The sequence below is a fragment of the Arachis hypogaea genome, chromosome 7, assembly GCF_003086295.3.
Source record: "Arachis hypogaea cultivar Tifrunner chromosome 7, arahy.Tifrunner.gnm2.J5K5, whole genome shotgun sequence".
NCBI classification, from domain to species: domain Eukaryota; kingdom Viridiplantae; phylum Streptophyta; class Magnoliopsida; order Fabales; family Fabaceae; genus Arachis; species Arachis hypogaea.
In genome coordinates this window covers 69723187-69795275 of record NC_092042.1, presented here as the reverse complement: position 1 = coordinate 69795275, position 72089 = coordinate 69723187, and the positions used below count along the sequence as shown (strand labels likewise).

Here is a 72089-nt window from a genome sequence, read left to right as displayed (position 1 = left end):
TTTTATTTAATTTATGAACTCTTCCATGTTACATATAATTTTCTTAATTAATGTTATTTGAGGTATTTCCATTCATGATTGCTTTCTTTTATTTACATGATTACTGCTTCTCATCTGAAGACAATTTTTATTCAGTAAATTTACTATTTTCTTTTTGGCTTTGATTGAGACATTGGTAACTCTTGAGTTATCAAACTCATTGTTGATTGAAAATTGGAATTAATTTGCCACTTAACTTACCTCCATAGTTAGAGGTTAATAAGGTGGGGGAAGAATCCAATTCTCATCACAATTGATAAGGATAACTAGGATAGGACCTCCAGTTCTTAATACCTTGCCAATAGTTTATTTTTATTGCTATTATTTTATTTCCTCTGCTATTTACTATTGTTGCTTTTTATCTCATACTTTAAAAACCCCCAATTTACAATCTCCATAGCCAATAATAAGAACATACCTCCCTGCAATTCCTTGAGAAGACGACCCGAGGTTTAATACTCGGTTATCAATTTTAAAGGGGTTTGTTACTTGTGACAACCAAAACGTTTGTACGAAGGGATTTCTGTCGGTTTAGAGACTATATCTACAACGTGACTGTTTTTATGACATTCTTTACTGGCAAAAATCCTAACGTCAAAATGGCGCCGTTGCCGGGGAATTGCAAACGTGTGCCTTATTTTTGGTTATTGTAAATATTTTTCAAAAAAAAAAAATTTTTCAGATTTCTATTTTAAATTTTTTTTTATCTTATCTTATCTTTTTCAAAAATATTTTCATATCTTTTTTTTTTCAAAAATTATATCTTTTTCAAAATATTTTCTTTTTATTAATTTTTGTTTTTATTTTCTCTTACTACCATGAACTCTCACACCTTTGGCTATGAGTCTGGTTACAATTATGTTGCAGGAAGAGGAGATTATAATGACAACATGCACCATGGTTGGAATAATCAAAGATGGGAGGAGCCACAAGGATTTGATCAACCCTCATGGCAACAACCACCTCCAATGGACTATCAACAACCATTCTGTGATGCATATCAAGATGATGGCTATGGTGAGCGCTCTTTTGATTATCAACAACCGCCACCATATGCCTATGAACCCCCTCCTCAACATAACTTTGGACCACCATACTCACAAGCCCCTTTCCGCCATTCACCTCCATATGACCCTAACCCTCAACCACCATACCAACCACCTTATGAGCCATATGAACCATATATAGAACCACCCCAATTCCAACCCAATTACTCACAAGAACCACCACTTCAATATTCACCATCTCCATATCCATCAATCCAAGAGCATTATGATCCTACTTATGAAAATCGAGTGCATCAAGAGGCAAAGGATCGTCTCAAGGAAACAATGGATCGATTTCAGGCAACCACTCAACAACTGGGGCAAGTATTAATTCAATGGGCTTCTAGACGCTTAAATACACAAGGATCAGCCACAGCCCCATGTGGACAGTCTAGTGAAGAGCATAGCATAAAGGAGATACCAGAAACTTCAATGGACAAGACAGAGCATGAATTCATACTAGAACAAGTAGAAGAAGCTATCATTGTTCAAGAAGAAGAGTTGGTTGAAGACTTAGGAGACGCAGAACCTCCATGGGAAAGACAAGACATAGAGCCTCCTTCCAAGACGGTTGAAATTGATGCTGAAGAGGGTGTACAACCTCCAAAGCATATCATAGTTGAAGACTTGGAAGAGGTTGATCAAGAGATGGAGATTCAAGAAGAAGAAGCACAACCTCCCATGCGCTTGGAAAGCAATGAAAAAGAGATTGAATTGGAAGAAAGCTACCAAGAGGAAGATGTTGAAATTGAAGAAGCTTGCAAAGAGGTGGTAATTATCAGAGAAGAGCACAAGGGAGTGGAGTTTGCAATTTCATTAAAAACGCCTCCCCCTAAGTTGCCATCACCCTTCACAACATTCAAGTCGGTAAAATTCATATCTCATAGCTTTCTAATCCCACTTGAATATGGGCTACTGGAGACGGATGGTCAACTTAGAGCTCTTTGTGGCATTAAGAGTAAAAGGAAGATGGTCAGTGGTAAGAATTGTCCTGCAAGGTTCATCATGGTTGGAAGCTTTAAGCTTAAACGTAACGGTTGGTATAGAGCTCAACTGAATGGGTCTAGGAAGTTGTATGGCCGCTTTAGTGAGAATTCAGATTGCTTGCTACCCGGATGGAATCATGATAATCAACACGAAGACGGGTGTAAAAGCAAGATTTGGGATCCTGGAATCTGTTCTGACATCCAACACCCCGGGAGCCTAAGAATATTTTTAAAGCTGCTCAAGGGTTTTACATGCCTAGTTTGGGACCCTGGAGGTTACTGGAATCACAAACACTGGTGGAGATTCCTGGATCAATACAAGCACAAGCCACCCTAGCAGGAAGCTCCTCAAATGTCCAACTTAAGGACTATAACTAAAAGTGCTAGGTGGGAGACAACCCACCATGGTATGATCGTTCATTTTTCATTTTTATTTAGTTTTATTTGCTTTTGAGTTTTATTTTATTTTATTGAACCTGGAATCATGCATAGCATTCACATTAAGCATTGCATTTGCATCTGCATATTGCATAAAAAAAAAAGTGAGCACGCGACGCGACCGCATCAGCGACACGTCCGCGTCGCAAGGAGATGAGAGAATAATAAAGTGAACAGAGAGTTACGCAGGAGCAGGGCTGGAGGTGCGCTATTAGCACAAATTGACTCCACGCGAATGCGTCGATGACGCGTCTGCGTCATTTGGAAAAATAGCCTCCCACGCGACCGCGTCACCCATGCGGCCGCGTGACCGGAAATCGGCGTAAAAAGGGTGTATGGCCGAAAGTTGAGCTGGAATTGGGCTGGACCCGTGCTAGCAACACAAGCCCTGCCACGCGAACGCGTCACCCACGCGTCCGCGTCATATTGGAAATAAGGCCACCCGCGCGATCGCGTCGACCACGCGACCGCGTCACCCTGGATTTTGGCAATACCAAGTTTCGAACAGAGAGTTGTGCGACCGCGAGGCTGCACTCGCGCCACTAGCACAAATCGAGTCACGCGATCGCGTGCCCCACGCGTCTGCGTCGCCCAACCTTATCGCGCACCACGCGACCGCATCACCCACGCGACCGCGTCGCCAGCGTCGCACAACCTATCCAGATTAGTGCCAATTTTCTTATCCTCTCTTTTCTAATCCTAGTTTCTTCCTTCTCTTTCCTTTCTCACTTTCTTTTTCTTCTTCTCCTCCTTTTTCCCTCTCATTTTATTTTATTTTATTTGCATACTTTCATTCATTGCATATTTTTATTTTTCTAAATTTATTCTTTTACCATTGGTGTTCAAATGTTTTTATTCAACTGTTATTTCTTCTCTGATATTATCTTGGTGCTTATGACTTGTTTTATTCTGGTTAGGTAATATTATTTAAATCAATGCCAATCTTTTATACCTGTATTACTTTTGTATTGATTTTTAATATATATTATCTTTCCTTCCCCACTCTCTCCCCCATTGTTGCATATTCTGCACCACTGGTATGTCATGGCTTCTATTGTTTTCTTACATGTTGTAGCTACCATGTGAATGAGACCCTTTTCATCTGGTATTAACCCAACCATACTCCATCTTTTAATTTCTATCTTTATTTTTGGGTTACTTTTCTTCCCTTTTTTCTTTCAGGATGGCCACCAGGAAGAGAACCGGAAGACGATCACATGGGAGAGACAAACAAGTCCATCAGCACAATCCTTGAAGAAAAGCATCAGTTGGAACAGCCCGTCCACCTGCACATCTCAGCATGCACCGAGGACGGTGCAATCTTTAAATGTGGGGAGGTCGATACCGGCTTCCATGGGTTAGTCACTTCATATCTTAGCACCAATGTTTAAATTTTCTTTGTAGTTCATTATTGCATTTGCATGATTGATTGCATATTTGTTTGATTTTTTTTTGCATATTTTACCACTTGGTTGAAGTAATATTTTCTTTTTCAAGAAAATTTTTAGAGAATTTCACTAATTTGAATAAATTTTTTTTGTTACACTTGTTTGAAGAAATATTATTTTGGAACATAGTTTAAAGCTTGAACACACAAAACCAGTGAGATTTTGAGCCTATTTGATTGGTTTCATTTTATCAACCAATATTTTATTTTTGGTGTGTGTTTTTTTCTCTAAAATTGTGATCTTTTTCTTGCTTGATTCTATATTTCCATTGTTTAATGTATGCATACACTTATATGATTGAGGCCTTGTTTCACTGAGCTTACATACCCATATGGCCTTAACCTTTTCATTATCTATTGCAAACCAATTTTGAGCCTATTTTACCCATTTGTTCTTTATTTTAGCACATCATTAACTCTAAGCAAAAAACAATAATGTCCTTAATTTGAATCCTTGGTTAGCTTAGACTAGTGAGAATGCTTATGAATTAAGTGTGGGGAAGAGTGGGTTTGGAAACATCTGGTTTGAGAATTGAGTATGTTAGAATTTTTTGAAAATGTAAAAAAAATGTTTAGGACATGTTCATGCATTCAATAAATTAATCATATGCATAAAAAAAAGCAAATAAGAAAAAGGGGACAAAATGCCCCAAAGTAAGTAGTGAAGGCAATGCATATGTACTGTACTTAAAATTAGAATGAATCAATATGTGGAAAACATGGTTAATGGATGCCTAGATGTTGTATTATGATTACATAGATTGTTTAAGTTAGGTGGGAAAGTTTCAGTTAATTAAGGATTCAAATTTTAGTCCACTTAGCCAAATACAATCCTACCTTGACCCTAGCCCCATTACAACCCTTAAAAGACCTCTTGATTTGTGTATTGGTGCATTAAATTTTTGTTGATTGTTAGATGAAGAGCAAGCTATAGAAAGCAAGATTAGTAGAGAATTGAGAGAATTGACCCTAGACACTTGAAAGTTAGAATGATATACACTACCAAGGGTTCAGTGCTCAATTCTATGTTCCCTGCTTTCATGAGCTATCTTCTTGTTGCAAGTTATTTGTATTGTATTTTGTGATTTGAATTAGTGAAATCCAGTTCATATTTGTCTTGAAGAACTTATTTATTTTTAACCAAGTAGGTAAAAACAATTTGCATTTAGTTGCATTTAATTTAGGTTGCATTGCATTCCATCACTTTAACCTTAATTATTTACCTTGGATTTAGCATGAGGACATGCTAGTGTTTAAGTGTGGGGAGGTTGATAAACCCATATTTCGTGAGTTCTTTTGTGCTTAATTTGAGTGATTTATATAATCTTTCACCTACTTATTCACATTAATTGCATGGTTTTACTTTCCCTTCCTTATTATGTCGTATTGTGAAAAACTTGTTTCCTAAGCTTTAAAAATTAATTATTTTAATTACCTTTATTTCCATTCGATGCTGTGATTAGTATGTTGAGTAGTTTCAGATTTTCTAAGGCGAAATGACTTAGAGGATGGAAAAGGAAACATACAAAAATGGAAGGAGAAAGCAAAACGAAGCTTTAAGGAAACTGGTGTTCACGGGATCGCATGGACGACGCAATCGCGTGCCAGAAGCAAAGATTCAACGACGCAGCCGCATGACTGACGCGACCGCGCGCCTTAAGCAGAACGCACATGACGCGGTCGCATGACTGACGCGACCGCGTGGCAAGAAAAAGCTCCGAATGACGCGACCGCGTGACCCACGCGGACGCGTGACAGAGGTCACTCACCAGAAAATTACAGAACACGCCCCAGCGAGTTCTAAACCCCTTTTTGGCCCAAATCCAAGTCCAGAAAGCATAGACCAGAGGTTATAAAGTGGGGGAATGCATCCATTCATAAGAGGGCTTTTCATAATTTACTTTTCCATGATTTAGATTTAGTTTTGAGAGAGGTTCTCTCCTCTCTCTCTTAGGATTAGGATTAGGACTTCTCTTAGTTTTAGGAGTGACTCTCAATCCCAGGTTCTTTATTTTTATTTAATTTATGAACTCTTCCATGTTACATATAATTTTCTTAATTAATGTTATTTGAGGTATTTCCATTCATGATTGCTTTCTTTTATTTACATGATTACTGCTTCCCATCTGAAGACAATTTTTATTCAGTAAATTTACTATTTTCTTTTTGGCTTTGATTGAGACATTGGTAACTCTTGAGTTATCAAACTCATTGTTGATTGAAAATTGGAATTAATTTGCCACTTAACTTACCTCCATAGTTAGAGGTTAATAAGGTGGGGGAAGAATCCAATTCTCATCACAATTGATAAGGATAACTAGGATAGGACCTCCAGTTCTTAATACCTTGCCAAGAGTTTATTTTTATTGCTATTATTTTATTTCCTCTGCTATTTACTATTGTTGTTTTTTATCTCATACTTTAAAAACCCCCAATTTACAATCTCCATAGCCAATAATAAGAACATACCTCCCTGCAATTCCTTGAGAAGACGACTCGAGGTTTAATACTCGGTTATCAATTTTAAAGGGGTTTGTTACTTGTGACAACCAAAACGTTTATACGAAGGGATTTTTGTCGGTTTAGAGACTATATCTACAACGCGACTGTTTTTATGACATTCTTTACTGGCAAAAATCCTAACGTCAGTGTGCGTGTGCACGCCCAAGAGGGTTTTAAAATGTATGTGTACGCACAGGGGTGTGCGTACGCACAGGTGCCAAAATTCACAATGTCTGTTCACTCGTACAACCTGTGCTAGCGCCCCCAGCAGATGACCCTTCCCAACATGTGCGTGCGCACAGGGCTGTGCGTACACACAGGTTGTAAAACTACATTAGTGTGTGTGCGCACAAACTAGAAATCACAAAATTCTGTAACTCTGCAGAATTTTCAGATTTTGATACCAGTCTTTGAATGATCATAATTTCCTCAACAAAAATCCAAATTTTGCAAACCTTATATAAATTTGAAGAGTTTTCAATGAACTTTAATTTAAATCACATTTTAACAAATTTCGAAAACCGAGGCATAAGTTATGATCAGACAAAGTTCACAAAAAACCAACTTTTACCAAAACTCACAAGAATCTCAATTTACCAACTTTCATAACCCAACCCAACCAAGACCACATTTATTCTATCCTATATCAGATTTTACCATTTGCCATACTCCAATTTACCACTCCACCATATATAATCATCAATTCTCACTATCAAATACCTAATAATACCTTACTAACCATCATCATCATCAATTTCAACATCAATCTCCAACATCATACTATCAACATCAATATAGCCATTTATCAATCATTCCAATTCATCAATTATCATACTTTATCCTAACTTCATAACTAACATAATTTATCAACAATCCCAACACTCACCTTCAATTACCAACAATATCAATATTTATCATCATTCATCACCCACCTTAACAAATCCTCATTAACAACAATAAATCACACATTCCTCATCAACCTTCATAATCATTAAATACCAACAACCTCATCAAATCATATAATCATTATTATTAGTATTTGGATTCATTCCACACAACACCACCGCTTCATTTATCAACCTTCATCAACAACACCAATAATCAATACTCATTAACACTAACAATTCCCAATAATCATCATCAAACATAATAATCCAATACTAACAAAAATTAACATCAATTTACATATAATTATTTATACACCAACAACATTCAATCCTATCTTAGGGCCAGTTAGCCTAAGTGTCCATAAACATTACATATTACATAAAGGAAACTGAAACCATACCTTGGCCGATTCCCAATATACACAAACCACCACTTGAGTCCAAACAAGATTCCAAAAAGGCCAAGCTAACTCCAACAAGCACCAAAGCTCAAACTAACATCACATATATCACCAAAATAAAAACCTAGAAACCACAACATATAACACTACAAAGGTTTATGAGCAACTCACCTTATCCACAGATGATTGGGGCAATTTCCAACAGTTACCCGCTACTAGAGATCGCCTAAACAACCAAAACCACAAAACTTGCTAAAAAACTAAACCAAAAAATACGCAGAAACTTAGGGCAAAAAACTGGGACTTGAGCTTTGAGTTCTTACCAGGTTTTCTTGAATAGAAATGTAGAGCTTGACAAGAGCTTCCCGTGGCCACAAACGACTCGTCGATCAGAGCTTCGTAGCTCAAGTTATGGCTCCCGAAAGCAGAGAGTGAATAGTGACAAGCCAAACCCTCTTCCTTCTCTCAACTCCACGACCTTTCTCTCTCTTTAAGCTGAAAGTGGCTCTTTTTGCCACTTAAGTGGAGTATATATATGTTAGACTTGGGCCCACTTGGGTCCGGTCCAACCCGTTAGCATTTTAGGTCCGTTTGGCCCACTTTGGGCCAAAACCCTTAAGATTAGTGCCCGATTTTCAATTCTAAATTATTTTTACCCATTTCAAAACAATAAACCAATCTTCAAAATATTATTTTCCAAAATACGCGGTACTGGACATACTAGATCCTATACTACCAGCTTAACCGCTAGTACGCATTTTTACAAAACTTTTCAAAAGAAATATATTTTTCAACTCAGAAAAATTCACTGAAATCAAATTTCACCTTTTTATTTTCAAATTAAAACTTCTAAATTTTGAATCTATTCCGAGCACTAAAATTATTTTTATAAAAATGGTTTGCGTGAAAAACTCAGGTTCTTACATATATTCTTCTGAGAGGACCTTTGTGAATAAAGGTGTTATGGAGATGGATGCCTTAGATGCAATTCTTACTCAGAACAAGACTATGTCATAACAAATTAGTGCTATTACTCAACACTTGATTGAAATGCAACTCTCAGCAGTTACTACACAAGACACTTCTTATGACATGAATGGTGGCTTCCCTTAAGGTGAGAGCTTTGAGTTCGTACACTCCTGAGCAAGTTAATTACATGGACAATTCCTCTAGAAATCCCAACAATGATCCATATTTCAATACTTTTAATTTGGGTTGGAGGAATCACCCTAATTTTGGGTGGAAAAATCAACAGCAGAGGTAACAAAATTTTAACAACAATTCTCAGGGCAATCTCAATCAGAACAACTTCAACAACCATTAGTTTCACCCTCTCAACCACAACAAGAAACTTCTCAACATCATAAAACTAATGACTTGGAGTCTTTAGTTGCAAGCTTTATACAGGAAACAAAAGCTTCACTCAGGAACCTAGAGATTCATGTGGTCAATTAAGCAAGAAAATAACTAAGAGGCCGCCTAATACTCTTCCTGGTGACATAGTGCCTAACCCAAAAAAAGAGTGCAAAGCCATCCATTTGAGAAGTGGTAAGGTAACAGGTTCAAAGGCTAAGGTTAAAGAGGAGCCAGTTGAAAAAGAAGTTTCATAGAAGAAAACGGAAGATGTAGAGCATGCCCCACCTGGACACCCCAATAATCCTTTTTTCGGTCAATTTTGACACACATCTGACGTTGCCACATGCACCTGAGTACAAGCCTAAGATGTCTTATCCTCAAATGTAACACCCTGACTTTTAGCACCTCATGATCGTACTAAAAGTTTGAGCGCTACTTACCTCTAAACCTTTTATCTTATACTATCTTTATTTAATATTGAGCCTTCGTGAATATGATAAGCGGATATTTTATACGCTTTTTGACATCATTTTCATATAGTTTTTAGTAGTTTTTGTTTAGTTTTTATTAAGTTTTTATAGGTTTTAGTGTTAAATTCACATTTTTGGATTATACTATGATGAGTTTAGAAAACTCTAAATTAATATTTGTGATGACTAAACATTATTAAAATAATTAATTACAAAATTATTAATTTGATTTTCATTTAACATATGTTAATTAATAATTTTGTGTTGCAGGTTTTATAATTGGGCCGAAAATAAAATAAAATTGCTACAAGCCCAAGTGTGATTTTATTTCTAATTTAGCTTTGATTCAAAAATGATAAAAAAAGTATGGCTGAATTGTTGTGATATTAAATGGGCCAAATTGATCTATTATTGTTACAAGCCCAAGATTTTGCTATGTAGCTCCAATGCATGATCCGAAAAATAATCCATCAGGAAAGCAAATGTTATCATTTGCCTTGTGGCTTCCAACGGATTCCATTTCTTATTGTGGGATGAATTTCAAATTTAATTTGCTAGCATTGAAAACATAAATGAGAGAGAGTAATTGATTTGATGGCTTCAGTAGCTTTACACGCTACCTTATGCAAGGGAAGTTGAACTTTAATTTTACTTTATCATTAACCATTAGCTAGAGTTCAAATTTCTCTCTCCTCTCTCTCATCTTTCTTCTACCTTCGGTCATATCATTACAGAGAAAGCATGGAGGCTATGTCTAGACACTGAAGAGATGAAGAACACTCAACAAAGACCATCACAACGATGGCAAGAGAAAGAAAACATAAAACATGCTGTGGCTGAGATATACACCAAAAATAGTAAGATTTGGTGAGGTAATCTCGAGCTCTTCATACCCATAAAGAAAGAAGAAGATTCGGCCAGCAAGGAGTAGATCCTTGGAGAGTTGGCTTGTCTCTGATTCTGCTTAACCACCACAGAAAGTAGCTAGAGTGGTGAAGTGATGGAAGAGGCAGAGATTGGAGCAGATGAAGCCATCATCATCATGAAGCATCAAGGGCCAGAAGTTCATCTTGGAAAGCAAGCCAAGGATGGAGCGCTCGGATTGGTGTAGGATGATGATCAAGGAAGGACTAGAGGTATTTTCATGTTGGGTTTTGCATGAGTTACCTCTTCTCTCTCTTTGGCCGAACCGGTTATGTGTGAAGGAAAAGAAGTTAAGCTTGGTTTTTGTTTCAACTGTGAAGGCTTCTCCTCTCTATAAAAGGGGTGAACAGTCACAATTTGATTCAAGGAGAAAGTTTGAGAGTGCAAGGCACAGATGTCTTCTTCTCCTTCAAAGTATTCTATTTTGTATTTTTCTGTTTAATTTTGTCATGTCTTGAGTCTCATGGAAAAAGGAAAACAGTGAGGTTTGTATGAAAAAGCCATAGAGCGGAAAAAGGCAGAGAGTGCAAAATTAAAAGAAAAAGCCATAGATGTCCTTAGAGTTCCTTTGTACATCTGTGTTGTGTTTCATGATTCTGTGGAAATCCCCTTGTAAGTTGGGTTAGCACTTTACAGTTTGTAATCTGGATGATTATAGTGAAATTCTATCATTATTGTGATGGAGACTGGATGTAGGCTGCATTGCACTTAGCAGCTGAACTAGGATATATAAGTGTAATTTTCTCTCTCTATTACTCCATTCTGTTTCTGCTACACAGGAGCTAAAACCAAAAATATCTCGTGCCAAACGACGAGATAAAAATAAAAGTCTCGTGGCTAGGGATGAGACAAAAACAGAAAAGTCTCCTCAAAGACCAGAAAGTGTAATCAAGCAAAAAATGGGTCTAAAATTCAACCACTCCTTCTCTTAGCCACTGAAACCATCAATTGGTATAAGAGCTTGGTCTCAAAGAGATCAAGCTTTGCAGCTTGGAGAAAAGATCTACATGGCAGAAAGTAGTGGCTCAAATCTGGTGTCCTACAATCTTACAGAAGGACAGTCAAGCAACAAACCTCCTATTTTCAATGGGAAAAACTATACCTATTGGAACGAGAGAATGAAGATCTTTGTGCAAGCAGTAGACTACAGGCTTTGGAAGGTCATCCTAGAAGGTCCTCAATTTCCAACCAACACAAGTGCTGAAAGAGTTGTCACACTTAAACCAGAAGCTAGCTGGACCGAGGAAGATAGAAAGAAGGTTGAGCTAAATGCTAAAGCTGTAAATCTGCTCAACTGTGCTATCAGCTTCGAGGAGTACCGACGGGTATCACGATGCACAACGGCAAAGGAAATCTGGGACAAATTACAAATCACTCATGAAGGAACCACCATTGTAAAGAAGACTCGGATAGACATGTTAAACAGGGAATATGAAATGTTTGCAATGAAGGAAGGAGAATCCATTGATGAACTGTTCGAACGGTTCAACACCATCATTGTTGGCTTGGATGCTATGGGAATAACACATTTTGATTTTGTGCTTGTGAGAAGAATGTTGAGATGTCTCACTAAAGAGTGGGAAACAAAAGCTTTAATTATTTCTGAGAGCAGTAGTCTTGATTCTATGACATTGGATGATTTGAGAGGAAACCTTCTTGCTTTTGAAAATACTTATTTGAAAAAAGATTCAAAAAAGAAAAGAATTGCTTTTTCTTCTGTGACTAACCCCCTGGATGATGAATTCAGTGATAACTCCTCTGAAAATGAATTTGTGTTGTTTGCCAAAAAATTCAGGAAAATGGTGAAGTTCAAAGGCAAAAGCGGAAGCTTAAGGAAAATGAAGAAAGACCTTAGCAAAGTAACTTGTTACAACTGCAAGGAAATGAGGCACTTCAAATCTGATTGTCCCAAGTTAAAAAAGGAAGAGAAGACAAAAGGGGGGAAGAAGAAGGGTCTGATGGCATCATGGGAAGACTTAAAAAATGACTCAGACAGTGATGAAGAATCTGAAACCAAGTCACAGCCTTGTCTCATGGCAAATCATATAGATCAGGTATTCTTTCAAAACCCTGACAATGAAGCTGAAAATAAGATTTTTTCTGCTTGATAATCAAGATCTTGAACAACAAATTACCATTCTTAAAGCTGAAAATAATTTTCTCAAAGAAAAGCTAAAGGAGGCCGAAACTGCTTGTGATCTTGTGGAAGAAAATAAGCAGTTGAAAGCTCAACTTAGAAGTTGCAAAAATAATCATTCAGTAGTTGCATATGTAAACTGTTTCAAGGAAAATGAAGAGTTACTGAAAAAGGTTAAAAGTCTTGAAAATGACTTAGCCAAGTTTACTTAAAGTTATGAAAATTTAAATCAAATATTGGCTAGTCAAAAACCACTCTTTGATAAAGCTGGTTTGGGGTTTTATAAAACTGATAATAAATCTTCTTTTAAAAATAGAGCTTCTTCCTCTAATGACACAAGGTTTCAAGATCCCACCTACTTTAACAAAACAGCAACTCCAAGGTTTTGTAGGCTATGCAACCGAAACGGTCATTTTCCCGTTCAGTGTTTTTTTGGTGAAAGAATGATTGGTGATAAAGTTTACAAATTTATTTTTTATTACAATGATTTGGGACATAGGAGATGGTTTAACGTGAAAGGATCCAAGAAGATTTGGATACCTAAGGTCACTTGAGCTCATTTTGTAGGTATGCCTAGCATCCAAGAGGAAGGAAAATATGTAGTACATGGACAGCGGATGCTCTAGGCATATGACCGGAAAGACAACCTTCTTTATAAAGCTTGATGAATATGATGGAGGACTTGTCACTTTCGGTGATGATGGTAAAGGAAAGATAGTGGCCGTTGGAAAAAGTTGGGAAAAGCTTTTCATCTTTTATAAATGATGTTCTTCTTGTAAATGGTTTGAAACATAATTTACTTAGTGTAAGCCAATTGTGTGACTTAGGTTTTGAAGTTATTTTTAGAAAGTTTGTGTGTTTGGTTGTTAGTGAAAAACTGGGGATATTCTTTTTGAGCTAAAAGATGTAACAATGTGTATGGATTAACTCTTGAGGACTTGAAGGAACAAAATGTAACATGTTTCACTTCTCTTGAATCTGAAAAATGGCTATGGCATAGAAAGAAAAATCTGGTTAGAGGAATTCTTAAACTCAAATTTGATAAGGATCTTACTTGTGATGCTTGTCAATTAGGCAAATAAGAGAAATCATCTTTTAAACCAAAAGATGGAATTTCAATCAAAAGGCCATTAGAGATGTTACACATTGATCTATTTGGTCCAACAAGAACTCAAAGTCTAGGAGGTAAACACTATGGTTTGGTAGTGGTAGATGATTACTCTAGATTTGGTTGGGTACTTTTTCTTGCTCATAAAAATGATGCTTTCCATGCTTTCTCAACTCTTTGCAAGAAAATTCAAAATGAAAAAGATTTAAAAGTGGCCCAATTGAGAAGTGATCACGGAAAAGAATTTGAAAATCAATATTTTGAAAAATTCTGTGATGACTTTGGAATTACTCATAATTTCTCATGTCCTAGAACACCTCAACAAAATGGTGTTGTTGAAAGAAGGAATAGAAGGCTTCAAGAAATGACTAGGGCTATGTTATGTGAGAATGAGGTTCCTAAATTTCTATGGGCTGAAGCTGTAAATACATCATACTATATTTTGAATAGGACAATAATTAGAAAAGGGTTGAAAAGAACTCCTTATGAGCTAGGGAAAGGAACCCCTCCAAATCTTAAGTACTTTCATGTTTTTGGATGCAAATGTTTTGTGCTTAACAACAAAGAAAATCTTGGCAAGTTTGATCCAAAATCTTATGAAGGAATGTTTGTTGGATACTCTACCACTAGCAAGGCCTATAGGATTTATCTCAAAGATCATAGAACCATAGAGGAATCCATACATGTTACTTTTTATTATTCTAATTTAATTCCCAGTACTGTGATAGATAATGATTCAAATTGTGAAGAAGTTGGAACAAGTAAAGAAAATCCCAAATCTGCCAAAATGAAGAATCTGCCAGTCCAGTTTTGTCTCGTTAGAATGGAGAAGACATTTCAATTTTGTCTCTTGAGACAGCATAAGAAACTGAAACAGTGAGACCAACAGAAACTCATCAAAGCTTAACACCACAAAGGAAGCCTAGAGAATGGAAGTCCATGAGGGGTTATCCTCATGACTTCATCATTGGTGACCCCACTCAAGGAGTAACAACAAGATCCTCAACCAAAAGACAATCCGAACCAAGCAACTTTACACTCTTGTAACAAATGGTGCCCAACAATGTCAAACAAGCTCTTGAAGATCCATCATGGGTGAAAGCCATGCAAGAGGAGCTTGCTCAATTTGACAAGAATGAGGTTTGGACACTAGTACCTCATTCGGATGGTAAGAAAGTTACGGGTACTAAGTGGGTTTTTAAAAATAAACTTGGTGAGGATGGACAAGTTGTTCGTAACAAGGCTAGATTAGTGGCCCAAGGTTACGATCAATAAGAGGGTATAGATTTTGATGAGTCTTTTGCTCTGGTGGCTAGAATGGAAGCAATTAGATTGCTTCTTGCCTATGTCGCCCATAAAGGTTTCAAAATGTTTCAAATGGATGTTAAATGTGCTTTCCTTAATGGCTTTATTGATAGAGAAGTGTATGTGGCTCAACCCCCCGGTTTCGAACATAAAGATTTTCCAAATCATGTTTTTAAATTATCAAAGGCCCTTTATGGCCTTAGGCAAGCTCCAAGAGCTTGGTATGAAAGGCTTAGTGCCTTCCTATTGGAAAATAAATTTCAAAGGGGTACCACTGACACAACTTTATTTATTAAAGCATCTAATGATGATATACTTCTAGTTCAAGTTTATGTGGATGATATTGTGTTTGGATCGGCCAATGAGTCCTTGTGTGAAGAGTTTGGAAAACTCATGACTAGTGGGTTTGAGATGAGTTTAATGGGAGAGCTAACTTTCTTTCTTGGCCTTCAAATTAAACAAACTCCTAGTGGTACTTTTATTCACCAAGGAAAGTATGCTAAAGAATTAATCAAGAAATTTGGCCTAGAAAATTCCAAACCAATAGGAACTCCAATGCATCCAAACACTAAGCTTGAAAAAGATGATAATGGAAAAGATGTGGATGAAACAAGGTATAGAGGTATGATAGGATCACTCATGTATCTTGCATCTTCTAGACCAGACATTGTTCAAAGTGTGGGTGTATGCTCAAGGTTTCAATCTCACCCAAAGGAATCCCATCTTTTGGCCGTTAAGCGTATCATTAGATATATTAAGAGAACTAGTGATTATGGCTTATGGTATCCAAAATATGATGATTTTTGTGCAGTAGGGTTTTGTGATGCAGATTATGCGAGAGATAGAGTGGATAGAAGGAGCACCTCCGGCATGTGTTGCTTCCTTGGAAGCTCACTCAATATGTGGTCAAGCAAAAAACAAGCCACAGTAGCTCTATTCACAGCTGAAGCTGAATACATATCCGCCTCTGCATGTTGCTCACAATTAATTTGGTTAAAAATGCAGTTGGAAGATTACAAATTAAAAATCAATAGTATACCATTATTTTGTGATAACATAAGTGCTATAAATATTTCAAAAAATCATGTTTTACACTCAAGAACAAAGCACATTGAGATCAAATATCACTTTATTAGAGAACATGTGCAAAAGGGTACTATTGATATTCAATTTGTAAAATCTGAAGTACAACTTGCTGACATTTTTACAAAACCCTTCTGTGAAGACAGATTTTGTTTATTAAGAAAAAGTTTGGGGATGATTGATCTTGTTTTTGTTGACAATTTGTGAAATTTTGATCCTGTTCAGTTTTGTCTCATAGGAATGGACAAGACAAAAATAAAAGCATGTTGGAGAGGCTGTGATCAAGGGGGAGGCTGTGCAGAATTTATTTTTCATGGCCCCCACAAAATCTCTTTGACCCTACCATGACCGTTTTGTTAGTTTCTCATTTTTTTTGAAAATTAAAACCTTTGTTGTCTCATCAAATCTAGTTGAAAGAGGCATAGTGTCAAATCAAATCTTTTCTTTCAACTAATCCCTTGATTTAAGGAAACCACTTTTTCAAATGCTTGGAAATCTCTTGGTTATTAACCGTGCTCTTAATGGTTATTAACTTCTCTCACCTTCTCTCTCCAATCCAAATGCTTCCTATCTTCCCTCCTCCCTCACTCCATTCGGTTCCTACCCAACCTCCTCATATTCCACTCCTCCATTCTCATTACCATGAAAAAGAAAACCGCCCCTAGGAAAAGCGAACGGATTTTTCTCTCTCAAAAACTGTCCACGCCTCAATCTCATACTCATATACACATTCATTCCACCACATCATCATCACCCTCACCTCCCTCCAAACACACAGACACCATGAGAAGAAAAGTCATAGCCAAGAAAACTTCTTCAAGAAGGAAGAAGGGAAAAGAACCTGAGGAAGAAGAAGAAGAATCACAAACATCCTCCATTCCATCACCACCACATTCACCACCCAAGGAGGCTACTCCTGGAAAGAGTACTCAGAAGGCAGACGGTTTTCCACTGCATGACACCACCGAACCTGCCAACTTGGAATCCATGGAATTCAAGAACAAGTTAAGCAAATCCCATTCTCACTATGACCCTGCCAGATTCAATTCCCGCGCCTCATTTGAGTTCCATAAAGATGTTTTGGAAAGGTGTCATCTCTGTCAAACCTACCTTGTCAACCTTGACAATCTCTCCAATAAAGGAATAAATGTGTCTCCTCTGTTTGAATTGCTTCAATGGACTCCATTACTCCACATTCAAAAATCGGTTTACCCTGGCCTGGTCTGACAATTCTATGCCAACATGAGACTCATTGATGGTGCCATCCACTCATATATAAAGAAAGTTCACATCACTCTTGACACTGCCACCATTGGAACAGCCTTGGGCTATAAAGAAGAAGGGCCAAGAGCATACATGGCCGAAAGGTGGGACTCATAAGTCGGCGTCACCTATAAAGTTGTTCTTCAACACATATGTGAGAATCTCTCAGGCTTGGATGGAACTACTCCTACCCACAAGGCCTTTGGTCCCACCAATTCATTACTTCACAGGATTATCACCCACATCTTGACTTCTCAAAGTGGCTCTCACAATAGAGTAACATATTCTGACTCTCTCATCTTATTTGCACTTGTTACCTCTACTCCTATTTCTTTCGGTTATCTTATGATCTGCCATATATGGGACTCGGTAAAAAGCACTAAAAAGGCAAATCTGCCGTATGGTATGTTCTTAACCAGTATCTTTGAATTTTTTAAAGTTGATCTTTTGAATGAGGTAGTAGAAAACAAAGTGTCAATGGTCAAAGGTGGTGGTGCTACTAAAGGAACCGAGAGCAAGAAATCCATGGCTTCGGAGAGTGACTATGAGAGCCGACGTGAGTCATCCAAAGCAACTGAGTCCATCAAAGAAATTCTTACCGAATTTTCAACCATGGCAGAATTCATGTTCCAATCTCACAAGGCGGCATGCAAATTGGCATATGAAAGTGAAAGAGCTTGGATGAGATGCAAGGACATGGTCAATTTGATGTTAGAGAATTTGGAGAAGGATCTGGGAGATGCAAGTGAGGACGGGACTGAGGAATCTGACCTTCATCTTGATGCATGGAAACTTGTCTCTCAACAAATTTTCCTTCGGCAAGTATACCGAATTATCGTCAAGTAAAAACTCACTATAGAGTGAGGTCGAATCCCACAAGGATTGATTGGTCAAGCAACTTTAGTTAGAAGAATATGCTAGTTGAGCTAAATAGAATTTAGATTGAGATGCAGAAATTTAAATGACTAGAAAGTAAATAGCAGAAAATTAAGTGCAGAATCTTAAATGGGGAATTGGGGTAGTGCTCATAAAAGTAAATGACAGAAACTAAAGAGAATGGGTAAGATCAGAAATGGGGGAATCATTGGGTTTAGGAGATGTTGCAATTCTCCGGATCAATTTCATTCTCATCTCTTCCTCAATCAATGCATTCATTGATCTCCTTGGCAATCTTAAGTGATTGAATTCCAATTCCTTGGTAATTCAATCTCTCAATTCTTGGTCAATAGCCAATTCCTTGGTCAATTGCTCATGAGAAGAGATGAAGTATGGTCACTGATTATACCACATACATTTCCCAATTCAAGTATTGAGGGATTATAGTCACATATCCATCTCAACCCAAATTAGTCCAGCATGAGAAAGCAATTCTAGCATGATCTCTTCATTCCTCTTCCAAGGTTCCAAAGAGATCCAATTATGGAGAGTTTCTTTTCCAAGATAACTAACCAATTGAATTAAGATTGAAAGCTTTCTAGTAAAATCAAGAGAAAAGATAGAAGAAGAAGAATGAAAATTAATATTGATCCATCAAATTACAGCAGAGCTCCCTAACCCAATGAAAGGGGTTTAGTTGTTCATAGCTCTAGGAATAAAAAATGGTAGAAAAGAAGAATTCATGATAGAAGTACATAAAAGTAAATATGCAGAGAGTAGTTCTCTAAAAGTGCCAAAAAGTCCTGTACTAGTTCAAAACTACTCCTATATATACTACTCTTCATGATCTTCTAGTGAGTTCTTCAAGTCTTGGATGTGGGCTTTGGACCTTGAGTTGAAGCAATTCTCATCTTTAGTGGGCCCAGCTTGCAGAGAAATATGAATTAGGCTCAGGCACTTAGTGAGATTAATCGTGGAATACATTTCTGGGTGCGAGAACGTTAGTGGCATTCACCTTTTCCACTAACGTTCCACCCTCATATGCCCACGTTATTCTCTACGTTAGAAGTCTTAACGTGACTTCTAACGTTCCTTCTCAATTCTTGGCTAACGTTAATGGGACTCACTTTTCCCATTAACGTTGACTTGTGCCCCTTTTCGCAAACGTTAATGGGAATCACTTTTCCCATTAATGTTGCTTGCCTTTTTCCTCCCACGTTAGGTCTTACGTTAGCTTAGCTAACGTAGCTCTTAACGTGGGCACCTATCACCTTCGAGAGCGTTAGTGACACTCACCTTTGTCACTAACGCTCCATTTGCCTTAATCCCCTATGTTAGAGTCCACGTTAACTAAGTTAACGTGGCTCTTAACGTAGTAATGAAGTCATCTTCCAACGTTAGTGATAAAAGTGAGTGTCACTAACGTTGGCTCCTTGAACCCCACTCCACGTTAACTTTCACGTTAACAATCTTAACGTGAGAGTTAACGTAGGCAATGAAAATGATTCAATGTTAGTGACAAAAGTGAGTGTCACTAACGTTGGCATTGTTGATCCTTATCCACGTTAGAGTTCACGTTAACTTAGTTAACGTGACTCTTAACGTGGGGCATTGCCTAGTTTCCCAACGTTAGTGGTGTTCACTTTTACCACTAACGTTGAGGAGAAACATTATTGGAGTTCACGTTTCTCATTAACATGGAGTCCTCCTTTCCTTCTACGTTAAGTACCACGTTAACTTAGTTAATATGGCTCTTAACGTAGGCTATGAAATGGCTTCGCAGGCGTTATTGGTGATCACTTTTCTCATTAACGTTGCAAGTCAATTGCCATCCCACGTTAGTAGTCACGTTAACTAAGTTAACGTGAATGCTAACGTGATTCTTCCATGCTTCATTTGTCCTGAAATCAAGCAATTAAAGTGCATCAAAGCTCTAGCCTAAATCATGAGATCAAGCATCACTAAAATATCATGTAATTCTAGCAAAAATCTCATGAAATCATGCAAAAATCACAATAGTTTCTTGAATGAAGGTGTAAGTGTATTTCCACCCAAAACTTGCCTTGTTTACTAGGAAAAATGCATGAAACTACCCTAAAACAGTAAAGAAAAGGTCAGTGAAACTATCCTAGATGCCCTGGCATCACAACACCAAACTTAAAGCTTGCTTGTCCCTAAGCAAGTACTAAAGCATAAGCAAAATGAAATAAAAGAACAAGAAGAAAAGATGGGAATAGCATTCATGGTTCATGGAGTTTCATGCATAGCAACTTAGGTTCTTTCTTTTTAGGTTTCAAGCCTTTATCACATCCCTAGTCACTCTCTTGATTGCATCCCTTGAGGCTTCTTTCTTATTGATCCTTCTCTTTAAGCTTATTACATTTTTCTTTCGGCTAATGCTCTGTAAGAGGGCGACTTTTTATGATAAGTTTTCTGCCAACACTCCCAAACCAGTTGGTTTTAAGGTGCTAGGTGTTAAGACACCCCTAAGGACTTACTCCCTCAAGTCTCTTTCCCTCATACATACACACCACAGGCACATGGTTTGTCATTCTTTCTTTCTTGAGACCTTGGTGTCCAGCACCTCTTTGGGTTACTAAGTGCTCTGTAACAAGGGTTACTCTTGATAGTGGACTTTCAGCTGATAATCCCGGATTAGTTAATCTAAGTTACCAAGTGATAAGGCACCCCTAGGAGCTTATTCATCCAAGTAGATCCCTTGTACATAAACACCACAGACACATGCCTCAGTTTCACTACCCTTGGTGCCTAGCATTGTTCCTTTTTGTGTTCCCTTTCTTATTTCCACTTGTACTACTCTTTATCTTTACTTGTTGGGATCTTATTATTTAGCTAGCCTCAAGGAATCTGTCTCAAATTTATGACTTAGGATGGATAGTTGCTTTCTTTCCTTTCTTGGTGAACCAACTTAGCTTACTAATCATCCTACCACAAACACTTAGAATGCACTTCACACAATGACTCCGTTCTTGTTCTTTCCATAACATTTTCTTTTTTTTTTGATTAACTTAAAGAGACAAGCATACAAGTAGGCAAGATGACAGTGAGCATTCAAGACATTAGGCTCAATAACATAGACCTAAGCAAAGAAGAATTAAAGACAGAATTGAAAAGGTTCCAACTAACGAGCAATTATTAATATAAGGTGCAATTGAACTTCCAGAATTAAGTAACAATACAACCTTCGAGTGATGGTTTCTAGTTGTCCTCCTTTTTGTCATCGTCCATGGTCTTTGCTACTTTACCTCCTTGGATGAAGGTGCACCATTTCCTCATAAGGTTCCTCAGGTTGGGTTGCCTCCCAACAGAGCGCTCTTTTAGCGTTGCTAGCTCAACGATTTCTCCATTACTTGAGATGATACTTTACTCTGGGGTTTTCCCCCATATTGCCCATATAATGCTTCAGCCTTTGTCCGTTCACAGTGAAAGTCCTCTCTGAACTTTCATCCATGATTTCTATGTGTCCATATGGCGAGACTTTTGTGACAAGAAAAGGTCCGGACCACCTTGATTTGAGTTTTCCTGGGAACAGTCTCAATTTGGAATTGTAGAGGAGTACTTGTTACCCCTTTTCGAAACTCCTGGGTGCAATATGCATGTCATGCCTTCTCTTTTCTTTTTCTTTATAAATCTTGGCATTTTCATAGGCTTGTGATCTAAATTCCTCTATCTCTTGCAGCTGCAAGATCCTCTTTGCACCAGCAGTAATGCTGTCAAAATTCAGTATCTTGAGAGCCCAGAGAGCTTTGTGTTCCAGCTCCAGCGGTAAATGACATGCTTTCCCATACACCAGTTGATATGTGGACATTCCAATTGGTGTTTTGAATGCTGTTCGGTATGCCCAAAGAGCATCATCTAGCTTCTTCACCCAATCCTTTCTTGATGCACCTACAGTCTTTTCCAAAATTCTTTTTAGCTCTCGGTTGGATATCTCAATTTGGCCACTTGTTTGGGGATGATAAGGTGTGGCAACCTTATGTTTTACCCCATATTGTAGGAGGAGAGCTTCTAGTGGTCTGTTACAAAAATGACTCCCTCCGTCACTGATAAGTGCTCTGGGGACTCCAAAACGGCTAAAGATGTTCTTCCTGAGGAAGTTCATGACCATCTTGTTATCATTCGTTGGAGTGGCAATCCTCTACCCACTTGGAAACGTAATCCACTGCTACCAAGATGTACTTGTTAGAGTATGAGGTTGGGAATGGTCCCATGAAATCGATTCCCCATACATCAAACAGTTCCAGTTCCAGGATGAAATTTTGTGGCATCGCATTTCCTTTGGGCAAGTTTCCAGATCTTTGGCATTCATTGCAGCTCTTTACTAGTTCTTTAGCATCCTTAAAAAGGGTGGGCCAAAAGAATCCACTTTGTAACACCTTTGCTGCAGTTCTGTCCCCTCCAAAATGGCCTCCATAGCATGATCCGTGGAAATTCCATAGGACCTCTCGTCCTTCTTCTTCCGAGACGCATCTTCTAAGGATTCCATCTGAACACTTCTTGAAGAGATATGGCTCATCCCAGACCAAATATTTTGCATCATTTATGAGCTTTCTTTTTTAATGTTTATTGATCCCGGGAGGTAGAACACCGGTTGCCTTGAAGTTGGCAATGTCTGCAAACCATGGTGCTTTGTGAATTGTCATCAATTGCTCATCAGGGAAGAGCTCGTTCACACTTGTATCATGTGTTCCACCTTCCTCATGATGGATTATGGATAAGTGATTTGCTACCTTGTTCTCCACTCCTTTCTTGTCTCTGATTTCAATATTGAATTCTTGCAACAATAAGATCCATCTTATTAGTCTTAGTTTTGGTTCTTGCTTGGCAAATAAATATTTAAGTGCTGTATGATCCATGAAAATAATCACTTTAGCACCAATGAGATATGATCTGAACTTGTCACATGCAAAAACTATTGTTAGCAACTCCTTTTCAGTAGTGGTATAGTTTCTTTGAGCATCATTGAGGACTTTGCTAGCATAGTATATCACATGGACTAAATTATCTTTCCTCTGCCCTAACACGGCCCCAAGTGCAAAATCAGATGCATCACACATCAAGTAAGTTCCAATCAGGTGGGGAAATGATAGGGGCAGAGGACAATTTCTTTTTCAAGTTTTCAAATGCTTGCATGCATTTCTCATCAAAATTAAATGGTGTATCAGACATTAGGAGATTGCTTAAGGGCTTGGCTATCTTTGAAAAATCTTTAATAAACCTTCTATAAAAGCCAGCATGCCCCAAAAAACTCCTAATTGCCTTGACATCACTGGGTGGAGGTAACTTTTCAATTAGCTCCACCTTAGCTCTGTCTACCTCAATGCCTTGATTAGAAACTTTATGGCCAAGAACTATTCCCTCTGTCACCATGAAGTAACATTTTTCCCAGTTCAAGACTAAGTTGGTTTCTTGACATTTTTTCAATACCAAGGCAAGATGGGTTAGGCAACTAGGGAAGGAATCTCCAAATACTGAGAAGTCATCCATGAAAACTTCAATGAACTTCTCTATCATATCTGAGAAGATGGAGAGCATGCAGCGTTGGAAGGTTGCGGGTGCATTACATAGCCCGAATGGCATGCGCCTATAGGCAAACACTCCATATGGGCAAGTGAATGATGTTTTCTCTTGGTCTCTTGGATCAAACACTATTTGGTTGTATCCTGAATACCCATCTAGAAAACAATAATATGCATGTCCCGCAAGTCTTTCCAACATTTGGTCCATGAAGGGAAGTGGGAAATGATCCTTTCTTGTGGCCTCATTAAGTTTCCTGTAGTCAATACACATTCTCCAGCCGGTAATGGTTCTTGTAGGGATTAGCTCATTCCTTTCGTTGGGTACCACAGTGATTCCCCCTTTCTTGGGAACCACCTGAACTGGACTGACCCATTGACTGTCTGAGATTGGATAGATTACTCCTCCCTACCACAACTTCATGACTTCTTTCTGCACTACTTCTTTCATTGCTAGATTTAACCTTCTTTGGGGATGAATGGAAGGTCTGGCACCTTCTTCTAAAAGTATTTTATGCATGCATATGGCTGAACTGATTCCCTTTAAGTCAGCAAGTGTCCATCCAATCGCATCTTTATGCCGTCGTAAGACTTGAAGCAATTCTTCCTCTTGTTGTTGGCTGAGAGCTGAATTTATGATTACTGGATAGCTTTTATTTTCTCCCAAGTATGCATACTTAAGAGTGGTTGGCAGTGCCTTAAGCTCCAATTTGGGTGCTTCTTTTCTTTCCTCCTTCTCTTCTAGCCCACTTTGAACATGTATTTCAGCGGCTGCAGCTTCTTCGCTTATTGCTAACTCTTCTTCTGTTGATGCTTCAAGCTCTTCTTTAAGAGTTTCTTGTACCAAAGCTTCTACTAAGTCCAGCCTCATACATTCTCCCAATAAGTCATGTGGGTATCTCATGGCCTTAAACACATTGAATGTCATTTTCTCCTCGTGTAATCTGAGGACAAGTTCTCCCTTTTGGACATTAATAATGGCTTCAGCAGTGGCTAAAAATGGCCTCCCCAGGATGATGGAGGTCTTAGCTCCTTCTTCCATGTCTAGTACTACGAAATCTGCTAGGAAAATGAAGTCTCCCACCTTCACCAACAAGTCTTCTACTACCCCATGGGGAAATTTGAATGACCTGTCTGCTAGTTGGAGGGCCATTCTTGTTGGTTTGACTTCTTCAATCTTCATCTTTTTCATCATTGCTAGAGACATTAGGTTTATGCTGGCTCCTAGATCACATAAGGCCTTTTCCACAGTGATTTCTTCAATGATACAGGGGATTTGGAAACTCCCAGGATCCTTCAATTTTTGAGGCAATTTGTGTTGGATGATGGCGCTGCATTCTTCTGTAAGTACCACAGTCTCATTATTCTTCCAGCTTCTCTTTTTGGTCATCAACTCCTTCAAGAACTTGGCATAGAGTGGCATTTGCTCGATTGCTTCAGCAAAGGGTATGTTTATTTGTAATTTCTTGAAGATCTCCAAGAATCTTGAGAATTGGTTGTCCTCTCCCTTCTTCTTTAATTGCAACTGCTGTGGGTATAGGACCTTTGAGAGGCATGGATTGGGTACTTCCCCTTCTTGATATGACTTGGGGATTGAGGTGTGAGACTTCTCATGTCCCTTGTTTTCTTCATCCAATTCCTTCTCTGGTGGTTTCTTGTGGGTCTCCTTCAGTTCCTTCCCACTTCTGAGGGTGATGGCCTGACATTCTTCCCTTGGTATTGAGTTAATATTGCTGCAATTGTTGTGCCCAGGGGTTTGTTTGAATAAGAATTCAATCTGTGTTTCCAGTTTCTTGATGGCAGCATCTTGATTCTGCATGTTAGATTGCACTTCTTCTCGAAATTCTTTACTATCTTGAATATCTTTGCATAGTACTTGGAGTAGACCCTCAATCTTTGAAAGCCTATCATCTGTGGATGATGGTGGGTTGAGATTAGGTGATTGAGAATGTTGGCTAGATGGATGTTGGTAATATCTCTGAGAGGTGTTTTGATGAGTGGCATTGTTGTTGGAGTTGAAGTTGGAACGTCTCAGATCTTGTCCTTGGTCTTGTTGGTTTCCCCATCCGAAGTTGGGGTGATTTCTCCATCCAGAATTGTATGTTTTGGAGTATGGATCATGGACTTGTCTAGGTGAATTTCCCATATAGTTGGCTTGCTCCCAGTCACCTTCTTCTCCTATGTTTACTCCTTCATGAGTTGGTGATGAGGTGATGGCTGCTGCAACTTGGTTCTCTTCCACCTTCTTGGTAAGATCTGCTAGCTGCTTGGTGATCATCTTATTTTGGGCTAACAGTGCATCCATGTGGTTCAGCTCCATTACTCCTCTAGTGTTGCTTCTTTCAGAGGCATAGAAGTAGTCATTCTCAGCAACTGTTTCAATGACATCTATGGCTTCTTCAACAGTTTTCTTCTTGTTCAAAGAACCTCCTGATGAATGATCTACAACCTTTTTTGACTCATAGGAAAGACCTTCATAGAAGATGTGGAGTTGAACCCACTCATTAAACATCTCTGGTGGGCATCTCCTTGTCAAGTCTTTGAATCTCTCCCATGCTTCATAGAGTGTCTCACCATCTTGCTGCCTAAAAGTCTGCACCTCAGTTCTTAGCCTGTTAATCTTTTGAGGAGGATAAAATCTTGCTAAAAACTTGTTCACTACCTCCTCCTAGTCTGTCAGGCTTTCTTTTGGGAAGGATTCAAGCCACTTTGTTGCCTTGTCCTTGAGTGAAAAGGGGAACAAGAGCAACCTATAGACATCTGGGTGGACTCCATTTGTCTTCACTGTGTCACAAATCCTCAAGAAGGTAGTCAAGTGTTGGTTAGGGTCTTCTTGAGCACCTCCTCCAAATGAGCAATTATTTTGCACCAAAGTGATGAGCTGAGGTTTTAGCTCGAAATTGTTGGCATGAATGGTGGGTTTCTGAATGCTGCTTCCACAGTTTCCTGGATTAGGATTGATATAGGATCCTAAGACCCTCCTTTTCTTCATGATTGTTCTCCAAATTCTCTTCCATGTTGGGTTCAAAATACTCTTCCTCTTCCTCAGCACCAACAATTCTTTTTCCTCTTGCTTCCCTTTTTTGTCTCCAAAGGGTTCTCTCAGGCTCTGAATCAAAGGATGTTGAGATTTTTTCTCTTCTCCCTGTCATACAACAACCAGAATGCACAATGGGAGATATGGTGACGACAATTTTTGTTAGATTGATTGTTAGTGTGAGTGATGCAATTTATCAAACAGTTAGTGGGTTAGTGAGCTTATGATAAACTAAGAAAGGAGAACAGAAATTAGAGAGAGAATAGGGGATGAGGAAGAAATTAAAAACAAACTAAGGTAAATTACTGAATATAGAAAAGAATAACGGAAAAAAAATGCTCAATCTAGTAATCTTCTAGCTTAATCATTGTTGATTCAAAATCAATCCCCGGCAACGACGCCATAAACTTGATGCATGGAAACTTGTCTCTCAACAAATTTTCCTTCGGCAAGTAACCGAATTATCGTCAAGTAAAAACTCACTATAGAGTGAGGTCGAATCCCACAAGGATTGATTGGTCAAGCAACTTTAGTTAGAAGAATATGCTAGTTGAGCTAAACAGAATTTAAATTGAGATGCAGAAATTTAAATGACTAGAAAGTAAATAGCAGAAAATTAAGTGCAGAATCTTAAATGGGGAATTGGGGTAGTGCTCAAAAAAGTAAATGACAGAAACTAAAGAGAATGGGTAAGATCAGAAATAGAGGAATCATTGGGTTTAGGAGATGTTGCAATTCTCCAGATCAAGTTCATTCTCATTTCTTCCTCAATAAATGCATTCATTGATCTCCTTGGCAATCTTAAGTGATTGAATTCCAATTCCTTGGTAATTCAATCTCTCAATTCTTGGTCAATAGCCAATTCCTTGGTCAATTGCTCATGAGAAGAGATGAAGTATGGTCACTGATTATACCACATACATTTCCCAATTCAAGTATTGAGGGGATTATAGTCACATATCCATCCCAACCCAAATTGGTCCAGCATGAGAAAGCAATTCTAGCATGATCTCTTCATTCCTCTTCCAAGGTTCCGAAGAGATCCAATTATGGAGAGTTTCTTTTCCAAGATAACTAACCAATTGAATTAAGATTGAAAGCTTTCTAGTAAAATCAAGAGAAAAGATAGAAGAAGAAGAATGAAAATTAATATTGATCCATCAAATTACAGCAGAGCTCCCTAACCCCATGAAAGGGGTTTAGTTGTTCATAGCTCTAGGAATCAAAAATGGTAGAAAAGAAGAATTCACGATAGAAGTACAGAAAAGTAAATATGCAGAGAGTAGTTCTCTAAAAGTGCCAAAAAGTCCTGTACTAGTTCAAAACTACTCCTATATATACTACTCTTCATGATCTTCTAGTGAGTTCTTCAAGTCTTGGATATGGGCTTTGGACCTTGAGTTGAAGCAATTCTCATCTTTAGTGGGCCCAGCTTGCAGAGAAATATGAATTAGGCTCAGGCACTTAGTGAGATTAATCGTGGAATACATTTCTGGGTGCGAGAACGTTAGTGGCATTCACCTTTTCCACTAACGTTCCACCCTCATATGCCCACATTATTCTCTACGTTAGAAGTCTTAACGTGACTTCTAACGTTCCTTCTCAATTCTTGGCCAACGTTAATGGGACTCACTTTTCCCATTAACGTTGGCTTGTGCCCCTTTTCGCAAATGTTAATGGGAATCACTTTTCCCATTAACGTTGCTTGCCCTTTTCCTCCCACGTTAGGTCTTACGTTAGCTTAGCTAACGTAGCTCTTAACGTGGGCACCTATCACCTTCGAGAGCGTTAGTGACACTCACCTTTGTCACTAACGCTCCATTTGCCTTAATCCCCTACGTTAGAGTCCACGTTAACTTAGTTAACGTGGCTCTTAACGTAGTAATGAAGCCATCTTCCAACGTTAGTGACAAAAGTGAGTGTCACTAATGTTGGCTCCTTGAACCCCACTCCACGTTAACTTTCACGTTAACAATCTTAACGTGAGAGTTAACGTAGGCAATGAAAATGATTCAACGTTAGTGACAAAAGTGAGTGTCACTAACATTGGCATTGTTGATCCTTATCCACGTTAGAGTTCACGTTAACTTAGTTAACGTGACTCTTAACGTGGGGCATTGCCTAGTTTCCCAACGTTAGTGGTGTTCACTTTTACCACTAACGTTGAGGAGAAACGTTATTGGAGTTCACGTTTCTCATTAACGTGGAGTCCTCCTTTCCTTCTACGTTAAGTACCACGTTAACTTAGTTAACGTGGCTCTTAACGTAGGCTATGAAATGGCTTCGCAGGCATTATTGGTGATCACTTTTCTCATTAACGTTGCAAGTCAATTGCCATCCCACGTTAGTAGTCACGTTAACTAAGTTAACGTGAATGCTAACGTGATTCTTCCATGCTTCATTTGTCCTGAAATCAAGCAATTAAAGTGCATCAAAGCTCTATCCAAAATCATGAGATCATGCATCACTAAAATATCATGTAATTCTAGCAAAAATCTCATAAAATCATGCAAAAATCACAATAGTTGCTTGAACGAAGGTATAAGTGTATTTCCACCCAAAACTTGCCTTGTTTACTAGGAAAAATGCATGAAACTACCTTAAAACAGTAAAGAAAAGGTCAGTGAAACTGGCCTAGATGCCCTGGCATCACATCTATCTGATGATTAGTTCTCCGTTTAGTTTAGGATATTGGCTTAAGTAGGCTCAATCTGATATTATGTTTTCTTGGGTTTGATACTTTGTGATACTTTGTCCTACTTTATGATCCTCTGTGATACTCTATTTTGCTTAGTTATATTTTGCATATTTTGTGTCACACTCTTTTTGCAGGTACCCCTCTGATGACAAAAGGGGGAGAAAGTGCTGAAAAAATTGAAACTGAAAAACAGGGGATGAAGTTCTCTTTTGAGAATTCATGATCACCCTTGTTAAAAAGGATACAATGATGCTTGATAATGCATAATGATTGATTGATTATAATTCTGATGCATTTGTTTTGATCATATGGCTGCCTGGTTGGTTATTGATGTGCATTCTTGTGATAGCTTTATGAAAATGTTTGCTACTAGTGGAATAGGAATATTCTGATTCACCTTGGTAAACATGTTTGCAGAATAAGTTATTTTTGGCAGTTCCTTTAAGCATTGAGTATGGAAAATTGCTGTGATCATTATGTGGTTAAGAATATTTTCTTATCATAAGTATGCTGCTCGGATTTGATTGGAAAATATTTTAAAACAGCAATTATGTTCAAAATTTTTCGTTGATTATTGTTTGAGCAGAGAATCAAATTATTGATAACAAATGAGTTTTGTATATCATTCAAATCTGCTCATAAATCAAGCATTTAGCATCATGTAATGAATATGCTAAATAACATTGTTACTTGAGGCTTGATTAAAATATTACAGGTGAGAGCTTCCCTTGGTAAAAATGGCATATATTAAGGGGGAGGCATGTGACATTTAGAAATGGGGAGAAATTCAAATCTTCAAAGGGAGTATTCTTTACTCAATCTTAAATTTCTTTCCATTTCAATTTTAATAATGTTTGTCATCAAGGAGGAGATTGATGAGTTTGAAAAACTCTAAATTAATATTTGTGATGAATATTATTAAAATAATTAATTACAAAATTATTAATTTGATTTTCATTTAACATATGTTAATTAATAATTTTGTGTTGCATGTTTTATAATTGGGCCGAAAATAAAATAAAATTGCTACAAGCCCAAGTGTGATTTTATTTCTAATTCCGCTTTGATTCAAAAATGATTGAAAAAGTATGGCTGAATTGTTGTGATATTAAATGGGCCAAATTGATCTATTATTGTTACAAGCCCAAGATTTTGCTATGTAGCTCCAATGCATGATCCGAAAAATAATCCATCAGGAAAGCAAATGTTATCATTTGCCTTGTGGCTTCCAACGGATTCCATTTCTTATTGTGGGATGGATTTCAAATTTAATTTTCTAGCATTGGAAACATAAATGAGAGAAAGTAATTGATTTGATGGCTTCAGTAGCTTTACATGCTACGTTATGCAAGGGAAGTTGAACTTTAATTTTACTTTATCATTAACCATTAGCTAGAGTTCAAATTTCTCTCTCCTCTCTCTCATCTTTCTTCTACCTTCGGTCATATCATTACAGAGAAAGCATGGAGGCTATGTCTAGACACCGAAGAGATGAAGAACACTCAACAAAGACCATCACAATGATGGCAAGAAAAAGAAAACATAAAGCATGCTGTGGCTGAGATATACACCAAAAATAGTAAGATTTGGTGAGGTAATCTCGAGCTCTTCATACCCAAAAAGAAAGAAGAAGATTCGGCCAGCAAGAAGGAGATCCTTGGAGAGTTGGCTTATCTTTGATTCTGCTTAACCACCACAGAAAGTAGCTAGAGTGGCGAAGTGATGGAAGAGGCAGAGATTAGAGCAGATGAAGCCATCATTATCATGAAGCATCAAGGGCCAGAAGTTCATCTTGGAGAGCAAGCCAAGGATAGAGCACTCGGATTGGTGTAGGATGATGATCAAGGAAGGACTAGAGGTATTTGCATGTTGGGTTTTGCATGAGTTACCTCTTCTCTCTCTTTGGCTGAACCGGTTATGTGTGAAGGAAAAGAAGTTAAGCTTGGTTTTTGTTTCAACTGTGAAGGCTTCTCCTCTCTATAAAAGGGGTGAAAAGTCACGGTTTGATTCAAGGAGAAAGTTTGAGAGTGCAAGGCACAGAGGTCTCATAGCTACCTAAGCTTACAAATTTTCTTCTCCTTCAAAGTATTTTGTTTTGTATTTTTTTGTTTAATTTTTTCATGTCTTGAGTCTCATGGAAAAAGGAAAATAATGAGGTTTGTATGAAAAAGCCATAGAGCGGAAAAAGGCAGAGAGTGCAAAATTAAAAGAAAAAGCCATAGATGTCCTTAGAGTTCCTTTGTACATCTGTGTTGTGTTTCATGATTTTGTGGGAATCACCTTGTAAGTTGGGTTAGCACTTTACAGTTTGTAATCTGGATGATTATATTGAAATTCCATCATTGTTGTGATTGAGACTAGATGTAGGCTGCATTGCACTTAGCAGTTGAACCAGGATATATCTAGGTGTAATTTTCTCTCTCTACTACTCTATTTCTATTTCTGGTGCACAGGAGCTAAAACCAAAAATATCTCGTGCCAAGTGACGAGACAAAAATAAAAGTCCCGTGGCTAGGGACGAGACAAAAACAGAAAAGTCTCCTCAAAGACCAGAAAGTGTAATCAAGCAAAAAAGGGGGCTAAGATTCAACCTCCCATTCTCTTAGCCACTGAAACCATCATATTATGATTTTTTGTGGTTTTGGGCAATTTTATGTATTTTCTGGCTGAAATTGAGGAGTTAGAGCAGAAGTCTGATTTAGAGACAGAGAAAGCACTGTAGATGCTGTCCAGATATGACCTGCCTGCATTCGGAAGAGCTTTTCTAGAGCTACAGAAGTCCAAATGAATTGCTCTCAATGGCTATGGTAATTTAATTTCCAGAGCTTTCCAGTAATATATAATATTTCATACTTTACTTCAGATTAGAAGGTCCAAAACTGGCGTCCAATGCCAGCTTCTTGCCCCTTCCTGGTGTCTAGCGCCCAAAGAGCAGAGCCCAGCATCTAAAGGCCCAGAGAAGACTCCCTAGCTGGCGTTCCATGCCCAAGGAGCCTCATGGATCTAATCAAATCTCAGCGCAAACACTCACCAAGTGGGCCCCAGAAGTGGATTTTAGCACTAAATAGACTATTTTACACTTTCTATGTAATCCTTAGTCATTAACCTAGTATTTAAAGAACTTTTACACCTCTCACTGAGGGAGGTCTGCCATTTTTTTGTTTACTTTGTGTTTTTTACTTTAGTATGAGTTTCTAAACCTCCTAGGTTGAGGGGAGGAGCCCTGTTGAGTCCTATGAATTAATAAATGTACCACTGTTTCTCTTCGATCCGTGTTTGATTAATTCTAAGATGTATATTCATACTTCATCATGATGAATAGGATTATCTAACCAGTTAGATCTGTTCATCACATTAAGATGAATGTGCCTGACAAATGCCCGTGTCTACTTGGGTCAGAATGCATCTTTCACCAGACAAGGATGACCACCAGCTTGAATATACATCTCTTAGACGGTTAATCCACGATTTCATTGCGCACTTCTCGAGACATCAGTTTAGCCGATTTCTGGGGAGATTAGGGTCTCTGTGGTAGAGGCTAGAACCAAAAGATGTAACATTCTCTGATCCGAAAGATCAGACCTTGTCTGTGGCATTTTGAGTAGGATCATTAAGGAGAATAGCATGCAGGAACTTCACCCTCAAGTAGAGATGGATCCACACTAAACCTGGGATTCAGATCTGGAGGAGTATTGGCAGCTACTCAAACCAGTGTCAATCATATATAGCCTGCCATTGAAGAAATCACACATAAGCAAAGAGAGCAGTAGTACCAGAGTTACTTCAGAAAGACAAAGCAACTTCAACTCTCAACTCTATTCCCATCATATAATTCCTAGTATTCCTTTCGTAGTTTCATGATACATCATCCAAGTCTATATACTTAATCCAACAACTTCTGATTCCCCCTGACTAAGACCTGAAAGACAACCATAGCTTGCTTCAAGCCACAATCCTCGTGGGATCGACCTTGACTCGCTCTGGTATTACATGTACGACCTAGTGCACCTGCTGGTACTGTTGCTGTCGTACGAAATAGTGTGGGTTTTACGGACACGAGCACTAGAATACAAACTGAAATTTTCATTAAGAAAATGAAAGGAGACTTTATTTTAAATCACTTAATCACAAAAGTATATATATATATTCAGATAGCTTTATATACATAGACTTATTCAAGGAATCTCAATTACAAGTCCTACCCCTCTAAAAACCAAAATAATGAACGACGAGCGAAAATTAAATTCTAACAACTCAACTCGTGAAAATAATCTTCTATGCTCCTGTAGCTCCGCACTAAACCTTCGCACCTATAGCTGAAAGGGGTGGAAATAAGGGGTAAGAACTCGGGAGTTGTTAGTAGGGTTGGGTTAGAAGTTAAGTTCATTTCATTATGTTCTCAAACAATAATAACAGTCAACAAAGTATAATTCAACTCAGCAATTACAGAACATAGAATCCAATCACAAATACACACAATCATAGAAAACACAATCACAAACAAATATGTGCAAACAAGTATGATGCATGTTGATGAAAGAAAATTAGATTTCCACACAAACTCACCAGCAAGTGTACCGAGTCGCATCAAGTAGTAATATCTCACAAGAGTGAGGTTAATCCCACAGGGATTGATGGATTGAACAATTTTAGTTAGGTGATGAATTTAGTTAAGCGAATATTTGGTGATTTGAGTGATTTTGATTAACAGAAGCTAAATTGCAAGTAAGTAAAGTTGCAGAAGGTAAATTGGACAGAAAAGTAAAGTGCAGAAGAGATAAATTGCAGAAACTTAAAGGGCAAGAAAGTAAAAGAGCTGAAACTTAAATTGCAAGAAAAGTAAATTGCAGAAACTTAAGGTGCAAGAAATGTAAAGTGCTGAATCTAAATTGCTGAGAAATGTAAATTACATGAAAAATAAAAGGATTTGGGTGCTGGGATTCAGATTTGAACAAGGAAATGCAAGTTAAAGTAAATCAGAGAGATATGAGATGAAGAGATTCAGCTCAGTAGCCAAATAGAAATGGAAAATTGCTTGAAGAAACAAACAGCAAGAAAACTTAGCTCAATTATGAAATTCTAAAAGAGAAATTGAAGATCAAGGAAGAGCAATGAGATTAGAAAGCAGATTTGTATCTCAATCACTCCCTTGACCAAACAAAAAAGAAATTGTAGAAGAAATGAAAATGAAAACAGCAAAGAAGATCTTGATCTGATACTCCAATTCTCAGAACTAAATGAAAGGAAAGAAAAGATGATTCTCAGATCAAGAAATTCAATGGAGTTCTTCAATTTGAATTCAAAACCTAAAGCAGAAAGTAGAAGTTACAGAAGAGAGAAAAAATGAAAACAGAAAGCAAAACTAGATCTAATCCCCAATTCCCAAATTCAAAACAAATGAAAATTAAAAGTGAAATACTAAAATGAGCTAAAAGGTCCCTTACAAATCAAATTAACTCCTATTTATTCACTTTCTATTTTGGTCTTCAGAGCTTGGAGTTGGCTTTTAAATTTTATGAAGAATTGGGTCCAAAATGGCTTGGTTCAAGTGGCATGGATCAGGGTGCATTTGATTAGCTCCCATGGTAGCGCTCCGTTGGGTTTTGTGAGCTTAGCATTCATTTTCCTTTGGCCAAGCATGCTCCTAGCGCTCAATAAGTGAGCGCTGCGCTCAAATTGTGAGCGCTACTCCTTGTTGCTTCAATGTGTGCCCCCTCTTCGATCCTTGGTGTTCCCTCTTGTGAGTGTTGCGCTTCCTTTATTTCCTTGGTGAGGGCCACGAGAATGTTCACACTTGTGAGCGTAGCGCTCACTTCTTTGAGCACTCCTTGCTTTGGCCTTGCTTTCCTTGCTTCTAAGGCACGAGAATGCTCACACTTGTGAGCGTAGCGCTCACTTAATTGAGTGACAGCCTTTGATGTGCCTTGCTTTCCTTGCGCGCGCCTTGCTTCCTTGGTTGAGGAGCACGAAAAGGCTCACACTTGTGAGCGTCGCGCTCACTTATTTGAGCGCTCCTTGTGAACGTTGGCCTTTGTTGAGTGCTCCCTTTGGTTGAGTGCTCCCTTGGTTGAGCGCTGGCCTTCCTTCCTTGTTCCCCTTGGTGCCTTGCCCTCCTTTCTTCATCTGCGAACAACCAAACAAACATGTCAAAGTATCACCAAATTCAGAAGGTTTCTAAATCATTCATAAAATCAACTAATTGTAGCATAAACCCTATGATTTTGTGTCAAATAAATGATGGTTGATTGATTTAAAATAATCATGAAAATCCACTCCAAATTACTTACTTATTGTGCAAGAAAGTGCATAAAACCTAATGAAACAAGTGAAAAAAGCTTGAAAATCTAGCATAAGATGAATTGTCATCACATGTCTAGTCCTATACAGACCATGAGCTCATGTGTCGGTTTGTTGCCCGATTCCCGACACTGGTCATAAGAAAAGCATTTCATAGCGCCATCCCTATGTCAGCCAACGTCCCCTCCATGAGTGTTATGCATCACCGTCCTCATGGGGAAACCTTTCTTTTGGTTTCTAGTGAGCGTTACGCATTGCCGTCCTCACTGAGCCATCCTTATAATATCAAGTGAGCATTACGCATTGCCGTCTCCACTAGACACCTGGCACTAAGGCCCAAACAACACTCAATTTCATTTTAATTTTTACTCTCTACTCTACTGTGGCAGAGATACCTTTAATTAATACCTTCTTTTCTATCTGCTCTACTGTGGCAGATGTTCTTTAGTTTCTTTTATTCTTTTAATTCTTTTGTTCTGTATTCTTTATTGAATTATATTTCCACTTAACTCAGCAACCTTTGTCAACGTTTGGCTTCCAGTGGCATAACCTCTCTAAGCAACCTCTGTCTTACGGGTGCGACTCTCTTGAGATGATGTATGCAGACATAACCTCTGTAAGCAACCTATGTCTTACAGGTGCGACCATCCCCTGGATTGTCCGATGTATTTCTGGAAAGCAAATCTCGATAGACTCACTATCATATCTCTGCTTTTCTCATTTTTTTCGTACTTCTTCACTACAGACACTTGGCTCATAAATCTTCTTAGGAACATTGATGCCCAGCACCTTTTTGGGTTACTAAATGCTTTGTAGCTAGGTTGCTCTTGATAACGGACTTTCAGTTGGTAATCCCGGATTAGTTAGTCCAAGTTACTAAGTTTTAAAAGACTCTTCAGAACCTAATTGTCCAAGCATATCCTAGTACAGAAAGCACCACAGGCATATGTCCTAAGGTTCAAGCTATTGGTGTCTAGCCTTATTGTTTGTTTCTTTGCCAATTCTTGGCTTTTCTTTTCTTTTCTTTCTTACTTTGCTTTATTCTCAAGGGATGTTCACTAACAAAAGGTTGTATAGCAGTAACTTAGTTCACACTACATAGAACATTCTACTATGCAGCTTTTATTTTTGAGCTCATCATTAAATCAAGCAAGCATCACCACTGAATTTCATTCTAATTCATACAACATTAGACAATCAATTTCTTGTTTTAACATTTTTCTTTTATTTATGCAGAAGGGAAACAAAATAGAATTTAGCAGATGAGTAATGACAAGCATTATACAGGTCCTAGAAAGAAATCTACTTAAGAGATGAAAATGCAAAACATATATCATTTGGAGGCATCTCATGTTTCAGATATGCATCATCCTTATTCAATTTAAAAACATGAAAGAAACTCCACCACCTCCTAATTGTCGTGTTCCTTGCTCTTGCTTGATTCTCCTTTCTTCGTCCTCTTCTTGGTTGCTTCTTGAGGTTCTTCAACAGGGCATCTTCGATCCTATATGTGGTCTACTTGACCCGAGAGTCCAGCCTCCTCTAATCCTCATTGCATGTGTGCTATATTTTTGTTGAGTTTTGCTCTCTGATGGTCTACCAACTCTTGGCACTGCTCAAATGGCTTGATTTTTTTGTTCAATGCTGCCATGTTATGGACTACATAGTCCAACTTTGCTTGAGTTTCTACATCATACTCCATTCTATCCAAGTTTCTATGCTCTCCAACAGTATGATATATATTTTTCCATTGATAGAGATTTTGAGTGTACTCCCCATACTTGGCTTGGTGTAATGATTCTTGAAAGTTTGTGGATTGTTCCCTTTGCCCCTCAAATGTTTTAGCTTGAAACTCTCTTTGTTGCTCTAACATCTTGAGTTGGAAGCTTTCTTGCTTCTCCATCATTTGCTGCTGCTAATGCTCTTGTTGCTCTTGGGCTTTCAAGTATTGCTCTTGTTGCCTCAAGTAGTGCTCATGTTGTTGCTCCTGTGCTCTCAGATAGTGTTGAGACATTTCTTCAACGGCTCTTTACATTTGGCTCAAGTCTATTACACTAGAAGCTTGCTCTCCCTCCACTTGTGGTATCCTTCTCCTTCCTTAATCTCTTCTCTCTTCTTGGGTGTCAGCAACACCATCCATTCTTTGCTTGGTAAACCATCTGCTTTCTTTTACCTTCTCTGTATCTTCATCCTTGAATAGCACTCAAGCCCTCTTGCATAGCCTCAAAATAGTGCTTGGGTGACCGAGCCTACTTTTACCTGTATCCTCAGCTATCTCCTGAATGCTATCTGCTATGAGCTGTAGGATGTTGATTTCTCCTCCCCTCAAGATGCAATACGTTAAGATGGCTCTCTTGATTGTGACTGCTGAGGTATTTGCAATAGGGAGTATAGATCTCCTCACTATCTCATACCACCCTTTGGCTTCAGGTATGAGATCTATTATTTTCAAGGGGCTTGGAGCTCCATCTGAGTCTCTTTCCCAGTCTCTGCCTTCAAAGCATAACCCATGTAATATCTCATCGGGGTTATTCTCACCCTGCAGTCTTTTCTCAAAGCTAAGTTCTCCATAGGTTATTACTCTCAACTGTAAGACTCTCATAATGGATGGTGGACTAAAATATACCTCAACACCCCTGACATAACTCTTATAAGGAGGACTGTCCTTGCTTGTCTTCACAGCATTTGCATAGAATTCCCTTATCATGACTGCTGGTGCACGAAATTGTGATCATCAATGGCGCCATCAACATGGTACGCTCAATTGCAATCTCAACTCTTTATCACAACTTCGCACAACTAACCAGCAAGTGCACTGGGTCGCCCAAGTAATAAACCATACGCGAGTAAGGGTCGATCCCACGGAGATTGTTGGTATGAAGCAAGCTATGGTCATCTTATAAATCTCAGTCAGGCGGATTTAAATGGTTATGGAGGATTAATGATTAAAAGATAAATAAAACATAAAGTAGAGATAGAGATACTTATGTAATTCATTGGTGAGAATTTCAGATAAGCGTATGGAGATCATTTGTCCCTTTCGTCTCTCTGCTTTCCTACCGTCTTCATCCAATCCTTCTTACTCTTTTCCATGGCAAGCTGTATGTTGGGCATCACCGTTGTCAGTGGCTACAATCCCGTCCTCTCAGTGAAAATGTTCAACGCGCTCTGTCACAGCACGGCTATTCAGCTGTCAGTTCTCAATCATGTCGGAATAGAATCCAGTGATTCTTTTGCGTCTGTCACTAACGCCTCACAATTGCGATTTTGAAGCTCGTCACAGTCATTCAATCCTTGAATCCTACTCAGAATGCCACAGACAAGGTTTAGACCTTCCGGATTCTCTTGAATGCCGCCATCAATTCTAGCTTATACCATGAAGATTCTGATTAAGGAATCTAAGAGATAAACATTCAAGCCTTGTTTGCTTGTAGAACGGAAGTGGTTGTCAGGCATGCGTTCATAAGTGAGAATAATGATGAGCGTCACATAATCATCACATTCATCATGTTTTTGGGTGCGAATGAATATCTTAGAACAAGAAGAAGCTGAATTGAATAGAAGAACAATAGTAATTGCATTAATACTCGAGGTACAGTAGAGCTCCACACCTTAATCTATGGTGTGTAGAAACTCCACCATTGAAAATACATAAGAACAAGGTCTAGGCATGGCCGAGAGGCCAGCCCCCATAATCTAAGAACTAGACATCCAAAGATGATCTCAAGATCTAAAGTGATCAAAAGATTTAAAATACAATAGCAAAAGGTCCTATTTGTAGAGAACTAGTAGCTTAGGGTTTACAAAGATGAGTAAATGACATAAAAATCCACTTTCGGGCCCACTTGGTGTGTGCTTGGGCTGAGCATTGAAGAATTTTCATGTAGAGACGCTTCTTGGAGTTAAACGCCAGCTTTTATGCTAGTTTGGGCGTTTAACTCCCATTCTTGTGCCAGTTCTGGCATTTTACGCCAGAATTCTTGAGCTGACTTGGAACGCCTATTTGGGCCATCAAATCTCGGGAAAAGTATGGACTATTCATTGCTGGAAAGCCCAGGATGTCTACTTTCCAACGCAGTTAAGAACGTGCCAATTGGGCTTCTATAGCTCCAGAAAATCCACTTCGAGTGCAGGGAGGTCAGAATCCAATAGCATCTGTAGTCCTTTTCAGCTTCTGAATCAGATTTTTGCTCAGGTCCCTCAATTTCTGCCAGAAAATACCTGAAATCACAGAAAAACACACAAACTCATAGTAAAGTCTAGAAAAGTAAATTTTAACTAAAAATAATAAAAATATAATAAAAACTAACTAAAATATACTAAAAACATACTAAAAACAATGCCAAAAAGCGTACAAATTATCCGCTCATCACAACACCAAACTTAAATTGTTGCTTGTCCTTAAGCAACTGAAGATCAAATAAGATAAAAAGAAGAGAATATGCAATGAATTCCAAAAACATCTATGAAGATCAGTATTAATTAGATGAGCGGGGCTTTAGCTTTTTGCCTTTGAACAATTTTGGCATCTCACTTTATCCTTTGAAATTCAGAATGATTGGCTTCTCTAGGAACTCAGAATCTAGATAGTGTTATTGATTCTCCTAGTTAAGTATGATGATTCTTGAACATAGCTACTTTATGAGTCTTGGCCGTGGCCCAAAGCACTCTGTCTTCCAGTATTACCACCGGATACATACATGCCACAGATACATAACTGGGTGAACCTTTTCAGATTGTGACTCAGCTTTGCTAGAGTCCCCAATTAGAGGTGTCCAGGGTTCTTAAGCACACTTTTTTTGCCTTGGATCACAACTTTATTATTTCTTTTTCTTTTTTTCTTTTTCCTTTCTTTCTTTCACTTTCTCTTTTTTTTTTCAATTTTTTTTTGTATTCACTGCTTTTTCTTGCTTCAAGAATCATTTTTATGATTTTTCAGATCCTCAGTAACATGTCTCCTTTTTCATCATTCTTTCAAGAGCCAACATTCATGAATTCAAAAGACATATGCACTGTTCAAGCATACATTCAGAAGTCAAAGTATTGCCACCACATCAAAATAATTAATCTGTTATAAAATTCAAAATTCATGCAATTCTTCTCTTTTTCAATTAAGAACATTTTTCATTTAAGAAAGGTGATGCATTCATAGGACATTCATAACTTTAAGGCATAGACACTAAGACACTAATGATCATAAGACACAAACATATATAAACATAAGCATAATTTTTGAAAAACAGGAAAATAAGGAACAAGGAAGTTAAAGAACGGGTCCACCTTAGTGATGGCGGCTTGTTCTTCCTCTTGAAGATCTTATGGAGTGCTTGAGCTCCTCAATGTCTCTTCCTTGCCTTTGTTGCTCCTCTCTCATGATTCTTTGATCTTCTTTAATTTCATGGAGGAGGATGGAATGTTCTTGGTGCTCCACCCTTAGTTGTCCCATGTTGGAACTCAATTCTCCTAGGGAGGTGTTTAGTTGCTCCTAATAGTTTTGTGGAGGAAGGTGCATCCCTTGAGCCATCTCAGGGATTTCATGGTGAGTGGGATCTCTTGTTTGCTCTATCCTTTTCTTAGTGATGGGCTTGTCTTCATCAATGAAGATGTCTCCCTCTATGTCAATTCCAACTGAATAACAGAGGTGACAAATGAGATGAGGGAAGGCTAACCTTGCCAACGTAGAGGACTTGTCCGCCACCTTATAAAGTTCTTGGGATATAACCTCATGAACTTCTACTTCCTCTCCAATCATGATGCTATGAATCATGATAGCCCAGTCTATAGTAATTCGGACCGGTTGCTAGTGGAAATGATTGAGCGTTGGATAAACTCCAATCATCCCCTAGCCACGGGCTTGAGGTCATCCCTTCTCAGTTGAACCGGCTTCCCTCTTGAATCTCTCTTCCATTGAGCGCCCTCTTCACAAATGTCTTTGAGGACTTGGTCCAACCTTTGATCAAAGTTGACCTTTCTAGTGTAAGGGTGTTCATCTCCTTGCATCATGGGCAATTTGAATGCCAACCTTACATTTTTCGGACTAAAATCTAAGCATTTCCCCCGAACCATTGTAAGCCAATTCTTTGGGTCCGGGTTCACACTTTGATCATGGTTCTTGGTGATCCATGCATTAGCATAGAACTCTTGAACCATTAAGATTCCGACTTGTTGAATGGGGTTGGTAAGAACTTCCCAACCTCTTCTTCGGATCTCATGTCGGATCTCCGGATATTCACTCTTTTTGAGTTTGAAAGGGATCTCGGGGATCACCTTTTTCATGGCCACAACTTCATAAAAGTGGTCTTGATGCACCCTTGAGATGAATCTCTCCATCTCCCATGACTAAGAGGTGGAAGCTTTTGCCTTCCCTATCCTCTTTCTAGAGGTTTCTCCGGCCTTAGATGCCATAAATGGTTATGGAAAAATAAAAAGCAATGCTTTTACCACACCAAACTTAAAAGGTTTGCTCGTCCTCGAGCAAAAGAAGGAAGAAGAGAGTAGAAGAAGAAGAAATAAAGGAGATGGAGGTGGCTTTGTGGTTCGGACAAGTGGGAGAAGTAGTGTTTAGGTTGTGTGAAAATAAAGGAGTGAAGGTGGGTTTATATAGGAGTGGAGAGGGGTGTATGGTTCGGTCATGTGAGGGTGGGTTGGGAGGAAAACTGGTTTGAATTTGAATGGTGAGGTAGGTGGGGTTTTATGAAGGATGGATGTGAGTGGTGAAGAGAATAGTGGGATTTGATAGGTGAGGGATTTTTGGGGAAGAGGTGTTGAGGTGATTGGTGAATGGGTGAAGAAGGGAGAGAGTGGTGGGGTAGGTGGGGATCCTGTGGGGTCCACAAATCATGAGGTGTTAAGAAAAATTCATCCCTGCACCGAGTGGAGAGCAAAAAATGCTCTTTTTGCCAATTCTGGCGTTAAACGCCGGGCTAGTGCCCATTTCTGGCGTTTAACGCCAGCTTCTTGCCCCTTTCTGGCGTTTAACGCCAGTCTGGTGCCCCTTTCTGGCGTTAAACGCCCAGAATGGTGCCAGACTGGGCGTTAAACGCCCATTTGCTGCCCTTACTGATGTTTAAACGCTAGCAAGTTTTCCTCCAGGGTGTGCTGTTCTTCTTTCTATTTTTCATTCTGTTTTTGCTTTTTCAATTGATTTTGTGACTTCCCATGATCATCAACCTACAGAAAACATAAAATAACAAAAGGAAAATTGATAAATATAACATTGGGTTGCCTCCCAACAAGCACTTCTTTAATGTCAGTAGCTTGACAGTGGGCTCTCATGGAGCTTCTTTATAAATCTCAGTCAGGCGGATTCAAATGGTTATGGAGGATTAATGATTAAAAGATAAATAAAACATAAAGTAAAGATAGAGATACTTATGTAATTCATTGGTGAGAATTTCAGATAAGCGTATGGAGATCCTTTGTCCCTTTCGTCTCTCTACTTTCCTACCGTCTTCCTCCAATCCTTCTTACTCCTTTCCATGGCAAGCTGTATGTTGGGCATCACCGTTGTCAGTGGCTACAATCCCGTCCTCTCAGTGAAAATGTTTAACGCGCTCTGTCATAGCACGGCTATTCAGCTGTCGGTTCTCGATCATGTCGGAATAGAATCCAGTGATTCTTTTGCGTCTATCACTAACTCCCCACAATCGCGAGTTTGAAGCACGTCATAGTCATTCAATCTTTGAATCCTACTCAGAATACCATAGACAAGGTTTAGACCTTCCGGATTCTCTTGAATGCCGCCATCAATTCTAGCTTATACCACGAAGATTCTGATTCAGGAATCTAAGAGATAAACATTCAAGCCTTGTTTGCTTGTAGAACGGAAGTGGTTGTTAGGCACGCGTTCATAAGTGAGAATGATGATGAGCGTCACATAATCATCACATTCATCATGTTCTTGGGTGCGAATGAATATCTTAGAACAAGAAGAAGCTGAATTGAATAGAAGAACAATAGTAATTGCATTAATACTCGAGGTACAGCAGAGCTCTACACCTTAATCTATGGTGTGTAGAAACTCCACCGTTGAAAATACATAAGAACAAGGTCTAGGCATGGCCGAGAGGCCAGCCCCCATAATCTAAGAACTAGACATCCAAAGATGATCTCAAGATCTAAAGTGATCAAAAGATTTAAAATACAATAGCAAAAGGTCCTATTTGTAGAGAACTAGTAGCTTAGGGTTTACAAAGATGAGTAAATGACATAAAAATCCACTTTCGGGCCCACTTGGTATGTGCTTGGGCTGAGCATTGAAGCATTTTTGTGTAGAGGCTCTTCTTGGAGTTAAACGCCAGCTTTTATGCCAGTTTGGGCGTTTAACTCCCATTCTTGTGCCAGTTCCGGCGTTTTACGCCAGAATTCTTGAGCTGACTTGGAACGCCTGTTTAGGCCATCAAATCTCGAGCAAAGTATGGATTATTATACATTTCTAGAAAGCCCAGGATGTCTAATTTCTAAAGCAGTTGAGAGCGCGCCAATTGGGCTTTTGTAGCTTCAGAAAATCCACTTCAAGTGCAGGGAGGTCAGAATCCAACAGTATCTGCAGTCCTTTTCAGCCTCTGAATCAGATTTTTGCTCAGGTCCCTCAATTTCAGCTAGAAAATACCTGAAATCACAGAAAAACACACAAACTCATAGTAAAGTCCAGAAAAGTGAATTTTAACTAAAAACTAATAAAAATATAATAAAAACTAACTAAAATATACTAAAAATATACTAAAAACAATGCCAAAAGGCGTACAAATTATCTGCTCATCAACTGCACTGATGTCTGTGAGAGGCTCACACAAAAGTTCCCACCTCCTTTCTTTAGTTATCCTTCTCATTATGGGATATTCTCCCCCTTTCAATTTGAAGCCCATTTCTGGAATGACATGCTTTGATTCTATTAGCCTATGATACCTTGATTCATGAAATTGGGATTTAAATCTCCTTGTATCATAAGTTAAAGGTTTGGCTACAGCTGGTTCTTTTCCTTTTCTCATTTTAAAACTTGATGAAGCCATGAATTAAGAAAGAATGGAGAAGAAAGGATGAACTTTGGTTAAGGCACAGTTTTGTTATGAAAGGATGGGAGATGAAGTGTTGTTGGGTATTTTGTGTTGTCTTTGGGTAAGGAGGGGCTGCTGTAATGTGTTTGGGATGAAGGTGTGAATGAAATAAAGGCTAATAGATGAGGAAGTCTTGTATGAGGAGAGAGGGGATATGTGAGGTAGGAAGTGTTACTACCAATTTATAGCCAAGGCATGAATCAATGAAACAAAACCACAAGTGGGAAGGCTTCGGTTAAGCAAAAATGAAGGGTGAAGATTGAGCAAAATATTGTAGAAAGCTTATAGCATGGACGGCTTGCATGCAAAGATGAAGGAGGATAAGGATTGCTCCCTCATTGGGTACATGTGGTTCTGCCTCCAAGGTATTTAAGCATGCAGATTTTGTCTCCAAGAAAGCACCATTCCCTAGGCACATGTGACTCTCTTTTCATCTTATAACAACCGTGCATGCTCCCTTTTGTATTCTTCTCAATCTCCCTTGCACCTATACAATTAAATCAAGGCAATGGAAAGCTTAAGGTTTGAAGTACGGTGGTGTAGTGCCAAGCAATAAAGAAAAACAAAATTCTACATGTTCCTTATTTATAAATAACCAATTACGCTCCTTAGATATTGAACCAAAAATTTGGTGAGCACCAAACTTGTTTCCTGCTAAGTGATCCCTATGAAACTCAATGAGTATCTGTCATAATTGGTGTATTTATTATAAGGAACATTTTATTTTCTACTTTACTACCATAAGGAACATTTTATTTTCTGCTTTACTACCTAAATTCATACAATGGTGCAATGTATGGTTTATCTGTTTCATGAATTTGAGCTTTTGAGCAAAAAATAATTTTTCTGATATTCAATACATATGTAGACACCAAACTTAATGTTTGGATACATACTTCAACAAAATGAATGAGTATATATCCTAAGATGGTTATATGATCAACCATGCTTGAAAAGTTGTTTTAGAGTGCCTTTAGGCACACCAAACATAGAATCTAACATATGCTTCAAGATAATGTATGTAATTATCAAATCTACTCATGAGAGCTCAAATTCATGTGAGAAGAACCATTGATTATTGAAATTAAAATCAAAGCAAGAATATTAAATCATGGGCTGCCTCCCATGGAGCGCTCTTTTATTGTCACTAGCTTGACATTGACTCCTTATTGGGGTAGCTGATGATTGTGGTGCCTCAGCTTGTCTCCTCTCACTGTGAGCTTTCTTCCAATGCCTTGATGTTCAATCTTTGTATGCTCCAGTGAGAGTATCCTATTGATAGTGTAGTAATCATCAGCTTGTTGATCTATCCCCAACTATTGGTAAATCAGCTGCACTTCATCTCCCTTTGAGAATCCCTCAGTTGGGATCTTTTTGTTTTTCCGCCCTTTTGGAGTTCTTTTCTTGTTCTTCTTTCCTGTCTTTAGTGGCTTTTCTGTCTTGACAACAGGTTGTGTGCTAGAGTCTGTCTTCTTAGTGGTCAATTCCTCACTCTTTTCTAACCTCCTCTTCTCCTTTGCATCTTCTTTCCCTTTCTGTTCTTCTTTGCTGCCTGTTTCTTGCTTTGAAAATGAGCTCCTGAGTGTTTTATTGGGTTCTTCCTTAAAATTGAAGCCATTTCCTCTAACCTTCATGCAGCTTTTCTCTTTATCAGTATGCTGTGCTTCATGAAAGACGTTCAGAGTGATTCTTTCATCATGTGCCCTTAAGGTCAGTTCTCCATGTTTAACATCTATGATGGCCCTTGCTGTGGCCAGGAATGGTCTTCCCAGTATAATGGAATCACCTCCTTCCTCATTTAGATCCAAAATCACAAAGTCTGCTGGAAATATGAACTTATCTACCTTGACCAAAAGGTTTTCAATCACTCTTTTGGGAAATACCAATGATTTATCCACAAGCTCCAGTAACATCTGTGTAGGCTTTACTTCTTCTATACATAGCCTTCTCATCATAGAATAGGGCATTAGATTGATGCTGGCTCCCAAGTCACACAGTGCCTTATCAATGGTTATATTAACAATGGTACAAGGTAAGAAGAAGCTCCCAGGGTCCTTGAGTTTTGGTGGAAGCCCTTTTTGGATTACTGATGACAAGTCATCTTATGCTATATTTTCAAGTATTTTCACTTGTTTTATTAGGTTTTATTCACTTTCTTGCATTATAAGTAAGTGATTTGGAGTGAATTTGCATGGTTTGGTTAAATCAACCAACCACCCTTTAATTGACACAAAATCATGAGGTTTAAGCTAAAATTAATTGGTTTTTGAATGATTTATAAACCTTGTGAATTTGGTAATACTTCGATTGGTTATTTTGATTACTTGTAGGTGAGGAAAAGAAAGAAACAAGGAATGCGTGGCCTAAGGAAGAAGAAAAGCATGGCGCATCAAGAGACCAAGGAGCAGTGCTCTCTTAGTGAGCACAATGCTCTCTATTTGAGCGCTACCTAAATCCAAGAAAGCAAAAGGCAAAGAATGCTGCGCTCTTTCACTTAACCGAGCGCTACAAGGAACCAAGGAAACAAGGCAACTAGTGCACGAAATTGTGATCTCAATGGCGCCAAAAACTTGGTACGCTCAATTGTAATCTCAACTCTTTTTCACAACTTTACACAACTAACCAACAAGTGCACTGGGTCGTCCAAGTAATAAACCTTACGTGAGTAAGGGTCGATCCCACGGAGATTGTCGGCTTGAAGCAGGCTATGGTCATCTTGTAAATCTTAGTCAGGCGGATTCAAAGGGTTATGGAGTTTTAATAATTAAAAGATAAATAATACATAAAATAAAGATAGAGATACTTATGTAAATAATTGGTGGGAATTTTAGATAAGCGTATGAAGATGCGTTGTTCCTTCTGAATCTCTGCTTTTCTACTGCCTTCATCCAATCCTTCATAATCCTTTCTATGGCAAGCTGTATGTTGGGTGTCACCGTTGTCAATGGCTACTTCCCCTCCTCTCAGTGAAAATGGTCCTCTACGGTTTCTGTACGGCTAGTCAACTGTCGGATTACTCGTCTCGGGTGAAAAATACCATGCACAGATATCGTATGGCTAATCAGCTGTTGGTTCTCGATCGTGTAGGAATAGGATTTACTATCCTTTTGCGTCTGTCACTACGCCCTACAGTCGCGAGTTTGAAGCTCGTCACAGTAATCCCATCCCAAATTCTACTCGAAATACCACAGACAAGGTTTAGACTTTCCGGATCTCAAGAATGCTGCCAATTGATTCTAGCTTATACCACGAAGACTCTGATCTCACGGAATGGAAGGCTCTGTTGTCAAGAGAGGCAACCATGCATCGTGGACTAGGAATCTAAGAGATACACACTCTAGCTTTCGCAGGTAGAATGGAAGTGTTTGTCAGGCACGCGTTCATAAGTGAGAATGGTGATGAGTGTCACAGATCATCACATTCATCAGTTTGAAGTGTGAATGAATATCTTAGAATAAGAATAAGCATGAATTGAATAGAAGAATAATAGTACTTTGCATTAATACTCGAGGAACAGCAGAGCTCCACACCTTAATCTATGGTGTGTAGAAACTCCACCATTGAAAATACATAAAAACAAGGTCTAGGCATGGCTGTGAGGCCAGGCCCCAATGTCTAAGGACTAACAATGATCCAAAGATGTTCCAGAAGCTCGTCCAAAGATCTATGTACAATAGTAAAAAGTTCTATTTATAATAAACTAGTTACTAGGGTTACAGAAATAAGTAAATCATGCAGAAATCCACTTCCAGGCCCACTTGGTGTGTGCTTGGGCTGAGCATTGAAGCTTTCACGTGTAGAGGCCCTCTCTGGAGTTAAACACTAGTTTGTAACTTGTTTCTGGCGTTTGACTCTAGCTTGCAACTTGTTTATGGCGTTTAACGCCAGAATAGGGCAGAAAGCTGGCGTTAAGCGCTAGTTTGTGTCGTTTAAACTCGGGAAAAGTATGGACTATTATATATTTCTGGAAAACCATGGATGTCTACTTTCCAAAAAGTCCATTTCGAGTGCAGGGAGGTCAGAATCCAACAGCATCAGTAGTCCTTTTTTAGCCTCTGAATCAGATTTTTGCTCAGGTCCCTCAATTTCAGCCCAAAAATACCTGAAATTACAGAAAAACACACAAACTCATAGTAAAGTCTAGAAATGTGAATTTTGCTTAAAAACTAATAAAAATATACTAAAAAGTGAATAAAACATACTAAAAACTATATAAAAATAATGCCAAAAAGTGTATAAATTATCCCCTCATCACAACACCAAACTTAAATTGTTGCTTGTCCCCAAGCAACTGAAAACAAAATAGGATAAAAAGAAGAGAATATACAACGAATCTCACAATATCAATGAAACTTAATTCTAATTAAATGAGCGGGGCTTATAGCTTTTTGCTTCTGAACAGTTTTGGCATCTCACTTTATCCTTTGAAATTCAGAATGATTGGCATCTATAGGAACTCAAAATTTTAGATAGTGTTATTGATTCTCCTAGTTCAGTATATTGATTCTTGAACATAGCTACTTTATGAGTCTTTGCCGTGGTCCTAAGCACTTTGTTTTCCACGATTACCACCGGATACATAAATGCCACAGGCACATAACTGGGTGAACCTTTTCAGATTGTGACTCAGCTTTGCTAAAGTCCCCAATTAGAGGTGTCCAGAGTTCTTAAGCACACTCTTTTTGCTTTGGATCATGACTTTAACCACTCAGTCTCAAGCTTTTCACTTGGACCTTCATGACACAAGTACATGGTTAGGTACAACTTGATTTAGCCGCTTAGGCCTGGATTTTATTTCCTTGGGCCCTCCTATCCATTAATGCTCAAAGCCTTGGATCCTTTTTACCCTTGCCTTTTGGTTTTAAGGGTTATTGGATTTTTTTGCTTGCTTTTTCTTTTTCTTTCTTTTCTTTTTTTTGCACTTTTTTTTCGCTATTTTTTTTCTTTTTCACTGCTTTTTCTTGCTTCAAGAATCAATTTCATCATTCTTTCAAGAGCCAACAATTTTAACATTCATAAACTTCACTATAAAAAATATGCACTGTTCAAGCATTCATTCAGAAAATAAAAAGTATTGCCAACACATCAAAATAATTAAACTAATTTCAAAATAAAATTTGAAATCCAAGTACTTCTTGTTCTTTTGTAATTAAGCACATTTTTCATTTAAGAGAGGTGAATGATTCATGAAATTATTCATATCTTTAAGACATAGACACTTGATCATGTAATAAAGACACAAAACATAGCCAAACATAAAGCTCAAAACCCAAAACAGAAAAATAAATAGACAAGGAGATTAAAGAATGAGTCCATCTTAGTGAGGGTGGCATCTTCCTCTTGAAGAACTAATGGTGCTCTTAAGCTCCTCTATGTCTCTTCCTTGCCTCTGTTGCTCCTCCTTCATAGCTCTTTGATCTTTTCTAATCTCATAGAGAATGATGGAGTGCTCTTGGTGCTCCACCCTTAGTTAGTCCATGTTGTAACTCAGACCTTCCAAGGAGGTGTTGAGTTATTCCCAATAGTTGTGTGGAGGAAATTGCATCCCTTGAGGAATCTTAGGGATTTCTTGATGAGGATCTTTCTCATGCTCTTGTTGAGGTCTATGAATGGGCTCTCTTGTTTGCTCCATCCTTTTCTTAGTGATGGGCTTGTCCTCTTCAATGAGGATGTCTTCCTCTATGACAATTCTAGCTGAATTGTATAGGGATCACCTTTTTCTTGGCCACAACTTCATAGAAGTGGTCTTGATGGACCTTTGAGATGAATCTCTCCATCTCTCATGACTCAGAGGTGGATACTTTTGCCTTCCCTTTCCTCTTTCTAGAGGTTTTTCCGGCCTTTGGTGCCATGAATGGTTATAGAAAAACAAAAGCAATGCTTTTACCACACCAAACTTAAAAGGTTTGCTCGTCCTCGAGCAAAAGAAGAAAGAAAGAAGGGGAAGAAGAAGAAAAAAGAGGAGATGGAGGGAGATAGTGAATTCGGTCAAGGGAGTAAAAGGTGTTTGTGATGTGTGAAAATGAAAGAGTGAAGAGGAGTATTTATAGGGAAAGAGAGGAGAGTGGCCGAATGGAATTGGGTGGGTTTGGGAGGGAAAAGTGTTTGAATTTTAAAGTGAGGTAGGTGTGGTTTTTGGGGAAGAGGTATGGAGGTGATTGGTGAAGAGAATATAGGGAAGATGGTAGGATTTGATTGGTGAGTGGTGTTTTGGGTGGGGTGGTATAGAGATATGTGAGGGGGAGAGAGAGAGAGGTGCGGTAGGTGGGGATCCTGTGGGGTCCACAGATCCTGAGGGGTCAAGGATTTGTCATCCCTTCTCCAATTAGGCGCTTAACTCTTCCTCAAAAACCCCATCTACCTTCAAAATTCAAAACCATTTCCCTCCCAAACCCACTCAAACCATTCGGCCACTCTCCCAAGAAAAAGGTGATCCCTGAGGTTCCTTTTAGGCTCAAAAAGGGCGAATATCCGGAGATCCGACAAGAGATCCGAAGAAGAGGTTGGGAAGTTCTTGCCAACCCTATTCAACAAGTCAGAATCTTAATGGTTCAAGAGTTCTATGAAAACACATAGATCACTAGGAACCATAATCAAAGTATGAACTCAAACCCAAAGAATTGGCTTACAATGCTTCGGGGGAAATACTTAGATTTCAGTCTAGAAAAGGTGAAGCTAGCGCTCAACTTGCCAATGATGGAAGAAAATGCACGCCCCTACACTAAAAGTGTCAACTTTGATCAAAGGTTGGACCAAGTCCTCATGGACATATGTGTGGAAGGAGCTCAATGGAAAAGAGACTCAAGAGGTAATCCTATTCAATTGAGAAGACCAGATCTTAAGCCTGTGGCTAGAGGATGGTTGGAGTTTATCCAATGCTCTATCATTCCCACTAGCAACCGATCTGAGGTAACTGTGGATCAGGCCATCATGATCCATAGTATCATAATTGGAGAGGAAGTAGAAGTTCATGAAATCATACCTCTAGAACTCTACAAGGTGGCTGACAAGTCCTCACCTTTGGCAAGATTAGCCTTTCCTCATCTCATATGTCACCTTTGCTATTCAGCTGGAATTGTCATAGAGGGATACATCCTCATTGAAGAGGACAAGCCCATCACTAAAAAGAGGATAGAGCAAACTAGAGAGCCCATTCATGGCACTCAACAAGAGCATGAGGAAGTCCATCATCAAGAAATCCCTGAGATGCCTCAAGGGATGCAATTTCCTCCACACAATTATTAGGATCAACTCAACACTTCTTTGAAAAGCTTGAGTTACAACATGGACCGATTAAGGGTGGAATACCAAGAGCACTCCATCATTCTCCATGAGATTAGAGAAGATCAAAGAGCTATGAGGGAGGAGCAACAAAGGAAAGGAAGAGACATAGAGGAGCTCAAGAACACCATTGGTTCTTCAAGAGGAGGAAGATGCCACCCTTACTAAGGTGGACTCATTCCTTAATCTCCTTGTCTATTTATTCTTTTGTTTTTCTGTTTTATACTGTAGGTTCTATCAATGTTTGTGTCTTCACTACATGATCATTAGTGTCTAGTGTCTATGCCTTAAAGCTATGAATAAGCCCATGATCCTTCACCTCTCTTAAATGAAAAATGTGCTTAATTACAAAAGAACAAGAAGTACTTGGATTTCAAATTTTATCTTGAAACTAGTTTAATTATTTTGATATGGTGGCAATACTTTTTGTTCTCTAAATGAATGCTTGAACATTGCATATTTTTGATCTTGTTGTTTACGAATGTTAAAGTTGTTGGATCTTGAAAGAATGATGAACAAAGAGAAATGTTATTGATAATCTGAAAATTCACGAACTTGATTCTTGAAGCAAGAAAAAGTAGTGAATAAGAAAGCTTGCGAAAAAAAATGGCAAAAAAAAAAAGAAAAAGAGAAAGAGAAAGAAAAAGCAAGCAGAAAAAGCCAATAGCCCTTTAAACCAAAAGGCAAGGGTAAAAAGGATCGAAGGCTTTGAGCATTAATGGATAAGAGGGCCCAAGGAAATAAAATCCAGGCCTAAGCGGCTAAATCAAGATGTCCCTAACCATGTGCTTGTGGCATGAAGGTCCAAGTAAAAAGCTTGAGACTGAGTGGTTAAAGTCGTGATCCGAAGCAAAAAGAGTGTGCTTAAGAGCTCTGGACACCTCCAACTAGGGACTTTAGAAAATTTGAGTCACAATCTGAAAAGGTTCACCCAGTTATGTGTCTGTGGCATTTATGTATCTAGAGGTAATACTGGAAAACAAAGTGCTTAGGGCCACGGCCAATACTCATAAAGTAGTTGTGTTCAAGAATTAACGTACTAAACTAGGAGAATCAATAACACTATCTAAAATTTTGAGTTCCTATAGATGCCAATCATTCTAAATTTCAAAGGAAAAAGTGAGATGCCAAAACTGTTTAGCAGCAAAAATCTACAAGCCCCACTCATCTAATTAGAACTAAGTTTCATTGATACTGTGGGATTCATTGTATATTCTCTTCTTTTTATCCTATTTTGTTTTCAATTGCTTGGGGACAAGCAACAAATTAAGTTTGGTGTTGTGATGAGCGGATAATTTATACGCTTTTTGGCATTGTTTTTATATAGTCTTTAGTAAGATTTAGTTAGATTTTAGTATATTTTTATTAGTTTCTAAGCAAAATTCACATTTCTGGACTTTACAATGAGTTTGTGTATTTTTTTTGTGATTTCAGGTAAACTCGAATAAAATATGAACTATTATATATTGCTGGAAAGCCCTGGATGTCTACTTTCCAACGCAATTGAGAGCGCGCCATGTAGAGTTCTTTAGCTCCAGAAAATCCATTTCGAGTGCAGAGAGGTCAGAATCCAACAGCATCAGCAGTCCTTTGTCAGCCTAAATCAGATTTTTGCTCAGGTCCCTCAATTTCAGCCAGAAAATACCTGAAATCACATAAAAACACACAAACTCATAGTAAAGTCCAGAAATGTGAATTTTGCATTAAACCAATAAAAACATCCCAAAAAGTAGCTAGATCCAACTAAAAACTATCTAAAAACAATGCCAAAAAGCGTATAAATTATCCGCTCATCACAACACCAAACTTAAATTGTTGCTTGTCCCCAAGCAATTGAAAATTAAATAGGATAAAAAGAAGAGAATATACTATAAATCCCAAAATATCAATGAATATTAGTTCTAATTAGATGAGCGGGACTTGTAGCTTTTTGCTTCTGAACAGTTTTGGCATCTCACTTTATCCTTTGAAGTTTAGAATGATTGGCATCCATAGGAACTCAGAGTTCAGATAGTGTTATTGATTCTCCAAGTTAAGTATGTTAATTCTTGAACACAGCTACTTTTATGAGTCTTGGCCGTGGCCCTAAGCACTTTGTTTTCCAGTATTACCACCGGATACATAAATGCCACAGACACATGACTAGGTGAACCTTTTCAGATTGTGACTCAGCTTTGCTAAAGTGCCCAGTTAGAGGTGTCCAGAGCTCTTAAGCACACTCTTTTTGCATTGGATCATGACTTTAACCACTCAGTCTCAAGCTTTTCACTTGGACCTGCATGCCACAAGCACATGGTTAGGGACAGCTTGATTTAGCCGCTTAGGCCTGGATTTTATTTCTTTGGGACCTCCTATCCATTGATTCTCAAAGCCTTAGATCCTTTTTACCCTTACCTTTTGGTTTTAAGGGCTATTGGCTTTTTCTGCTTGCTTTTTCTTTTTCTTTCTTTAAATATTTTTTTCGCCACTTTTTTTTCGCAAGCTTTGTTCTTCACTGCTTTTTCTCGCTTCAAGAATCAATTTTATAATTTTTCAGATTATCCATAACCTTTCTCTTTTTCATCATTCTTTCAAGAGCCAACAATTTTAACATTCATAAACAACAAGATAAAAAATATGCACTGTTCAAGCATTCATTCAGAAAACAAAAAGTATTGTCACCACATCAATATAATTAAACAAATTTCAAGGATGAATTCGAAACTCATGTACTTCTTGTTCTTTTGTATTAAAAACATTTTTTATTTAAGAAAGGTGAAGGATTCATGGAATTATTCATAGCCTTAAGACATAGATACTAGACGCTAATGATCATGTAATAAAGACACAAACATAGACAAACATGATGTTCAAAAACCGAAAAATAGAGAAATAAGAACAAGGAAGTTAAGGAATGAGTCCACCTTAGTGATGGTGGCGCCTTCTCCTAGAAGGACCAATGGTGTTCTTGAGTTCCTCTATGTCTCTTCCTTGCCTTTGTTGCTCCTTAATGAGCGGATATTTTATACGCTTTTTGGGGATAATTTCATATATATTTTAGCATGTTGTAATTAGTTTTTAATATAATTTTATTAGTTATTAAGAAAAAATCATATTTCTGGACTTTGCTATGAGTTTGTGTATTTTTCTGTGATTTCAGATATTTTCTGGCTGAAATTGAGGGAGCTGAGCAAAAATCTGATTTAGGCTGAAAAAGGACTGCTGATGTTGTTGGATTCTGACCTCCCTGCACTCGGAATGAATTTTTAGGAGCTACAGGAATCCAATTGGCGCGTTTTCAATTGGTTTGGAAAGTAGACATCCAGGGCTTTCCAGAAATATATAATAGTCTATACTTTGCGCGAAGATAGATGACGTAAACTGGCATTCAACGCCAGTTCCATGTTGCAGTCTGGCGTCCAGCGCCGGAAACAGGTTACAAGTTGGAGTTCAACGCCAAAAATAAGTTAAAACCTGGCGTTCAACTCCAGAAACAGCCCAGGCACGTGAGAAGCTTAAGTCTCAGCCCCAGCACACACCAAGTGGGCCACAGAAGTGGATTTCTGTACCAATTATCTTAGTTTACTCATTTTCTGTAAACCTAGGTTACTAGTTTAGTATTTAAACAACTTTTAGAGACTTATTTTGTATCTCATGAAATTTTTAGATCTGAATTTTATGCTCTTTGACGGCATGAGTCTCTAAACTCCATTGTTGAGGGTGAGGAGATCTGCAGCGTCTCGATGAATTAATGCAATTATTTCTATTTTCCATTCAAACATGCATCTTCCTATCTAAGATGTTCATTCGCGTTTCACTATGAAGAAGGTGATGATCTGTGACACTCATCACCTTCCTCAATCCATGAACGTGTGCCTGACAAACACCCCTGTTCTACATCAAATTGAATGAGTATCTCTTAGATTCCTTAATCAGAATCTTCGTGGTATAAGCTAGATTGATGGCGGCATTCATGAGAATCCGGAAAGTCTAATCCTTGTCTGTGGTATTCCGAGTAGAATTCAAGGATTGAATGACTGTGACGAGTTTCAAACTCGCGATTGTTGGGCATGATGACAAACGCAAAAGGATCAAGGGATTCTATTCCAACATGATCGAGAACCGACAGATGATTAGCCGTGCTGTGACAGAGCATTTGGACCATTTTCACTGAGAGGATGGGAAGTAGCCATTGACAACGGTGACACCCTACATATAGCTTGCCATGGAAGGAGCCTTGCAATTTTTGAAAGTAAGAAAGCAGTATGTTACAGGAATTCAGAAGACAAAGCATCTCTAAAACTCCAACATATTCTCCATTATTGAGTAACAATTATTTATTTTATGCCTTTTAACTTTTTACAATTAAAACTAAAAATTATTATTGATATTATATCCTGACTAAGAGTTACAAGATAACCATAGCTTGCTTCAAGCCAACAATCTCCATGGGATTCGACCCTTACTCACGTAAGGTATTACTTGGACGACCCAGTGCACTTGCTGGTTAGTTGTGCGAAGTTGTGACAAGAATTGTGATTTCCAATTTCGTGCACCAACTTTTTGGCGCCGTTGTTGGGGATTGTTCGAGTTTGAACAACTAAAGGTTTATTTTGTTGCTTAGATTAGGAATAATTTATTTTTGTTGTTATAGAGTTATTAAATTCTGAGGCCTTTATTTCTTTTTCAAAAATTTTTCAAAAATATTATTTTTCTTTATCAAATTTTAATTTTTTTTCGTGAGTTTAGTGTCTTGTTCTAAGTTTGCTGTCAATTGCATATTTTATATTTTTCTTTTAAATTTTCGAAGTTGTGTTCTTTGATCTTCAAGTTGTTCTTGTTTATTTTTCTTGTTTGATCTTTAGTTTTTCTTGCTCTGTGTCTTTTCCTATTTTTCTTGTGCTTTTCCAAAGCATTAGTCTTCCAAAAGGAATATACCTCTTCAAAACAAGTGTTACATTTACAGCTCAATTGGCTAGAGCATTGGTTTATGTTCTTGATGATTGGGCACCGGTTCTTTTAAAAATCCTTTTCAAAAATAAATTTTCTTGATTTAATCTTGTGCCAAACTTTAAGTTTGGTGTTCTCTTGTTAATCTTTCTATAATTTTTGAAAATTATTTTGGTTTTCTAAAAAATTTTAAGTTTGGTATTAATTCTTTTGTTCTTGGTGTTCTTGTGAATCTTCAAGGTGTTCTTGAGTCTTCCTTGTGTTTTGATCTTAAAATCTTTAAGTTTGGTGTTCCTTAGTGTTTTCCCTCCAAAATATTCGAAAACAAGGAGTATTAGATCTAAAAATTTGAAGTCTTGTGTCTTTTGTGTGTTTTTCTCTTTCATCATAAAAATTCAAAATTAAAAAAATATCTTTTCTAACTATTTTTAAGCCATATTTTCGAATTTTTCTATAAAAATTCAGATTTCAATTTAAAAAATTTTCAAAATTTTATCCTTTTAAGATTTAAAAAAAATATATTATATCTTTTTCGAAAATATCCTAACCATTTTCTCTCTCCTCACTTTTTTTGAAAATCTTCATAAAATATTTTCAAATTTTTATTAATTTTTTAATTTTAATTTTCTTATTTTATCTTATTTTTATTTCGGTTTTTATTTTATTTTATTTTATTTTGAAAACAATTTTTTTATTTATTTATAAAATAAAAATTTAAATCCACATTACCTCCTTTACTCCAACATGGACATAAGTGGAAATGAACAGTCTAGAAGGACTCTGGGATCATATGCTAACCTCACTACTGCTTCATATGGGAGTGGTATATGTATATCCTCCATTGGAGTTAGTAGTTTTGAGTTGAATCCTCAGCTCATTATCATGGTGCAGCAAAGTTGTCAGTATTTCGGTCTTCCACAAGAAGAACCTACAGAGTTCCTGGCACAGTTTTTACAAATTGTTGACACAGTACATGATAAGGAGGTAGATCAGGATATCTATAGGCTATTACTGTTCCCATTTGCTGTAAAAGACCAAGCTAAGAGGTGGTTAAATAACCAACCTAAGGACAGCATAAAGACATGAAAACAGTTGTCAGAAAAATTTCTGAATCACTATTTTCCTCCGAAATGGATGACACAACTAAGGTTAAGCATCCAAGGCTTCAACAACGAGATAATGAATCTCTCTATGATGTCTGGGAGAGATACAGAGAGATACTAAGAAAATGCCCCTCTGAAATATTTTTAGAGTGGGTGCAGTTAGACATCTTTTACTATGGGCTTGCAGAAAGAGCTCAGATTTCTCTAGACCACTCAGCTGGTGGATCTATACACATGAGAAAGACAATAGAAGAAGCTCAAGAGCTCATTGATACAGTTGCCAAAAATCAGCATCTGTACCTAAGCAGTGAACCTTCCATGAAAGAATAGGCTAAAACAGTAACTGCTGAAATGAGTCTTACAGAACAAGTTACTGAATTCAATCAGCAATTGGATTTTCTAACAAAGCAGCTGGCCGAATTCAAGGAGATACTACAAGAAACAAGAATGGCTAATATGAATATGGAAGTCCAGTTGAAGCAAATAGAACAGCAATTATCAAAACAAATAACAGAAGAATGCCAAGCAGTTTAATCAAGAAGTGGAAAAACATTAAATACCTCACTTCAAGGTAGTAGGAAGCCAAGGAATGAGCAAACTACCCAAAATCCATCTGAGGACAGTAAGAGCCCAGAGAGGAATAATTTTGGCGCTCAAACGTCGGAAAATGGGTGGAAAGCTGGCGTTGAACGCCCAAACCATGTTCAGTCCTGGCGTTCAACGCCAGAAACAAGCAAGGAGTTGGCGTTGAACGCCCAAAGGGAGCACAGTTCTGGCGTTCAGACGCCAGAAGCAGGTAAAGAGCTGGCGTCTAACGCCACTCCAGCTTCCACCCCTGGCATTCAAATACCAGTGGGGGATCAGACACATACTAGTGCTAATAATAACCCTTCTAAAAAGGCTTCCCAACCCACATCTGTAGGCAATAAACCTGCAGCAACTAAGGTTGAGGAATACAAAGCCAAAATGCCTTATCCTCAGAAACTCCGCCAAGCGGAACAGGATAAGCAATTTGCCCGCTTTGCAGACTATCTCAGGACTCTTGAAATAAAGATTCTGTTTGCAGAGGCACTTGAGCAAATACCTTCTTATGCTAAGTTCATGAAAGAGATCTTAAGTCATAAGAAGGATTGGAGGGAAACTGAAAAAGTTTACCTCACCAAAGAATGCAATGCAGTCATTCTGAAAATCTTACCTGAGAAGCTTAAAGATCCGAGAAGCTTTATGATACCATGCACATTAGAAGGTACTTGTACCAAGCAAGCTCTATGTGATCTTGGGGCAAGTATTAACCTAATACCTGCAGCCACCATCAAAAAGCTTGGGTTGACTGATGAAGTTAAACCAATCCGGATATATCTCCAACTTGCTGATGGCTCCATTAAATACCCATCAGGCGTGATTGAAGACATGATTGTCAAGGTTGGGCCATTTGCCTTTCCCACTGACTTTGTGGTGCTGGAAATGGAGGAGCATAAGAGTGCAACTCTCATTCTGGGAAGACCTTTCCTAGCAACTGGCCAAACCCTTATTAATGTTCAAAAAGGGCAAGTAACCCTGAGAGTCAATGAGGATGAGTTCAAGTTGAATGTTGTCAAAGCCATGCAGCATCCAGACACCCAAAATGACTGCATGAGCGTTGATATTATTGACTCTCTGGTAAAAGAAGTCAATATGGCTGAGAGTCTCGAATCAGAGCAAGAGGATATCTTTAAAGATGTTCAGCCTGATCTGGAGGAATCAGAGAGAATAATAGAACCTCTGAAAATCCCTCAGGAAGAGGAGAAACCTCCCAAACCCGAGCTCAAACCATTACCACCATCCCTGAAATATGCATTTCTGGGAGAAGTTGAAACCTTTCCTGTAATCATAAGCTCTACCTTAGAGTCACAGGAAGAGGAAGCACTAATTCAAGTGCTAAAGACACACAAGACAGCTCTTGGGTGGTCCATCAGTGATCTTAAGGGCATTAGCCCAGCCAGATGCATGCACAAGATTTTATTGGAGGGTGACGCTAAGCCAGTGGTTCAACCACAAAGGCGGCTGAACCCAGCCATGAGGGAGGTGGTGCAGAAGGAGGTCACTAAATTACTAGAGGCTAAGATTATTTATCCTATTTCTGATACCCCTGGGTAAGCCCTGTCCAAGTCGTCCCTAAGAAGGGTGGCATGATAGTGGTTCATAATGAAAAAAATGAACTGGTTCCTACAAGAACAGTTACAGGGTGGCGTATGTGTATTGATTATAGAAGGCTCAATACAGCCACCAGAAAGGATCATTTTCCTTTACCATTCATAGACCAGATGCTAGAAAGACTAGCAGGCCATGAATACTACTGTTTCCTGGATGGATATTCAGGTTATAATCAAATTGTAGTAGATCCCCAAGATTAAGAGAAAACAACATTCACATGTCCATCTGGAGTATTTACATACAGAAGGATGCCATTTGGCCTGTGCAATGCACCTGCAACCTTTCAAAGGTGCATGCTCTCAATTTTCTCTGATATGGTGGAAAATTTTCTGGAAGTCTTCATGGATGACTTTTCAGTATTTGGAGACTCATTCAACTCCTGTCTTGACCATCTAGCACTTGTTCTAAAGAGGTGCCACGAGACTAACCTAGTTTTAAACTGGGAGAAATGTCACTTTATGGTGACTGAAGGAATTGTCCTTAGGCACAAAATCTCGAACAAGGGAATAGAGGTGGATCAAGCTAAGGTAGAGGTAATTGAAAAATTACCACCACCTGCCAATGTTAAGGCAATCAGAAGCTTTCTGGGGCATGCAGAATTTTATAGGAGGTCTATAAAGGATTTTTCAAAAATCGCCAAACCTCTAAGTAATTTGCTAGCTGCTGACACGCCATTTATCTTTGATAAGGAGTGTCTGCAGGCGTTTGAGATTCTGAAAGCTAAGCTGGTCACAGCACCAGTCATCTCTGCACCAGACTGGACATTACCTTTTGAACTGATGTGTGATGCCAGTGACCATGCTATTGGTGTAGTTTTGGGACAAAGGCATGACAAGCTTCTGCATGTCATTTACTATGCCAGTCGTGTTCTAAATGACGCACAGAAGAATTACACAACCACAGAAAAAGAGCTACTTGCAGTGGTTTACGCCATTGACAAATTCAGATCCTATTTAGTAGGATCAAAAGTGATTGTGTACACTGACCATGCTGCTCTTAAATATCTACTCACAAAGCAGGATTCAAAACCCAGACTCATAAGATGGGTGTCGCTTCTGCAAGAGTTTGATATAGAAATAAGAGACAGAAAAGGGACAGAGAATCAAGTAGCAGATCACCTGTCCCGAATAGAGCTAGTTGAAGGGGCGTCCCTCCCTCTTACTGAGATCTTTGAAAAATTTTCGGATGAGCAACTCTTTGCCATCCAGGAAGTGCCATGGTTTGTAGACATTGCAAACTACAAGGTAGTGAGATTCATACCCAAAGAGTACAGTAGGCAGCAATCAAAGAAGCTGATCACGGATGTAAAGTACTATCTTTGGGATGAACCATATCTCTTCAAGAGATGTGCAGACGGAGTAATTCGTAGATGTGTGCCTAAAGAAGAAGCACAGAAGATCCTCTGGCACTGCCATGGATCACAGTATGGAGGACATTTTGGAAGTGAGCGAACAGCCATAAGAGTCCTCCAATGCGGCTTCTACTGGCCTACTCTCTATAAGGATTTTCGAGTGTTTGTACTTAATTGTGACAATTGCCAAAGATCTGGCAATCTGCCTCACAGTTATGCCATGCCTCAATAAGGGATCTTGGAGATTGAGTTGTTTGATGTATGGGGTATTGACTTCATGGGGCCTTTCCTACCATCACACTCAAATACTTATATTCTGGTGGTAGTGGATTATGTATCCAAATGGGTGGAAGCTATTGCAACACCCACTAATGACACTAAGACAGTGCTAAAATTCCTCCAGAAACACATCTTCAGCAGATTTGGTACCCCTAGAGTATTAATCAGTGATGGGGGTACTCATTTCTGCAATAAACAACTTTACTTTGCTTTGGTTTGTTATGGAGTTAGCCACAAGGTGGCCACTCCATATCATCCACAGACAAATGGGCAAGCTAAAGTCTCAAATAGAGAACTTAAAAGAATCTTGGAACGGACTGTAATTAACCGTATAAGGGATTGGGCAAGAAGCTTGGATGATGCTCTGTGGGCATACAAAACAGCATTCAATACCCCTATAGGGACCTCTCCATACCAGCTTGTGTATGGAAAGGTATGTCACTTGCTAGTGGAACTGGAACATAAGGCCTACTAGGCAACCAGATTCCTGAACCTTGATGCCAAGTTAGCTGGAGAAAAACGATTGCTCCAGTTAAATGAGCTAGAGGAATTTAGACTCAATGCTTTCGAGAATGCAAAAATTTACAAAGAGAAAGCCAAAAGATGTCATGATAAGAAATTGTCATCCAGAGTCTTTGAGCCAGGGCAGAAAGTTCTGCTATTTAATTCTAGGCTCAGATTATTCCTTGGGAAATTGAAGTCCCGGTGGAGAGGACCATATGTGATTACAAGTGTGTCACCATACGGATACGTAGAGCTCCAAGATAATGATTCTAACAAAAAGTTCATTGTTAATGGACAAAGAGTCAAACATTATCTTGACAGCAATTTTGAGCAAGAATGCTCAAAACTAAGACTTAACTAAAGCTTAGTAATAGTCCAGCTAAAGACAATAAAAAAGCGGTTGCTGGGAGGCAACCCAGGCATTTACAAAGCTTATTTATTAATTAATTAATTTTTACAGGTATATGTCAAGTATCTTCAAGGTAAAATAGCAACTGCTTAAGTTCACAGAGTTACAGAAGGATTCAGAGGATAAAACAGCAAAAAAGGAAGCTCACTGGTGCGAAAAAGCCAGTAAAAGCTATTTTGGGCGTTGAACGCCCAAAAGAAGCACCTACTGGGCGTTCAACGCCAGTAAGGATAGCTATCTGGGCATTAAACGCCAGAAAGGAGCATCTTCTGGACGTTGAACGCCAGAAAGAAGCACCTTCTGGGCGTTCAACGCCAGATTTACAGCGTCCTGGGCGTTCAGAAAAACGCCCAATGACAAAGGAGTTCCTGGCGTTCAATGCCAAAAAGAAGCAACAGCTGGGCATTGAACGCCCAGGAGAAGCTGCACATGGGCGTTAAACGCCCAAAACATGCAGCGTTTGGGCGTTTAACGCCATGATGGTGGGGAGGAGGTAAATTCATTTTTACTTCACATTTTTTTAATTTTTTATGTTTCAATTCATGATTTCTTGCATAAACATGTTACAAACTCTCATTCTTCAATTCCAAAAATTTTAATCCTAATTTCTAAAATCCTTTTTTTTTTAAAATATCAAATGTATCTTAATCCATAAACACAAATCTTTTTCCAATCCAATCTAACTCTTTTTCAAATCGTTTTCAACTCATCATATCTTTTGAATTTCGAAATTGCCTCTCCTTCTATTCCTCTCCTTTCCTTTCTTTTGCTGGAGGACAAACAAACTTCTAAGTTTGGTGTGATTTGCCATGATCACTGAGCTAAAACTCATCAAGATTATGGCACCTAAGGGAACAGGAAGAGCAAGAATGTAACTTGAAGGAACTAAAGCGTCAAAAATTATCTCTTGAAGGACCAAGCATCCCACAGACTAGAGGAACATCCACTTCCTAAAATAAAGGTTGTTGAGTCCTAATCTTTGCCTTAACTCTGTGATAATTGTTCTTATTATGAATTTACCTTAGAAGTTATATATTAGTAGTAGTAATTAGTATCTCTATTTTGATTTTATTTCCAATTAAGTTATAATTTATTTTTCTCTTCATCATCAAACATGAATAAAATAGTAGATTTTTAGAATAAAGAGGCAATTTAATTTTTTCGAGTTCTTAATAAGGAAAATTCTAATTATTTATATGTGGTGGCAATACTTTTTGTCTTCTGAATGAATGCTTGAACAATACATATTTTTTGATATTAAATTTTTTTGAATGTTAAAATTTTTGGCTCCTGAAAGAATGATGAACAAGAGAAATGTTATTGATGATCTGAAAAATCATGAAATTGATTCTTGAAGCAAGAAAAAGCAGTGAAAAAAAAAGCTTGCGAAAAAAAAAAGCAAGAGGTAGAAAAAGCCAATAGCCCTTTCTTCACAGACCAAGAACTACGAGATCGCCCCTTTCATTCTGGGGTGACGGCGGGATCGTACCATTCGAGCCTTCTTTTTCATGCTTTTCCGGGGGTCTGGAGAAAATTGCAATAGGATTTTCCTAATCTTCCCTTCCCGAAAGGAAGAACTTTAAATTCTTTTTACTTTCCGCAGGGACCAGGAGATTGGATCTAGCCGTAAGAAGAATAGAATGCTTGGCTGATAAATAACTCACTTCTTGGTCTTCGACCCCCTCAGTCACTACGAACGACCAAAAGACAAGGGTGAAAAGGATCCAAGGCTTTGAGCATCAATGGATAGGAGGGCCCAAGGAAATAAATCCAGGCCTAAGCGGCTAAATCAAGCTGTCCCTAACCATGTGCTTGTGGCATGCAGGTCCAAGTGAAAAGCTTGAGATTGAGTGGTTAAAGTCATGATCCAAGGCAAAAGAGTGTGCTTAAGAACTCTGGACACCTCTAATTGGGGACTTGAGCAAAGCTAAGTCACAATCTGAAAAGGTTCACCCAGTTATGTGTCTGTGGCATTTATGTATCCGGTGGTAATACTGGAAAACAAAGTGCTCAGGGCCACGGCCAAGACTCATAAAGTAGCTGTGTTCAAGAATAAACATACTAAACTAGGAGAATCAATAATACTATCTGAATTCTGAGTTCCTATGGATGCCAATCATTCTGAGTTTCAAAGGATAAAGTGAGATGCCAAAACTGTTTGGAAGCAAAAAGCTACTAGCCCCGCTCATCTAATTAGAATCTGAGCTTCACTTAAAACTCTGAGATATTATTGCTTCTTGATTTCCTTTTATCCTCTTTTATTTATCTAGTTGCTTGAGGACAAGCAACAGTCTAAGTTTGGTGTTGTGATGAGCGGATATTTTATACGCTTTTTGGGGGTAATTTCATATAGATTTTAGCATGTTTTAATTAGTTTTTAATAGAATTTTATTCATTTTTAGACAAAAATCATATTTCTAGAATTTACTATAAGTTTGTGTGTTTTTCTGTGATTTCAGGTATTTTCTGGCTGAAATTGAAAGAGCTGAGCAAAAATCTGATTTAGGCTGAAAAAGGACTGCTGATGCTGTTGGATTCTGACCTCCTTGCACTCGGAATGGATTTTTTGGAGCTACAGGAGTCCAATTGGCGCGCGCTTAATTTAGTTGGAAAGTAGGCATCCAGGGCTTTCCAGCAATATGTAATAGTCCATACTTTGCACGAAGATAGACGACGTAAATTGGCATTCAATGCCAGTTCCATGTTGCAGTCTAACGTCCAGCGCCAGAAACAGGTTGCAAGTTGGAGTTCAACGCTAAAAACATGTTACTACCTGGCGTTCAACTCCAGAAACAGCCCAGGCATGTGAGAAGCTTAAGTCTCAGCCCCAGCACACACCAAGTGGGCCCCAGAAGTGGATTCCTGCACCAATTATCTTAGTTTACTCATTTTCTGTAAACCTAGGTTACTAGTTTAGTATTTAAACAACATTTAGAGACTTATTTTGTATCTCATGATATTTTTAGATCTGAATTTTATACTCTTTAATGGCATGAGTCTCTAAACTCTATTTTTGGGGGTGAGGAGCTCTGCAGCGTCTCGATGAATTAATGCAATTATTTCTGTTTTCCATTCAAACATGCATGTTCCTATCTAAGATGTTCATTCGCGCTTCACTAAGAAGAAGGTGATGATCCGTGACACTCATCACCTTCCTCAATCCATGAACGTGTGCCTGACAAACACCCCCGTTCTACATCAGATTGAATGAGTATCTCTTAGATTCCTTAATCAGAATCTTCGTGGTATAAGCTAGATTGATGGCGGCATTCATGAGAATCTGGAATGTCTAAACCTTGTCTGTGGTATTCCGAGTAGGATTCAAGGATTGAATGACTGTGATGAGCTTCAAACTCGTGATTGTTGGGCGTGATGACAAACACAAAAGGATCAAGGGATTCTATTCCGACATGATCGAGAACCGACAGATGATTAGTCGTGCTGTGACAGAGCATTTGGACCATTTCACTGAGAGGATGGGAAGTAGCCATTGACAACGGTGACACCCTACATATAGCTTGCCATGGAAGGAGCCTTGCAATTTTTAAAAGTAAGAAAGCAGTATGTTACAGGAATTCAGAAGACAAAGCATCTCCAAAACTCCAACATATTCTCCATTATTGAGTAACAATTATTTATTTTATGCCCTTTGACTTTTTACAATTAAAACTAAAAATTATTATTGATATTATATCCTGACTAAGAGTTACAAGATAATCATAGCTTGCTTCAAGCCAACAATCTCCGTGGGATTCGACCTTTACTCATGTAAGGTATTACTTGGACGACCCAGTGCACTTGCTGGTTAGTTGTGTGAAGTTGTGACAAGAATTGTGATTTCCAATTTCGTGTACCACTCCTCCCTCATAGCTCTTTGATATTCTCTAATCTCATTGAGAATGATGGAGTGCTCTTGGTGTTCCACCCTTAATTGGTTCATATCATGACTCAATCCTTCTAGAGAAGTGTTGAGTTCTTCCCAATAGTGGTTTGGAGGAAAATGCATCCATTGAGGTATCTCAGGGATTTCTTGATGATGAGATTCCACATGCGTCTCTTGAGATCCATGGATGGCCTCTCTTGTTTGCTCTATCCTCTTCTTAGTGATGGGCTTATCCTCTTCAATGAGGATGTCTCCTTCTATGACAACTCCAGCTGAGTAGCATAGATGGCAAATGAGATGAGAAAAAGCTAGCCTTGCCAAGGTGGAGGGCTTTTCGGCTACTTTGTAGAGTTTTAAAGAGATGACTTCATGAACTTCTACTTCCTCTCCAATCATGATGCTATGGATCATGATGGCCCGATCCACAGTTACTTCGGATCGGTTGCTAGTGGGGATGATGGAGCATTGGATGAACTCCAACCATCCGCTAGCCACAGGCTTAAGGTCCAGTCTTCTTAATTGAACCGGCTTGCCTTTTGAGATGAATCTCTCCATCTCCCATGACTCGGAAGTGGAAGATTTTGTCTTCCCTTTCCTCTTTCTAGAGGTTTCTCCGGTCTTAGGTGCCATAAATGGTTATGGAAAAATAAAAAAGCTATGCTTTTACCACACCAAACATAGAATGTTGCTCGTCCTCGAGCAAGAGAAGAAAGAATAGAAGAAGAAGAAGAAGATATGGAGGAAAGGGAGAGATGTGTGGGTTTCGGCCAAGGGGGAGAAGAGAGGGTTGTGTTGTGTGAAAATGAAGAAGGATGGAGGGGTTTATATAGTGGAAGGAGAGGGAATGAGGTTCAGTCATTTAGGGTGGGTTTGGGTGGGAAAGAGATTTTGAATTTGAAGGTAGGTGGGGTTTTTGGGGAAGAGTGGATGGATGTGAGTGGTGAAGAGGTGATGGGGAAAAGAGATTGAGGTGATTGGTGAATGATGTTTGGGGAAGAGTGTTATGAAAAGGTGTGAAAGAGAGGGAGAACGTATGTGGGGATCCTGTGGGGTCCACAGATCCTGAGGTGATCCTGTGGGATCCACAGATCCTGAGGTGTCAAGGATTTCTCATCCCTGCACCCTTTAGGAGTGTAAAACACCCTCTGCATGCAATCCTGGCAATTAACGCCAGACTTAAGCTTGTTTCTGGCGTTTAACGCCAGCTTTCCCTAGGGTGCAATCCTGGCGTTTGAACGCCAGACTGCTGCTTCTTTCTGGCGTTCAACGCCAGCTTTCCTCAGGGTGCATTCCTGGCGTTTAAACGCCAGACTGCTACTTGTTTCTGGCGTTCAATGCCAGCTTCATGCTCTGTTTTTGCATTGAACACCAGACAGATGCTCCTTACTGGCGTTCAAACGCTAGTAAGCTCTTCCTCCAGGGTGTGCTTTTTCTTCTGCTGTTTTTGATTCTGTTTTTAATTTTTGCAATTGTTTTATGACTCCACATGATCATAAACCTAATAAAACATAAAAGAATAATAGAAATATAGATAAATAAAAATTGGGTTGCCTCCCAATAAGCGCTTCTTTAATGTCAATAGCTTGATAGTGAGCTCTCTTGGAGCTTCACAGATGTTCAGAGCATTATTGGGACCTCCCAACACCAAACTTAGAGTTTGAATGTGGGGGTTCAATACCAAACTTAGAGTTTGGTTGTTGCCACCCAACACCAAACTTAGAGTTTGACTGTGGGGGCTTCGTTTGACTCTGTATTGAGAGAACCTTTTCATTCTTCCTCTCCATGTTTACAGAAGGATATCCTTGAGCTTTAAACACAAGGTAGTCCCCATTCAATTGAAGGACTAGTTCACCTCTGTCAACATCAATCACAGCTCCTGCTGTGGCTAGGAAGGGTCTTCCAAGGATGATGCATTCATCCTCATCCTTCCTAGTGTCTAAGATTATGAAATCAGCAGGGATGTAAAGGCCTTTAACCTTCACTAACACATCCTCTACCATTCCATAAGCTTGTCTTGTTGATTTGTCTGCCATCTCTAATGAGAATGTAGCAGCCTGTACCTCAAAGATCCCTAGTTTCTCTATTACAGAGAATGGCATAAGATTTATACCTGACCCCAGGTCACATAGAGCCTTCTCAAAGGTTATGGTGCCTATAGTACAGGATATTAAGAATTTACCAGGATCTTGTTTCTTTTGAGGTAGAGTTTGCTGAACCCATGTATCTAGTTCACTAATGAGCAAAGGAGGTTCACCTTCCCAAGTCTCATTACCAAACAACTTGGCATTCAGCTTCATGATGGCTCCTAGATATTGAGCAACTTGCTCTTTAGTTACATCTTCATCCTCTTCAAATGAAGAATAGTTCTCAGAGCTCATGAATGGTAAAAGGAGGTTCAATGGAATCTCTATGGTCTATAGGTGAGCCTCAGATTCCTTAGGTTCCTTAGTTTGGAACTCCTTTTTGTTCAGAGGACATCCCAGGAGGTATTCCTCACTGTGATTCACGTCCTTCTCCTCCCATGTGCATTCGGCCACACCAAGCAAGGTTATGGCCTTGCACTCTTGATGAGCGGATAATTTGTACGCTTTTTGGCATTGTTTTTAGTATGTTTTTAGTATGATCTAGTTAGTTTTTAGTATATTTTTATTAGTTTTTAGTTAAAATTCACTTTTCTGGATTTTACTATGAGTTTGTGTGTTTTTCTGTGATTTCAGGTATTTTCTGGCTGAAATTGAGGACCTGAGCAAAAATCTGATTCAGAGACTAAAAAGGACTACAGATGCTGTTGGATTCTGACCTCCCTGCACTCGAAGTGGATTTTCTGAAGCTACAGAAACCCAATTGACGCGCTCTCAACGGTGTTGGAAAGTAGACATCCTGGGCTTTCCAGCAATATATGATAGTTCATACTTTGCCCAAGATTTGATGGCCCAAACCGGCGTTCAAAGTCACCATCAGAATTCCCAACGTTAAACGCCGAAACTGGCACAAGGATGGGAGTTAAACGCCCAAACTGGCACCAAAGCTGGCGTTTAACTCCAAGAAGAGTCTCTACACGAAAATGCTTCAATGCTCAGCCCAAGCACACACCAAGTGGGCCCGGAAGTGGATTTTTATGTCATTTACTCATCTCTGTAAACCCTAGGCTACTAGTTCTCTATATATAGGACCTTTTACTATTGTATTTGAATCTTCTGATCTTTGGAGTCTTTTGATCTTTAGATCTTTTGATCACTTTGGGAGGCTGGCCATTCGGCCATGCCTAGATCTTGTTCTTATATATTTTCAACGGTGGAGTTTCTACACACCATAGATTAAGGTGTGGAGCTCTGCTGTACCTCGAGTATTAATGCAATTACTATTGTTCTTCTATTCAATTCCGCTTGTTCTTGTTCTAAGATATCACTTGTTCTTCAATTTGATGAATGTGATGATCCGTGACACTCATCATCATTCTCACCTATGAACGTGTGCCTGACGACCACCTCTGTTCTACCTTAGATTGGATGGATATCTCTTGGATTCTCTAACCGGAATCTTCGTGGTATAAGCTAGAACTGATGGCAGCATTCAAGAGAATTCGGAAGGTCTAAACCTTGTCTGTGGTATTCTGAGTAGGATTCGATGATTGAATGACTGTGACGAGCTTCAAACTCCTGAGGGCGGGGCGTTAGTGATAGACGCAAAAGAATCACTGGATTCTATTCCGGCCTGATTGAGAACCGACAGATGGATAGCCGTGCCATGACAGGGTGCGTTGAACATTTCCACTGAGAGGATGGGAGGTAGCCACTGACAACGGTGAAACCCTTGCATACAGCTTGCCATGGAAAGGAGTAAGAAGGATTGGATGAAGACAGTAGGAAAGCAGAGAGACGGAAGGAACACAGCATCTCCATACGCTTATCTGAAATTCCCACCAATGAATTGCATAAGTATCTCTATCTTTATCTTTATGTTTTATTCATCATTCATAACCATTTGAGTTTGCCTGACTAAGATTTACAAGGTGACCATAGCTTGCTTCATACCAACAATCTCTGTGGGATCGACCCTTACTCGCATAAGGTTTATTACTTGGACGACCCAGTACACTTGCTGGTTAGTTGTGCGAAGTTGTAGTGATCACAATTTCGTCCACCAAGTTTTTGGTGCCGTTGCCGGGGATTGTTCGAGTATGGACAACTGACGGTTCATCTTGTTGCTTAGATTAGGTATTTTTTTCTTCAGAGTTCTTAAGAATGAATTCTAGTGTTTCAAGGTGATGTTCTTATCATCACCAAAGCTGATTGATTTTCATCAATTTAGCTCTTGAATGCAATGTCCTGCTGAAGCTTGTTCAGCCATGTCTAATTTCTTTAGACTAAAGCTTTAGACTAACATTGCATGATTCCTGGAATTCTCATTAAGAATTTTGATACCTTTATTTTCTTTTTCCACTTAATTTTCGAAAAAATCCAAAAATATTTCTTGTTTGAGTCTAGAGTCTCATTTTAAGTTTGGTGTCAATTGCATATTTCTGCTCCGTTTGCATTCATACATGTGTCTTCATTAATCTTCAAGTTGTTCTTGATGGTTTCATTGCTCTGATTTTTAAATTCTCTTGACTTGAGTGTTTTGTGTGTCTCATATGCATTCTCATTTTGTTAGTGTCAGTAGTATACAAACTGCTAAGTTTGGTGTCTTGCATGCATTGTTATTTGATTTTAGTTGCATTTTGATTATTCCTCTTTATTAAAAATCCAAAAATATTTTTAATTTGTGTCTTTTCAAGTCAATAATACAGAGAATTTGAAGATTTTGGGTAGTAGTTTGGGCGTTAAACGCCAGGATGGCACAAGAGGGAAGATTTTGTTTTCAAATCAAATTTTTTTTTTTTAGTTTTCAAAATCTTTTCAAAATCAAATCTTTTTCAAAATCAATTTCTTTCTATTTTCGAAAATGCTTGCTATCAATAAATGATTTGATTCAACATTTCAAGTATGTTGCCTTTTCTGTTGAGAAAGGTTTAATGTTTGAATCATATCTTTTCTTGATAGCCAAGTCATTAATTTTTAAAATTAAATCTTTTTTTTAAAATGTTTTTCAAATCATATCTTCTCAATCACATCTTTTTAAAATCAATCATATCTTCTTAACCACATCTTTTTCAAAATAGTTTTCAATCAAATCTTTTTGATTTCTAATTTCAAAATCTTTCTCAAAAAAATCACTTTACTTCTTTCTCAATCATGGCTTTCGAAAATCAATTAGTGTTTTTC

At 38.5% G+C, this 72089-nt stretch overlaps 1 non-coding gene across 1 annotated transcript; it reads left to right on the top strand.

Annotated features, from left to right (window-relative positions):
- The first annotated feature begins 26311 nt into the window (after positions 1-26311).
- LOC112704529 (small nucleolar RNA R71) lies at positions 26312-26419 on the top strand. Its single transcript, XR_003155150.1, has one exon. It is a non-coding gene; the product is annotated as a small nucleolar RNA R71 (small nucleolar RNA).
- Positions 26420-72089: the final 45670 nt, after the last annotated feature.